Source organism: Sciurus carolinensis, chromosome X (genome assembly GCF_902686445.1).
Source record: "Sciurus carolinensis chromosome X, mSciCar1.2, whole genome shotgun sequence".
Lineage (NCBI taxonomy): Eukaryota > Metazoa > Chordata > Mammalia > Rodentia > Sciuridae > Sciurus > Sciurus carolinensis.
In genome coordinates, this window is record NC_062232.1 from 126,385,421 (window position 1) to 126,457,509 (window position 72,089).

General features: G+C 41.1%; 1 protein-coding gene across 2 annotated transcripts; it reads right to left on the reverse strand.

Annotated features, from left to right (window-relative positions):
* Positions 1–4,241: 4,241 nt before the first annotated feature.
* On the reverse strand, positions 4,242–45,092 carry Ids (iduronate 2-sulfatase). Of its 2 annotated transcripts, none has more exons than XM_047536516.1 (9): positions 44,845–45,092; positions 44,022–44,158; positions 43,222–43,399; positions 40,266–40,354; positions 37,746–37,946; positions 35,983–36,153; positions 29,628–29,754; positions 26,426–26,599; positions 4,242–5,170 (listed from the first exon to the last, which is right to left on the reverse strand). In XM_047536516.1, the coding sequence occupies exons 1-9, from the start codon at positions 44,948–44,950 to the stop codon at positions 5,133–5,135; spliced, it is 1,221 nt and encodes a 406-aa protein (XP_047392472.1). In that variant the 5' UTR covers positions 44,951–45,092; the 3' UTR covers positions 4,242–5,132. The 2 variants fall into 2 exon arrangements, with proteins under 2 accessions (XP_047392472.1, XP_047392471.1); XM_047536515.1 differs by lacking the exon at positions 4,242–5,170 and adding an exon at positions 19,404–22,765.
* Between the last annotated feature and the right edge of the window lie 26,997 nt (positions 45,093–72,089).

Here is a 72,089-nt window from a genome sequence, read left to right on the forward strand (position 1 = left end):
TAAACTGAAGGCTAGGTATACAACTCAATGGTAGAGTGTTTGCCTAGCACCTGTGAGACGTTGCATTTGCTAATAAACACCACTAAAAACAATAAGAACAAAAAATATAACTGTAAACTCCAACAAATATCTCTCCATAATAGGATCTGTACAAAGACACATCATCTAAGGCTGATATTCTTGTTTTATTTGGCTCCTAAGGAAAATGGACTGTGAGGATTTACCTATTTATAAACTCCTTCAGATCAAGCAAAATTTGTAACATCTGCTTGAGCAAAGTCTGGTTATGAAGGGGTCTTCAATGAAACATCAGGAATCACCAAACACCTCAAGACTAGGGCTGAAGAGGCTTTCCAAAATTAGCCATTACAGCCTCTCTTCTATTTTACATATGGTCAACGAGGACAACTGTGATGGAATTACTTATTTAGGGTCATCTCACAATTCAGCAATTCCTGAACCAGTGAACTTCTCCCCATTGCACTGAATAGAAACAATGAAATTATCACTGTAGTCACTTAAAACAGGGTCTAGATGGATAATTTTGTTTAAAATTAACAAAAATTGAGATGATAAAAAAGCACATTGAAGGGGAATGTACTATCCCTATAACCTCAAAAGAAGCCTAAGTTGCCATCTGTTCTAGAGAGTCACCCACCTGAATGCATCAAATATGTCCCATGGACACATCAAACTCAATTTGATGCATACCTTCTAGTTCTATGACTTTGATGAGGACTTGGAGTAGTCAATGTCAAGTGTCACAAGAAATAAACTAACTAATGTTTGAAAATGTACTAGTTCAAGAATTGGTTATCAGGTTCTGTACCTGTGGATTTTTCTGGAATCTGATATTCTTATTGAAGGAAAGTGAACAACTGATGACAAGGCAGAGACTCATCTTCCTCAAAATATACATGCCTATGCTGATATCATGTGCACATGATAGCCTTTGCCCTTCTTCTTTAAGATACTGGATGATCATCTTGAAAGCATTCAGAATACTGAACTGCTATCAGAAAGGAAAATGGCATCTTTTTGTATAGTGGAAACTGGTTGGGTACTAGGGTGACACTGGTGACCAAAGTATATGAATTAACAAGGAGTTCTTGATGTTCTCATGTGTTTGACTAACAACTTCACTCTTGTGCACCATTATACATTGGGGCTCCACGGTGCTTTGTGTCTGGAGAATTTACACTTTCTCTGGATTGTTGATGATTGAACATTTCAAGCTTTTGCTTGAGGGTGCTGCCAGCCACTCAATTTCAGCAGCACCACCTTCTTTGCCTCAAAGTTTGTGCAATTATTCAAATATGTCATTGCTTCATGCCATAGTATTCCATTAAATAAGTGTAAAACTTACAAATCAAAGTGCTGATTCAAGTTGTGTAGGTCTCATGACCAGTACAGTTGAGATATAGATGAACTCAGATGTTGAAAGCAACAAATATTTGAACTGTGTCCAATTATAAAGGAAAGATACGACATTTTAAAACATGTTAGAAACATCAAAAATTATAATCTAATACCACATGTAAAATAAGTAGAGGTAATTAACTATTTTAAGCCGAACTCCTTCATTATAATGTGTAAGCTCATTATATAATTTTCACAGCATCCTTTATTTTGTATGAAAGTGGTGGGTTTCATGTATCTTTTTTAGTACTCACAATTCAGGTGAGAAAAATAAGATTTGCCAAGCACTAAGGATTTAAGATGAATCATATATCCCCTGACCTCTAGGAGTTCCCAGGCTAGTTAGACACACAATGAGAGAAGTCCCATGTGTTGGGAAAGGAGGTCCTAGAGGTAAGAGCACAGAAGTGAAATATCTTACCAATCCTGCAGGTGTGTCTTCCTAGTAACTTGCCTGTTCACAGTCTTAAGTAACGAGCTAGAGAAGGTTGAGAAAGATGTTCCAAGGACAAAGAAGAGCACACACAAAATGTGTGATATGGGGAAGAAGAGACTCAAAGACACAAGGCCAGATTGGTGGGTAAGAACTAGATTTTAAAGTGCCTTATAGGCTCTATGCAGATGAAGGGGACCATATATGATCATTTTTTTATTTTATTTGTTCTTTTTATTTATACATGACAGTAGAATTCATTTTGATATAATTATACAAGCATGGAAAATATGTCATTCTAATTAGGACTGCATTCTTGTGGATATACATGATGGTGGGATTCACTGAATCTGAAATAATTTTCCCATGTAATTATTATAGAAAGAACTTTAATTTAAAAAGCACCAGGTAAGTGCTGGTAAGTTATTGATATAGTCTATATGAGAGTGAGATACTGAACAAAGAAATGGATGGGTACAAAAGATATTAGAAGATGAAATTGTCAGGATTCAGCAACTGATTGGCTACTGTGGTGAAGAAGGAGGGATCATCAAAAGAATCCAAGTTTCTGTCTGGGATGCCTGTTAGATACTGGTATAATTCACTGCAAAAAGGGCCAAGATGTGTCCATTGTATGTTGTGACAAAGCCATTGGGAGTGGAGTGGAGCACAGCGATGGTAGCAGACAACAATGTTGGGAAGCTGAGTACAAGCTGTGGAGCACAAGAGAGACTAATTCAATTCCCAAGGAATAATACCCACTCCAAAAGAAAACAGATAGGCAGCAGTGGCTGAAGTGGGCCCTACTCTACCCCAAATTCCGGAATGTTTGGCTACAACCATGCAGAATAAGAAATTAGAATAACTCTTGTGCTTTATTTCTTTGGACATAAGAATTCTGAACTTCGGACTTACATTTACAAGAAGAGATTTAACTTTGGGGCCAATTCTTTAGACCTTACCTTCTAAAACAAGAGGATTTAATTTCAGAATTTTATTTCTCTCCATAAATTAGATCATGGAGAAGTGGTTACATTCAAATTCAGGACATTTAGATGTTGTCAGCATGTTACTTTTGGAGAATCCTAAATTTGTTATTCAACGTCACTGCAGAGATCTACTAAAGATGGGTGAACACAAGATAGAATGAAAATTAAGGAGTTGATTTTCAGCCTTGGGTACAGAGCGGTTTTGAAATGAAGTGTACTGACCCATTCCAGAATCTTCTGGAAGGAAACATCTGTATTGTTTCCCAGGAGTCCCAAGAAGTTACCAAAAGAAACAATGGTTGGTATTGGAAGAGTGTAATCTCAGAACTGGGTAGAGACTAGTGATCTGTCCTTTCTACCCAAGGATGACAGCCATACCCCAGATAACTTCAGCACCCTGTAAAGGTAAGAGAAAAAAGAGACAGGAAACATTAGGGACACACAGGAAAAAAGATGAGTTGATGTGTGTGTTCAGAAGATGGAACTGAAGGTTAGGGAATTGTGGAGAGGTGAAAAGGGGCAAATTGTCAATTCAATTTAGCCCTCATGCCTAAACCATGGTCTCCAACAACTCTGTCTGGAATAACGGTGATATTTTTAACCATCTGCTTTCCACTTGAATTGGAACTTAGGCAGAGAAGAGTGTCAACTAACCTTGAAAACTCCAACACATTAGAAAATAACATAAATATTCCCAAGTCCTTCAAGCTTCTGAATGCACCTTTTACTTTGAAATCTAAGTAAAAAAAACTCAAGCCAAAAATGAAGGCAGAGGATTCAACTTCAGTATTTTCAAAGGTTCCCGGAGGGGTTTGCATCCTCCTGACACCTCTCCTTCCAAATGGCTTAATTCCACTGATTTCCATTAACCCACTTGCCTTCTTGTTCTTGCAGTTCTCATCCTATTTTTCCTGTTTGTCATGTCTGTAACAGTTGTCCCTTAACAGGTTACTTAAGGCTTGGGGCAGTGGAAAAGAATTACTGCACAGAAAAGGAAGCAATTCAGAATTGATATTGGGACTCTAATGGCATGGTTTCCCTGCTATGATATTTGTCTTCAAGTGTTTTTCTTTTTAGATCCCCAACCTCTTGTTGCTGGCGTCCATTTCCCCACAGAAGTCATTCTCATACCTCTCCTTGTCTACAAATACAAGAGTCCAAATCCCACCCACTCTCTAGGACAGGAGGTTTCAAAAGTCTTCTATAAAGGACAAAAAGTAAATGTGTCATGTTTTTCAAGTCATATAGTTTCTGTCATTGTTCAACTCTGCTTTTATGAAGCAAACATAGCCATAGATAACACATAATTGAGTTAACATGACTATGTACCAACAAAACTTTATTTAAAAAAAAACAGACAGAGGACCACATTTAGCCCTTAGGTCATAGTTTGCCAACACTTGCTCTAAAAGAAAGCTGAAAATTTTCTCCTCAAATTCTTCAACTCCTTTATTATATGCAGGGATTGGATTCCTCTTCACAATGATTCCTCTCATTACAGATTTTGTTCTGGGCTCTCCCCATGCATGCTACAGAGGATATTATGAAAGCTTTCCTAGACTAAAGATCTTTTCAGTTGAAACTTCATCATTACCTAGTGTGTTAGTTGTCTTTTCTGCAGTAACAACCATCAAAACTCAGTAGCTTACAGAAACAAACTTTTTTTTCATATACATTATAGGTCACTGGTGGTGGGCCAGATCTGCTCCATGTGTCTTCTCATTCTAAGACCCAGGATAAGAGTGCAGTCTCCCTTTGGAGAACAATGTTCTTATTTGTGGAAAGAGAAAGCTAGTAAAAACTCAAAATTCCTCTTAAAGCTTCTACTGGGACATACTGGGTTATGTCAATACACACTGCTTTATCCAAAGAAATGCACATACCCAGGTTGGATCCCCATGGAGCAAGGGTGTATGATTCTTCCATGTAAGGAAGGGTGCTCTGAAGGTCATTCAGCAATGAACAAGAATGTTTCATCCTTTATAGGTAATTGAGGAGCGAGCATAATATGTTCTACCATGAATACAATGCAGAAGTTCCTTCACTCAATTTATGAAATGCTATTTTTCCTTTCACTTTATATGTAAAGAAATAGTCACTAAAGAAAAATTCTTTTGCCTCTGTGATGACATCCAAGACTTTCTTAAGCCTGTTATCAACAGCACATTTGTGGGCCTTCTCAGAGAATGGAACCCTTTTGCAAATGACTCAGTTTCTTCTGTGTATGTTGATTCTCAGGAACTTCATAAATATTGACAAGGGAACCTCCATTAGCCTGCATTCCTGAATGACTATGAGGCATGAAACTCCGATCTGCATTGGGGAAGTCCTGTGAAAGAGAAGTAGAACTTTGTCATGTTTTATCACTAAGGTGTGTGGATTGTTTGTTACCACAGCATATCCTAACCCACATTGACTAATACAGACTATCTTTGATGAAACATTTTTCCAAGAAAATCAGTAGTGTAGACAATACTTCAGGGGTCACACAATCTACTTAAGGAAGTAATTCTTTTCAAGTACTTTTAGAGTACCCATTTACACATGGAAAATTGTTCTATAGATAATCTTTATTTTCTCTTTATTTAGGAAAGTTTCTAAAGATACTTTCAAATGCTAGTTTGAGTGATTTTGTGAATTTATTTTACAGCATTCACTAATTTGTAATGGATTCTAAGAAAGGTTTTCTACCACATTTTCTTCATTTTTAAAATCAAATATTTATTAAACATGTATTTCAGGGACTTTGGTTGGTGTTGTGGAATTAGTAGTAAACAAGAAATAAATGGTTCCTTCCTTCAGGGAGCTGGGGAATGTTCTGAAGGAAAATAACAAGGACCTTGACATGGTCAGAGGGGACCGAAAAAGCCTCCTGGAAAATATGACATCCTCATTGAGATTGGAAGGATGAATAGGAATTAGCCTGTCATGGCATCTATCAGCACATTCTTGATTAAATGGAATATTCAAGAAAGAGGATATTTACGTTAAATCAAAATTCTAGCCCTTAAATAATTAATACCTCATTTATAAAGAGTAAAATTCCAGTACTTTCATATCTGTTCCCTCATTTTACAGTTATTAATTCACAATAAGGAAAATTGAGGATACATTATATTCCATTTTATAGATGCTTTTCTGTGGTCCACCGATGCCCCTTAGCCCATATTATTTCTGAGCACACCGACTTAACTTCCTACTTCCAGTACCTGAGTATCCCACCTGCCCATAGAAGAGTTCTGAAGAATGAGGAATTAATTCCCACATGGAAGCAGTTTTGAACCAAGGACTGATGGAAGTTAGTGTATGAATGATCCAACTCTGTCCTCTCTTTGAAGCATATGTTCTACTCTAGTACCCTGATATTGCCAGTTCAGCTCCAGTTGTCCACAGTGGTAACTTGTGTGATAACACATCCTTTATTGATTATTTTTCCCTCCCTTCCTCTAAAGGTATTCCCATTTCTGTGATGGTCAATTGTTATCAACTCAGCTGGGCCTCAATACCATTTTTGGTCAAACAGCAGTCTAGATGCTGCATAAAAGTATTAATATTTAAATCAGTATATTTTGAGTAAAGCAGATTACCCTGCATGAGGTAAATGGGCTTCCTCCCATCAGTTGAAAGCCTTAAGATAATAAGATTGAGGTCACCCAAGAAGGAAGGAATTCTGCCTCCAAGCTGCCTTTGGACTCGAGCAGCTACATCAACTCTTCTGAGTTTCCATCCTGCCGGCCTGTCTACTGATTTCAATCTTACCAGTCCCCACCATTATATGAGCCAATTCCTTAAAATCAATTTCTCTCTCTTTCTCGTGTGTGTGTGTGTGTGTGTGTGTGTGTGTGTATACACAGCAAGATAGACAATAGACGATAGACAGATATTTTTTATCTAGGTTCTGTTTCTCTAGAGAACTCATACGCCAGTACAACCTCCCAAATAAACTACTTTCACTGAAATTCTAAATTATACAGAAGAGAACAGACGGGTGACTTGCTAAGGTCAAAAAACCTGTTTGGGTCTAAAGCTCAGACCAGAAGCCTGATCTTCCCACTAGTACTGCTTCTATTTATGAAGATTTGGTCATCGTTTATCTACTGCTCCCCTTCCTGTGTCCATAGCAGCTATTGCGAGTTGACCTTTTCCTCTGGGCCCAGTTTCTTCCTTAGGAACTTTCTCAGCATGCACTCTAAGAAGTCTATTGCAACTGCAGTCAATGGTGCTTAACGTGCAAGAAGGGACCCATTCACCATCCTTGTTCTGGGCTATATTCCAGTCTAGAATGAATGCAGTTGTGTCTTCCAAGCCTCCCCCACCCTCCTCCACCCCCACTTCCACACACTTAAATGTTGATTCATGTATTTCATGTATACTCCACTTCCCTCTCCAGCAGAGACATTCCTCCTCCACCAAAAAGAAAAAAAGATTTGAAGGAACTGGAACCTGAAATTAAGTGTCACACCCACAGACCAGATCCTGATGGCTAGTCCACAACTGAGCCATCTTGCCCCAGGCTCCCTTTAAGCCTCAGAGCCGAACATGGCCTGACCAAGCATCAATGCATGACTCTGCATTGATGCATTGAGAAAATGAGCAAATGAGAACATCCAGGCAAAGTAAATTGTTTCAAAATCTCTTACTCCAGTAGATTTTGGGAAACTGACTAAGAAACAATAAAGCAGTCACACAGCCAGTCCTGTTATTCCTGAGTCCCCACACATAAAACTAAAGCTCATTCAAATATTTGCCAAAGTGCTTACAGATGCTGCAACTTTTCTTCTCACAGAATCTAATGAAGACCATGGATTTGGGAAATAAGATTTTCAACATAAACCTGGCCAAAATAGTAAACTCTAGCAGGTTAATTTCAGCAAACAAGCTGGTACAGGGTCCCCTAGTGCAGCTAGGCCTCTTCAAACTTTCTCCTGGGACAAAGCTGTCTCCAATGGTCAGGGCAACTCCTAATAGATGGGACCCTGGACATGGTCTGTCTTCAGCCTTAGAAAGTTCACCCTGCATCCCCATGCTTGCTGCAGGCCTGTGGCACACACAGCTGCAGCCTATCAAGAGTAGGAAATCATCAAAAGCAGTCTAGATGGCAGGTTGAGTAGGAAACAATGACAGAGATCACAGAACCTTCAAGAGAGGAAGTGTTTGAGCAAACAAGGCCTGGCCTATGCTCCACTGCCCTCACTTTTGACCTGCCATCCCATCAGAAAAGCAGTGTAGGTCCAGCTGGGGAGGCAAAGATGCTGGGATCCAGGACATTGAAATTGAACTTTTTCCAGGATAAGTACATTAATTCACTTAAGTTGCTTTGAGAAAGCCATGAACAATGAACTGAAAATCATCTGGTTCAGAGATGAGAGGACCTGGCTTCTACTTTCAGCATCACCACCCTCCCCCTAAGTGGCACACCCAAGGTCAAGGACTGGTGACACAATAGCATAACCATTCTGATGCTTCACTTGGGACAGTCTGAACAATTCACATGATCTGTTTACACAGAGGCAAAGTAAGTTGTTTCAATCGGCAAGATAGGAGGGATTATCAAACCATTTTACACATGAAGAGGCTGATTATGGCTCAGAGCGATGAATGCACTTACCAAAGCCACATAGCTAGTCAGAGATTGAGTCAGAAGTCACATGCAAATTCAGAGCACATTCTCATCCTCCATAGTTTCTCTTACATGCTCTCAAAAGAGTGATTAAAATATGATGCAACAAATATTTTCCCAACACTTGTCAGGTCCTATTTTAGTGTTGATACAGTTGTAAATATAATGCCACAAGGTTGCTACTTTATGGACCTGACATTCTAGGGGGTGGTAAATGTACAATGACCCATTAACAAGAACAGAACTTGAGTTCATCAAATGGCAGGTGCTATGGAGTGAACAAAGCCAGGTTAAATGCAAGGAATGGGGCAGGTCTAAAGATTGGGGGAAGAAGGCAGATGCTTTCTGGAGCCCAGGTCCTGTTGAGTACATTCTTTTTCCCTAGACTGTTCAGGTGTGCATGAAAGGGCAAGGCCCACTGTCCAGATTGGAGTTTGGCCTCTGGAGGTGCAGGGAAGCCCCTAACCCACCTGCTCTGCCTTATTCCCACCACCCTGCAAGTGACTCTAAGGCTACACAGTTTGATTTGCTACCATGTGAGTCTAGGGTCCTGCTGCCCTCGAAAGTCAGTAAATGTGTATGTGTGTGAGGCTGAAAGTGGAAATCTCTTCAAAGCCTACTCTATAAGGAAAGAGGGAAAAAAAAAACTCTGGGGATGTGAATTACCACTCACAATGAACACAAATCCCGTGTAGAGAAGAACTGGTCTTTTTTAAGACTAGAGAATATGACAACTGGGAAGGACAATCTTAGAGGGGGAGATCCAATCCCAGAAAGGGGATTTATCTCAGGCTACCCTGTGGGTCTGGTCAGGGTTAAGAACAGTGTTTGAATCTCTGCACTGGGAAAGGACAGATGGGAACACAGACCCCAACCTCCACATGCTCAGAACCTATGCAAACAAGGAACAAATGGTCCAATTAATTGCCACAGATCTTGATACCTGAAATCATTGTTAACTGGTGACTTTTTTCAGAAATATCCCCTAACTGAAGAACTGCTTCCCTCTTCAGTGTTCCTACTCATCAGCTATAGCACCTTAGCAGGAGCAGATGAATTGCTTTCAAGGTGGGTTCAGGTGGGTTCTGCTCACCCTTCTCCCCAACTTGTGAGAGAAAAAAAGAAAGATCACACTATGAAATAGATGCCACACACTGTACTGGCTCACTGAGGGCTCATGAGCCCAATCAGGAGGAGTGGTTGCTCTCCCCATTCAGCTGAGCAGACAGACCCAGAGAGGGGAAGTGGCTTGTACGAGGTCCAGCTCTCAAGCAGCAAAACAGGATCAAGCTGGAATCTTCCCTTACTGTTGCTCTTGAGATTCTCCAGCTCTTCTCCTGGGCTGCCTGAATCACCACACAGACCTATAAGGGGGGGTTGCAGATATTGGGAGCTCTTGGTTGATCTGCCAAACCATAAACTAGAAATTCCATAGTTGTATGACCCACTGACACAGGGAGATCTCCAATCAGATGGAAAAAACTTGTGAAGAATCAGACGAAGTCAACAGTAACATTTTTAGAAACCTTGGGGACTTAAGGAGCCTCAGATTCAAATTGCTTGATATGCCACATACAACACAATGCCAATGCCACTTTGCTACTTTCCATCTCGTTTCCTGGCTACATCCTCCAAATGCTCCTTCTTCCTGTACACCGAGGCTCACATGGGATCTGGGGTGACCACACCAGGGCCATGTGTATACATGGCCTCCCAAAGCCAGGGCACAATGGCCACTGTTGAACTCTGCCTTTCACTGCCTCAGTCGGTGTGCCCTGGAAGATATTAGGGTGAGGGTATAACCAAAATTAAAAGGTGGAACATCACCTCCACTGGCTTCCTCTAAGTGAGCCAATCTTTTCCTCTGAAGCCTCTTCCCACTAGGCAGGTCTAAGAGCCTATTGTCCGTGTGAACGTGTGGCATTTAATTACTGCTTGTTTTACTCAGTTTTTCCCTGCTGTGACTAAAAGCCCTAACAAGAACAATTGTAGAGGAGGAAAAGCTTACTTAGGGGCTCACAGTTTCAGAGGTCTCAGGCCATAGACAGCAGGCTCCATTGCTCTGGGCTCAAGGTGAGGCAGAACATCACAGTGGAAGAGTGTAGCAGAGGTAAGTGGCTCACATGATGATCAGGAAGCAGAAGACTCCACTCGCCACATATCAAATATATACCCCCAAACCACGCCCCCAATGACCAACCTCCCCAAGTCACACCCCACTTGACTACAGTTACCACTCAGTAAATTCCTATCAGGGGATTAATTCACTAATTGGGTTAAGAATCTCACAACCCAATTGTTTCTCTTCTAAGCCTTCTTGCATTGTCCCACACATGAGCTTTTGAGGGACTCCTCACATCCAAACCATAACACTGCCCACCTTGAAACAGAACTCTGTGCCTGGTTTCAGCTCTGCCCACCCTGAGCCTCTTAGTTCCCTCAGCGGAACGCCCCACAACAGCACCTGAATCACCCTTCCTTGTAGGGAGGCCAGATTTTGCCAATAAAAATATAGGACACCCAGTTAAATTTCAACTTGAGATAAATAACAAAGAAGTGTTCAGTGTAAGTATGACCTGTGCAATATTTAGGATATGCTTATATTAAGCAATTATTGATTGTTCATCTGAAATTCACATTTAATGAGGCATCGTGCAGCCCACATGGTGGCTAGCACTTGCTGCCAATGCCAGCCGATGGAGAAAACAGCATAATATTCTGCTTTGCGAAAGTATTTGGAAATAAATACTACAGGCTGCAACCGCAACATTTGTGTCATTTTTGGAGGACGTTTTCACCATAGATAAAGCCTGTGCCTCTGGGCTGCAAATGAGACCCAGTCCCAGAGGGGAGAAAATGAGTTAAAAAGCAGTTAGAAAACAACCCCAGGGGATTTGAGACCCGAGCTTCATCTGCCGGGTGTTTTATTCTCGTTAATTCATAACAGTGTCTTTAAAATCCTGGACTAGATTTCGAGAACAGTCAGTGTGTGTGACAGTCATTTCTCCTTGGAGACGCCCCCTCCGCCAGCTGGGCGCCCTTCGTGCGTTCTTGGTGCTACAGCGGCCTCCAGTGGCCCACTGCGGAACCACACGCTGTTTCCGCCACTGGGCTGGAGCCGACTCAAAGCCAGGGCGGAAGGCGGAAGGCGGCGGCGGCGCCCTTGGCTGCGCAGGGGCCTCGACTGTGTGGCACCATCAGAGCCAAAAGGTACAAATCCAAGTGCACGCCTTGAAAATAAAGCTCTTCCCTGTTGCTCTGAGGCTTAGACAAGACAGAGTCCTATTTCATCTTCCCTGCCTACGGTAACATATCTGCTGACCCAGTTTTACAGATGTTCCCTTCAAAACGGACTAGGCTTTGTGATTATTTTTCTCTATCAAGCTGTGGTGAAAGAGATGTCACCAAAACCCCCTTAAATAAGATGAAGGACTGTTCAGCTTAGAACTGACTCTTATTTTTACCAGTTGATTGGACCTCAATGAACAGTTGGGGGAGGTGGGAAAAGCAAATCCAGTGGAAGTAGAACCCTCACCCAGCCACCCAGCCTCTTACTGTCAACCTAGCAACAGTCTCACTTCATTTCCTATAAAGGGCGGAACCACCAATCCGTTATTGAAAACATGCGCCTCCCATAACCTTCATCATTTTCATATATGTAGCTCAGGGCAAGAGATTCTCTGCCATGGCTTCCCTTTGATTTAAAAGCAGTACAAAGAAAAAAGGGAAATGAAAAATATAGCTATGGAAATGTGGACGCTTGATCCTAACACACATGTGCATGCCCTCTAGTTACATACAAAGGCAATTTTCCAAACGGGTGGTCTCCAGCTTTCCTCCTTTTACTAGTCGATTTTCTGGCGGCTCCACAGCTTTGAGTTGATTCCTTTGTGCATCATTTCAGCTGAAATCTGGCCTCCTCCCCCAACCCCATCCCACCCCATCCCACCCTACCCCACCCTACCCTGGCAAGAAACCCAAGGAAAGGAAGTCTGCCAATGCAGTAGCCTTTGCAGCTTTCCTGAGGTCTGGACTTGAAGGTGGGCTTCCAATAGACTTGGCCTACTTGGTTCTGAGGGCTACCTCAACCTGGCCAGCTGTAAATTCCTGCCTCTTGCTTCCTCTGGGCTTAGGCTCCCACCTCTTAGAATAAGGAGATAGGTGTGTATCCACCCAACTCCCAGTTTCTGATTTTGACTGTGTTCCCTTTCGTCTTTCTCAGGCTCTTGAAAGAAAATTCTTTTCATTCATTAGCAAATGTCTACCTCTCTACATGTGCCAGGCACAAGGTCAGGGGCTTAGTATACAGAAAGAAATAACAAGTATCTCCTCTCCTAGAAATAGATCATAACAAAGCAACATAAATAGTACTAGAGGAAAGACAGAAACCTGGATGTTGTGTGCCTGGATAAAGGATTGTGACTTTGTGCCATGTCTTTAGAGGGCAATTTGGCACTAGCTTCCAGATATTCAAATGCACATACTGCATGAATAGGGAGCCCAGTTGCTTGGTTGGACAAGTTAATTTTGTTTGGGGTACCAGGGATTGAACCCGGGGGCATTTAACCACTGAGCCACATCCCCAGTCCTAATTTTTATTTATTTTCAGTTTGAGACAGGGTCCCACTAAGTTGCTTCAGGCCTTGCTAAATTGCTGAGGCTGCCCTTGAACTTGTGATCCTCCTGTCTCAGTTTCTAGAGACTCTAGTTATTGTAAACAGAAAATGTGTTTTTACTGTTGAGTTTGTTATTTTGTATTTGGAAAGGTTTTGCAGTTGAGGTCCCATTGTAAGTAAACAGAATCATAAAGCTCAAGGTTGAGAAAAACAGCAGCTTTGACATTAACCTTTGTTTAAAAAAATCACATTTATTAGATGTCATGGGAGGGGAAGGAATCTCAGAGGTAGTTTTGTCCTCTAGGAAATGGCCCACATGGAAATTTTCCCAATTACCATGTCACAGAAAGAGTTGAGGAAACCCTTAGAAATCATGGAGCATGAAGCAGGATGTAAAATAGAATGGAGAAAATAAGTAGGAGATGGAATATGAGCCAATTTTAAAATATATTATACAGAGTAAGGGATATTCCAAGTGGGTGTTATTTTCTGTGCCTTTGTACAGTTTGGTAATTCTTCTATGACTATGTAATACTTTGTCAATGAGGAAGATAATACCATTTCAAAAGAAATAATCTAGTGTAACTCCTATATAGGCCAGGGAACTGGGATAGGAGAGTCTCTCTGGATAGTAAGAAACAGAAAACCAATCAAGTACTATTATGGAAAAAAAGGTTTTTTAATCTTCATATCTATTTGAAAGCTCCATGCCATCTTTAAAGATATTTTTCAAGGCTATACTCAAAGGGCCACTCATCTTATAGACTCAGCACATTATTTTAATAATTGAGTGTGCATTCCCCAGTCATAAAAGTCTCAGAGACAGAAGACTTTTTAGTAGTTAATTCACTCTATCAAATGATTGCCTGTGTTTGGGTTTCTTGATGTTGCTACTATAGCCTTTGAGGCCAGATAGTTCTCTGTTGTGGGCGGCTGGCCTGTGCATGTTTCCTATAAACTCTGACTCATTAGATGCCAATAGCACCCCTTCCCAGTTGTGACAATCAAAAATGACTCTGGAAATTGACAAACATCCAGGAGAGCAAAATTAAACCCAGATGAGAACCACCTGCCTAGGTGATGCTTATATACTGCAGATGACAGAGAGCTCCCCACATTTAGGAGCAGGCTCCTCCAACTATCAACTTTTATTTTAGAAAAAAAAAAAAAGAAAGTTCAAATGCTAGTTAGCCATCCATTCCCCTGCAGTCTTCCCTTGCAGCTAAACAAAACAAATTCAATCTGCTTTGCCTATGATGGGTCTTCAGAAATTTTATGAGAGTGTCATGTCATGCTGGGTCCCCTAGTCCTCCACCTCTACTCATTCCTAAGTCTCCTCTCTCCCAAGTCAAACCACTTCCTCCTTCAACTGTTCCTCAAATGGCATGTTGGGTCCTACCTATCTTAGGGCTATCCTCTGAACATGTTCCAGTTTGTCCACATCTCCATGACAGCTCTATGTGCCCAACTAAACACATTTTTCAGGAGCTGGATGACTACAGAGCCTAAGTAAAGTGGCTACCACCTCCTTCCTCCTGGAAACCTGTTTACATAACCCAAGCTCCCATTCACTTCCTGAACTATGTTATGCCACATTCCCATATAGCTGTTGACCAAAATTCAGATTTACTCTGGATACTGCTCCCTTGGGTCACCCCCCTAATTCCTTGGTTCTGGGGCCCATACTTATCCCTTAGGCCTACACTTAACCCTTTCAAACTTCCCTAGTTCATAAAAAACTGGTAAGCTTGTTTGTCTCTGAGGACAGCAGGGAGGCCAGGGCATGGAAGGCAATAGAAAAAGACTGTTTGTTGAATACGTGTGTTTAAACTTTGCACCATGCACATATATCACCTGGTCACAACATACAATCCAGCAAATAAATACACTGAAATTCCTTCACCTGCTGAGATTCACCCAATCCTCCCAGCCTAACCTGATCCATTTGGAAATTTATGTCTTCTAATGACCTCACTTACCCTACAAATATATTAAGCACTGACTTCAAAATCTTTGGTGAAACCATCAAGGATAGGTGGGAAAAGATGAGCCTAGGTTCTTCAGGCACTAAATCAAGACACAAAATGTGAATTTTGCTAGCTGGCACCCCTCGAACCCATCAACTCCTTTCCTTTACCTAGTGGCTATTGCTTAACTGGTTTTCCGAAACAAAAGTCTCATTGATGAGCCCACTTCCTCTTTCTTTCTGGAGAGTCTTTCTATTATTAACTGCAGTGACAGACAAGAGACATATCACTTCCCAGAAAGGTACTTCTAGATGCAACTGCAACTCACCACTTACCCTCAAAAATTAAACTCCTTGGCAGAACCCACACTGGCCTGGCCTCTCCTGGGAGGAACAGATTGGGTATTTGAAGAAGGCAAACCTGAACAGTACTATCAAGTTTTGTTAAATGGCTTCATTTATTTTAAGGAAGCATCTAGCAGTCCTGAAACAGCAGCAAGAATTGCACACATAATGATAAAGGCAAATTAATGATTTATTCATATAATAATTCATGCTGCAGTTAACACAAATATGAGTGTACATAAAAATGTTAGGTAAATAATGAGTTATGAATATAAATCACCTGCAAGATTCTCTCAGAAACACCCAGAACAACTATAAATTGGGCAACGGTTTTGTAAATGCCTGCTCCAAACACTCTAGCCCACATAAAGCACTGTCCCTAACTTTTCAGAGGGAAAAGCAAAAGTGGGTAACCCCTAGTCTTTGCTCCTCTCTTTGGCCACATCCTAAATCTTGCTTTTGGTCAGGTGATGAATATTCTACTCTTCCTTGTCAGCAGTGGGGCTCCTCCTGCCTGAGCCTTGGCCACGTAGCCCTGTCCTGTTCACCTTAAGGTTGTCTCCCCTGTGCCCTATATGGAGTCAACCTAAGCCATTTCTGTTTTCTCTAGCCTGGACTCTACCCCCATCAGAGGACTAGGACAGTCACCTAGAATCCAGATTCAATTAAGGGCATACTTTGATTACATCGTGTTTGACAGTGATCTGAAGGATACAGAGTGATAAATGGGAAACTCTGATCACAAAGAAAACTCTTAAGGGTGGACTCTTTACCACATCAGACTGCCTTTATTTTATCAGTCACCGAGCCGAAAGTGGTATCTGCTCCATCCAAGGAGTGGGGAGATGGACAGGGTTGCCAGCTGGAAAGCAGCATGTGGAAAGGCAAGACCCAAGAGCAGTGAGGATTGTTACCCCATGATGGTGACACTGTAGGTGATCTGAGGGCATCAATTAATATCATCCCTCTATGCTTTGAATTCTCATATGCAGAACAGAGAAACTTCCCAAAAGATCCAAGAGGACCCCAAGTACAGTGGGGAATGAGGGAGCTAGGCTAGTTCAACCACAATGGGCTATATTGAAGGCCAGAAAAGACGATGGACAGAGGCCAATGGAGAATCTAGGCTCTATTTTAATCCCAGATCCTAGACCAGAATTCAAAACTCAAGAACCAGACATACTGGTGCCCACCTGTAATACCAGCAACTGGGAAGGCTAAGCGAGGCAGGAGAATTGCAAGTTTGAGGCCAGCCTTAACAACTTAGGGAGACCCTGTTTCAGACTAAAAAATAAAAAGGGCTGTGGATGTAGCTTAGTGGTAGCATGACCCTGTGTTCAACCCCCAGCAACAAAAATAAATAAATGAGAGAATACTCTTGCAGGATGGACTTGGGGGCAGGAAACAGTTGAGCATACTTTTGAGAATTTATACCCAAAGTCCTTCACATAGCAAAGATATGAGTGGCTTGGACACCTGACCAGAAGCAGAAAGATTGGTTCAAGAGTGGGAAAGAGACTTCCCCTTGCCACTACCCAAAGAAACTTTCCCTCTGTTGCCAATGTGATGCTGCTCCAGTTAACTTGCTCAACTTCCATCATACATCCCAACATCTTAAGTGATTAATAATTAATGTATGTTAGGTGTATACTCAAAAGAATTAGGAGTAAGGAGCAAGAACTTAAACAGATATTTGTATACCCTTGCAGATAGAAGCATTATGTGTGACACCGAAAAGGTAGAAACAACCCAGGTATTCATCAATAGATGGATGGAGAAACAAAATAAGGCTTATGCATACAATGGAATATTATTCAGCTTTAAAAGGGAAGGAAACTGACACATGCTAAAACATGGATGAACTCTGAGGACATTATGCTGACTTTAATAAGTCAGTCACAATATGACAAATACTGTATGACTACATTCACATGATGTATTTAGAGTAGTCAAATCTATAGAGACAGTAAATAGAATGCTAGTTACCAGGAGTGGGAGAGGAGTGAAAATGGAGAGTTTTTATTTAATAGGACAGTTTCAGTTTTATAAGAAAAGAATTTTGTATATGGACAGTAGTGCTAGTGCGATTATGATGTGAATGCACTTAACGTCACTGAACTAAACCATTTAAAATGGTAAAGATGAGTTGTGTGTAGCAGTACATGCCTGTAATCCCAGAAATGTAGAGGATTTTGAGTTCAAGGCCAGCCTTAGCAACTTAGCAAAAACCCTCAGCACCATAGAAAAATCCTGTATCAAAAAATAAAATTAAAAATAAATGACTGGGGATGTAGCTCAGGAGTACAGTGTGCCCAGGTTCAATCCCTAGTACAAAAAAAGAACAAAAATATGGTTAAGATGGCATATTTTATGTTATATATATATTTTTTGCCACAATTTAAAATGCACATTAAAATGTTGATTTTTCAGTAAAAAGATTAATGTAAGGAAATGTTATTAACAATAACTGCTAATATGAAAAACCATTCTCATGTTTAGATCATAAAAGATAAGAGATTATATGTGGTAGATTTCAGCTACATAAAGATGAAATATCTCTACCTGTGCATATGCAGGTGGGCAGGAAAAGAAGTGAAAGGAAATACAAACGTCAACAGCAGTAGCCATATTCTGAAGAAGTGGGTTTTTTTCCATCTTTGCTATTTTAAACAGTTTTTAAGTTTCACACAATGAGCATACATTACTCTTTATAATGGAATGAAGAAACAGGGTAAATATAAAACCAAGCCACAAAAAAAATTCAAGGGAAAATTACTATTTATTCATGGGGAGGGTTCTCCATATTTAATAGGAAAAAATATCACACAGGAAAGTACTGATTTGTTCAATTAGTTTAAAAAGTAAAACTGATAAATAAAATTTAAAGGAATATTCACATAACAGCAAATGCAAGTGTCGAACAACCATACAGAGTGAACAATGATAAAGGCCATCAATAAAGAATTAGAAGTTACAATAGGATATCACTTTCACTTTCACCTATTATTATAATGGTGCTTTTTTGCTGTATTTTTTTAATTTGCATGCTTGTTGACTCTATTTTTAACTTTAGTACCCTAAGGTAGCAAAAGAATTAGGAAAGGACAATATGGATTTGTTTTTGACAATTTGGCACTGAGAGACTCTCCCAAGGGAATAATTTGAAATACATAAAAATACTGTATTCACTAATTGATCATCACAGCATTATTTATAATACTGAAATAACCTAAGTTTCCAACAATTGAAAGAAGGTTAAGTAAATTACAATAAAACTATAAAATAAAATATATTACTGGCAATATAAAGTATCTTTGCAAAAATCTGTAATAACCACACATACTACTTAGTGGAAAAGTAAGAACATAAATTGCATGATTACAAATGGCAATTATCAAGAATACAAGCAACAATAAATGTTGTTGAGGATGTGGGGAAAAAGGTACTCTCATACATTGCTGGTGGGAATGCAAATTGGTGCAACCAATATGGAAAGCAGTATGGAGATTTCTCAGAAAACTTGGAATGGAACCACTATTTGACCAAAGTTATCCCACTCCTAGGTTTATACCCAAAGGACTTACAATGAACATACTACAGTGACACAGACACATCAAATGCTTATAGCAGCTCAACTCATAATCGCTAAAGAACCAACCTAGATGCCCTTCAATGGATGAAAGAATAAAGAAAATGTGGTATATGTATATGATGCAATATTACTCAGCTTTTAAGAAGAATGAAATTATAGTGTTTGCTAGTAAGTGAATGGAGTTAGAGAATATCATGCTAAGCAAAATAGGCCAAACCCAAAAAACCAAAGGCCAAATGTTTTCTCTGATATGAGGATGCTTATTCACAATAAGGGGGGATAGGGAAGAATAGAGTTACCTTATATTAGGTAGAGGGGAATGAAGTGGGGAGAAGGGGCATGGGGTTAGGAAGGATAGCAGAGTGAAACAGACATTATTATCTCAGGTACATATATGACTGTATGACTGATGTTATCCTATAATATGTACAATAAGAAAAATGAAAAATCACACTCCATTTATGTATGTTCTATCAAAATCTATAAATGCATTCTACTGTCCTGTACAACTAATTAGAACAAATTTAAAAACGTTTTAAAAAGAGAATATGAATAAAAGAACATAGTGTAATCACAGCAATGTGAAAAATTCACACCCCCCCCAAAAGACAAGATATTAAGTGATTATTTAGGATAAAACACACTTTTTTTCACCTTTTACTACATTTGTTTTTTTATTTTTTTATAATTTAGAAACCAATCTATAATTAGAAAAAAACACCCTTGGTAAAATAAGGTAAACACAAGACCTTTCAGGGGTGTTCATTTCATCCCAAAACAGTCTAGAAAGTCACAAAAGCTTCAGCCTCTTGGTAGGGGCACAGGGACGAGGCTATGATAAATGGTTGTGAGTGGGTAGGTGAAGAGAGGATGGGACACAACTAGGAGGGGGAGGCAGGGACAGGCAAGGGAAAGTCAGCCAAGGGCAGGGGGATCGTGGAGCCAGGGAAGACTCTGACTGCTCAGCGGAGGTCTGTCTAGACCCATAGTAGGCACTGACGGTGTTCTCAAAGGGCAGGGGCAAGAGGGATTTTAGGAAGACACATGGATTCCTTTAGGAAGAGGGGAGGAAAGAGGAGGGGAGGTAAACTACTTGGGAAAGAGGGGAGAAGGACTGAGGCAATGGTGATGGAATTGGAGAGGAAGAGGTCAATTGCCACGGTGAACTTGCTACTCTATGCCTAAACCAAACATACTTTGCTCACCTCCTGACAAGTCTTTGTGGTCAAATTAAGGGTAGAGAAATAGCTCACACGAATAACTCACCAACAGACTGCAAACCAGCTCAAATTCAGAGATAATCCAGGGCATCTCAGTTCAATGGAACCTTCGGCTACGGTGGAGATGCTCTAGATCTGTGGTTACCAAGCACCTGAAATATGGTGTGACTGGAAATCTTCTTTTTAACTTTTTTTTTATTTTAATTAATTTACATTTAAATAGGAACATATGCCTAGTGGCTACCAAGTGGACAGCACAGTTCAGCTTATGACTCATCAAGAACAGAATTTGGAGATTTTTTTATACTAAAACTGTGCTTCAGGAAATAAGTGAGAAAAATTAAGTGTACATATTGTAGCCAACCAGGATCGACAAACACATGTGAAATTAAAACCTGTATTAAAGCTTATTATAACTGTGAAATAGGAGATAAACCTAAATACACTGCAAATATGTCATGAGGAATTTCTAGACTATCATAAAAGTTATAGTGCACATGAAAAGAGCAATAATGAGGATGAATAATGTGAAAGAAAAAGCTTAGGGAAACTATTTATAAAAGCTGAAGCTTCCAAAGGGGAGAGAAATTCTGGAATTGGGAGAGATGAATAGGACCCTTTATTCCTTAAATAAAACTTGTTGCCTAACTAACTCTGCTCAGAAGATCACTGTGTTATATACACCTCTATCACAAGCTAATTAGTTTTAAAAGTCTTTGAAATTTCAATGATTTTAATATAATATCTTGTCATCTTGGTTACAATTCAATGCACCACAGTAACTTAATCTAATTTGCTATTTACTATATTTTATTTTACCTTTACCTTGAAACACTGAGCCATTTATAAAGAGAAAATTACTAAAATTACTCATTTTTATACAAGACAGACTAAATTATTTATTTATTGAGAAATATGTTGATTCTTTTGATGATGTGATAGTTGATCAGCCTCATCATGTTATAAATATGACTTATAAATATTCTATTCAAGATGATATGGGCTAAGTTTATTACTATTACCTGCCTTTCTGGTTACTTTCATATTTAGGAAATACAGGACTATATATTCTGGGGGATTGAAAATGACATACTATTATACTAATGAAAAGTTTTTACGATCCTCAAAATAATTCAGAATTTAACAGAATTGCTATTTTTTCATAAGCGATTAAACATAGAATATGTCCTGTCCCCTAGATAAATGGATATCTACAATCAATCATCCCTAAATAAGAACATTTATATGAGTCTAAGTGAGTCAAACCATGGATATAGCTATAGCTTTAAATATTTTCACTGTGAATAACAGACTTCTAATAGATGGTCACTAACTTTTAAGATCATATTTTTTGCTAACCAAGTATTATTGGGGCCAGAAAGCATTTGAAAAGTTTTAACTTAATTTCCCATGAATTTCAAGTCTCTAGACTACTAAGCATTATTTATTATTTGATTTAGAAATAACATATTAATCACTTCACGCATATTTTATCTTTGGATTTTGAAATCTTGTGATCTTAAAAACAAAAACTGAAAATAGACTTTATGGTACTGGCTTCTAGAATTAGTATTTAACTTTATAATTGAGAAAGAAATGTGAATTATATGTTTATATGTTTGTAATATATTGGAAAACCTAAAATATGTTATTAAGTTATTAAAAATTGAGAACTTAGGGTAGAACCTAATTTGATATATGGTTACTTATTCAAATGTACTAAATTCCACAAATAAATTATTTCTTGAGTATATACATGTTATTATTTGGTTAATATGATCTTGGTATAAAAAGGTATGACATAATTTTGGTGTGTTCATTTTGTACTTACTATGACTAAGCTATGGACTATTTAAAACAAGGGAAGAAAAGGTTCAGCCCAGTCCCAATCTAACAATTACAAATTAATAAAGACTAAAAGAAAAGGATTGGTTGTCACACACTCTTAGGCCAAATGGTTTAAGCATGTTTTGATTACCTCATACTCCAGCTGCTTCCAATATTATGGGTAATGACAAAATAACCATCTCTAATGCCTCCTCTCATCAGCTCAACAGGAGAACATTACATTTGCCCTCCATAGCTGCAAAACTCAAGGTATCAATGATCGAGCAAGTTCTCCATGTTGGGAGTCATTATATATATTGTGATCCTGCAATGGGTCAGAATCAACAAAATACAGTTCCCCTGCATGGATATCAGAAAAATTAGCCATAAATTCATCAGGATTGAAACCAACCCATATAGTATACCTATAGTCTATGGTACGTATGGAGTAGCCCATGATCTTTATATCTTTTAAACTTGGCTTGTCAGAATTCCACTGAGGTGAGTCTGCAGGCCGAGGGTATTGGCTATAGGCGATCGACTCACGGGGATTACCATGGAGGTGTGAATCGTCTTCTTTGTCATGTAATTGAAAATGCTTCAGAAGGTTCTGGCCTTCTCTGCACAGCTCAACATGAAATGAAGGAACAGGGCAATGAGGTGGAACCGGTAGTCCTGCAAGTGCAGCCAGTGTGGGGAAGAGAGACAAAAGTTCCACAAGGTCCGTGGTTTGCCTGCCTGAAACAGAAGTTGACACAGCTGAATTTGTTACATTACAGAAGCCTGCCACACCAGACTGGATGAGTTAAGGAACCTATCTATACTCCACCTGTTTACTTTTTGCTTGAATGTTTGTTTACAACATTTATTTTTAGCAAAAGAAGTTTAGAAACACCACTACCTCAGCACCTCACCCTCCACTATCTACTCATCCAATCCAATGGCAAAATGCAAAATTAAGGCATCCCCAGCCTGTTGGCACTTTTGAAAACTATCTGCCTTTGGAACCCCTAGTGTAATAACTGGATTCTGGTCAGCTTCATCAATTTAAGCTCTAAATATTAGGTAAAAGTTAATGAAGGATCAGTATATTTGGAGTTTCACAATGGCACTCCACAGATCGCCCCTTTCTGGATGACTTTTTTAAAAAGGTTTTTAGGGCTGGGGATATAGTTCAGTTGGTAGAGTGCCTGCCTCGCAAGCACAAGGCCCTGGGTTCAATCCCCAGCACTGCAAAAAAAATTTTTTAAAAAATAAAAAGTTTTTTAGTTGTAGATGGACACAAAACCTTTTTTTAAATTTATTTTTATATTATGGTGAGGATCAAACTCAGCACCTCACATATGCCAGGCAAGCGCTCTACCACTGAGCCACAACCCCAGCTCCCTGGATAACTTTTTGACACATCTTTTCTTTTAATATGGTAAAATCCATAAGACATGAAGCTTATCATCCTACTTTTTAGTGGACAGTTCAATGGCATTAAGTATATTCATACTGTTGTGTTATAATCACCATCCATCATCTCCAAAATTCTTCTTATTTTATACATCAGAAACTGTCTCCACTGAACAGCAGCTCCCCATTTCTCCACCTCCAGAAACTGGCAACCCTCATTCTACTTTCCATCTCTATGAAATTCTCCACTCTAGATATTGCATATGACTGGGATCATATAGTATTTGGGCCCTTGTGTCTGACTTATTTCACTTAGAATAATGTCCTCAAGGTTCATCCATGCTTTAGCATATGTTGGAATTTCCTTCTTTCTCAAAGCTGAATAATATTTCACTGAATGCATATACCACATCGTGTATATCCACCCATGTGTCAAAGGACACTTAGGTTGCTTCTACTTTGTGGCTATTGTAAGCAATGCTGCTATGAACATTCTTGTCCAAATTTTTGTTTGAATACCTGTGTTTAGTTCTGTGGCATATATATTTAGGAGTGGAACTGCTCAGTCATATGGTAATTCTGTTTAACTTTCTGAGCAACTGCCAAACTGTTATCTACAGGAGCTATACCATTTTACATTCCTGCTGCTAATTCAGAAGTGTTCCAATTTCTCAACGTTATCCAAAAGCATGAGAAATGGTATCTCATTGTGTTGCATCCACCTTTAAAATCTAAATTCTGCACTTATCTTTATATCTTACACTGATTCCTGTTAAAACTGATCTTGTGCTGGACACAGTGGTGCATGCCTATAATCCCAGTGGCTCTGGAGGTTGAGGCAGGAGGATTGTGAGTTCAAAGCCAGCTTCAGGAAAAGCGAGGCACTAAGCAACTCAGTGAGACCCTGTCTCTCAATAAAATACAAAAAAAAATAGGACTGGGGATGGTGCTCAGTTGTTGAGTGTCCCTGAATTCAATCAGTACCACCCTGCAAAAAGAAAATGATCTTGGTTTTGCATTATCATTCAGGCCTTTTTGGATAGTTAAGAGATTGCTTAATAATGCCTAATTTCATTTTCTAGATACTTGATTTGTAAGTAAAATAAAAAGAAAAAGTAAAGATTTTTAAAAAGATACTTTACAATGGCAAAATTTGGCTGCTGCTACCACCACCTTAACCAAGTGACCAAACTCAGTATCACTAACAATGGCACAAACTTCCATAAGTTGCTCCACACTGTGACAACAGAATACAACATCAAATGTAATACCCTGATCAAAAATATTCACCATGAGGAAACAAAGAGACAAATATAGAGTGTGGGACACTGCATAGGACAAATTGGCCTGGATGCTTATCCAAAAGAGAGGAATCAGATCACTTAAGTCCTTGTCAGCCACCGTGAGAAAATGTACTAGTGAGATGAGAGCACAGGAGGCTCCTGAGCAGGGCTATAGAAAGACTTGCCTTGGCATTTTTGGGGAGAGGAGGGCTAGGAATAGAATCCAGGATCCAAGGCCTCACTGCATGCAAGGAAGGAGCTCTACCACTGAGTTACAACCCCGCCCCCTGCCTTGAGTTTGAAAGGGATCACTTGGGCTATTCTGAGAAGGAAACACTCTAGAGGATCAAGAGCACAAGCAAAGAGAGACCATTCAGCAAGGTGCTGCAGTTGATTGGGAAAGATGTTGGCAGAGGAGATGGTGAGATGGGGAAAGGAACAGATTCTAAACAAAAAGTGGTGTGCTTGCTGATGGACTGCCTATCACATATGACATATGAGAGAAAGAAAGATTGAAAAGATTCTGTAATTTTTGTGGCCATTTCCTGAGAAGAGTGTCAAAGGCAAGGCTTAAGGTGAAAGAGGTAGATGTTCACCTCCAGGCCTGTAAGACTAGCCAAGTAGAACAGGCTACTGGAAATGAAATTTGAAATTCAGAAAAAAGATACAGGTTAGAGATAAAATTTGGAGATAAAATGGATGGTGGCACAGGTACATGAATTTACAACTTGGTGAATATGTCCCAACAAAAGTTTCAAAAAAGAATCTTACCTGTAGGAAGATTTCTCCCAGCAGATGAAGGGCTAAAATCATGCCTGTAAATTGTTTACCCTTTCAATGATAGGAAAGAAGATAGAGGAAGCATTGCCCAAAAATTAAATGTGTAGGAAATAAAATAGGGCAGTATAATAGCCAACCCCAAGGTCCAGAAAGGCCAGAATGATGAAAACCAAGATAAATTTAAATAGGAATCAATATAAAGTACAGTACAAGTCTTAGATGCTAAAGATGGATTAAATGTGTAAGTCCCAAAATGGGAAATCTGGCTTATGGAAAAAAAAAATCCAAAAAGAACAAATGCTGGGTGAGGGGGTAGAGGGGGAAAAAGATTCTTTAAGGGCTGGAGAGAGAGCTCAGTCGGTAGAGTGCTTGCATTGCAAGCACAAGTCCCTGGGTTCGATCCCCAGCACCACAAAAAAAAAAAAAAAAAAAAGAACAAATGCTATCTGAAGTGAGTGATTTGCCTCTGATATGCAACAGTACATTTTGCAAATCCAGTGGTTCACTAGCTCAATGAGCTACCAAAAGGGAAAATAATCCCCTTAAAAAAGACTGAGTCCATGACAAAAGTATACAGGTTAAGGATACTGCTGATCCATTGAGGGTCAGCCCCTTCTTCTATACTCTGTAGCATGCTGTTGCTACCCTACAATAGCCCTCCCTACCTTGGGAATGGCAAGTGTTCCTTTGCCCTACCTCCCTCAAAACCCCTTCATGGACACAAGCCATACTTTCCAGTTCTGACTCTGCCAATCCTCCCTGACCCAGAGCATAAGAGATGCTCAGGAAACACATGCAGATCAAATATTGAGAAGCAATTCTAACACACACCAGAAGGGGGATTGTGTAAGTCTGCGGCCTATGATTCAATGAGGGGGTTCACATGTAAACTAAAGGCACTCTTAGCTAGGCAATATTACTTCAGTGTATATTATACCTGGCTCCATCAGTTCTGTGGTGGAATCAAAAGGGTCGAGGTAAGGGAAAAGTTTCTCTCCTGCTTTTGGAAGCAAAGCTGTCCTTCCAGGAACATAGAACATCAGGGGCACACGGGTAGTGATGTCAAAATTGCTGTATTTGGCCCATTCTCCATGTTCACCAAGGGCCCAACCTGGATCATAAAAAACACAGAATGACAGGAAATGAATAACCAGATCACAATTTATTTACTTTAGCTACCATTTGATTTCCTGTTGTAAAGGCCAGAAGTAAAATCTCATCACTTCAAGGAAATTCCTATAGAATTTCACCTGAATGTTGCTTTATTCAAAGTCAGACATATGTCCTCAATGATGAGACCATTAAAAAGGAAAAAAATATTAAATTCCCAAGTAAAATATCTTATTTATCAAGGAGCTAGCAATATATACCCACATTAGGCTTTGCGGAACCAATGGGCCCCAAGTGGACAAGTCTCCCCTGCCAAGACAGGTTCTTTTTTTTAATGCTGTGCATCAAACCCAGGAACTCCATGTGCTCTATCGCGCAGCTATATCACCAGCGGTTCATTCTTGACTATATGGGGACCCTGAAAGTTATAGTGTCACCATTTTCCTGTCCTGTGTCCATCTGTTTCTTGACTTATGACCCACAAGCTCAAGTTTACACATTTTGGGTTGTACTACCAAAATGTGAGGTTATGGTACTATGGCATAAAACAAGAATATCTTGCACATTTCTTAAGACATACCATATGTGGAGAAAGCAAACCTTTAGATTCAAACCCTTAACCCTGATTAAAAACAACCCTTAACACTGATTTAAAACACCCTTGCAAAAGATAGTTTACATACTCCAAGTTGGGAATTCCCTATCTTTGTGAGAACCCTTTTTGATACAAAAACTGTGCATGACACAGATTGTACATGCAGTATTTGCAAAACAACCAAAGACACTGAAAGCTGATGAGGGTGGATACAATAAGGCATTGGAATGAATCTGTATTTTATCCATCATAGTCATATCTGCTGAAATTTCATAGAGGATGGTGCAGAGTCCAGCACAAAAATTTGCTGGCTCAATATACAGATGACATTGGGGCTACAAATTCTGGAATGGGGCTGGAAAGTGTTCTGAGTCAAAAGAGTTCTCCTAAGAAAACCCAGAGTTGAAAGGAACCTTTCACCTATCAATAATCAAAGCAGTTCATGTCCATTATAAATGTTCAAGGGTTCTGAGCATCTGTTATAGCTGGAGGGTTGGCCAGCTCTCCCTCCGTCCCTCCCTCTGGCTGGAGTTAGGTAGGGATTTTCAGATACTCTAAAGGTAGTCAATGATGCTCAGAACTGTTGTTGTGGGTTAAATTGTGACTCCCATCAGATACACTGAAGTTAGAAACATAACTACAAAAAGGCCCAGCCAAGTTCTCTGTGGAATCCCCAAATAGGGGTACTTGGAGCCCACAGGCCTCTTTTGGTCATAATAGGCTCTCTGGCACCATGCAGGGGTACCCCTAGCCCACCCAATACAGGGCCTAGCACTTGGCAAACACTCAATGGATAGCTATTGACTGCCTGACTACAAGAACACATTCATCAGTCTTGTGCTAGGTTTCAATCTGGTCTGCTATAGCAGATATTTGAGAAAGAACACAAGCCTGCGAGAGTCCCAAGGGTTCACGTTGATACCAAGAATAAGAAACCAAGGACCTTGAAAGGCAGTTCAGAAGGCTTCTGGCTCTTTCCCCAGAGGCCTTGCATGAGGGCTAGGCAGTAGAGGGCAGCCCAAGAATTAAGAGCTAGATGGGAGGCTGCTGACCACTCTCATGCTCAGACATGCCAGCTCCTGATTAGATGTACAGAAACCATCATGTTTTAGTAGCTCTCTGGTGGTTTTGATGCAGGACATCCCAGGAGCGTGCTTTGAGGTGGTTTACTGTAATCAACTGCAACTGCCTCAGAGCAAAGAGTATGTCTGAATAAGAGAGGAAGCTGGGCACTGAGAAGTGCGGTAAAAAGTGGATAGCAGAGCATTAGGAATATGTGAAACATTATGACATCACCCTATCTAATGAAATACAACAGACCTTTACAAAGGAAAAGTTAGGCCTGTGAGAGAGGATATTGTTAAGTAGGAAAAATAAGTATAACAATGTTTGTATAACAGTACACATAGTATAACCAATAACGTCTTATCATATGCTATGTTACAAACATCTGTGTGTGTTTATCCCCATATATGTATGTGCACAAAAACACATCAGAGCCCCAATTTGATGGCACCTGTTAGTTTAGTCCTGGGAAGGGAGCATAACAGGATAGGGCATTCTGGCCCTGTATTATATACTTTGTATCCTTTTTTCTTTTTAGAATGAGAATATACTATGATTTTACTACTGTCCCATTTTCTATTTGATAACATGAAAGAACTACTTTTCTTTTTCTAGGTATAATAATGGTATTATGGTTACACTTAAAGAGGCAATGGGTTTTCGTTTGTTTGTTTGTTAGAAATACTGATTGGAAAACAGAACCATCTAGGATTTATTTCAAAAAATTCTGTGTTAGAAGGAGTGGGTAAGGATGAGATGAACAAGGCTGCCACAAGGGGGAAAAATGCAGGAGCTGTTGTTTTATTTTCCACTCTAGGGCATATTGAAAATTTTTCATATTAAAGAGCACATTTTTCAAATTAAAGAGCATTTCTATATGTGGAAAAATTAGGAAACAGCCTTAGGAGATATAAACAGTTGAGAAGCCCAGTCTCTTGACAGAAAGGGTGGTAGGGATAGGGGTAAGACATATCAAAACCAGCAGATCTGAGGGCCTTGTTGGGTTCTCCCAGGATTGTTCTGGATTCTCCTCCAACCCCACCAAAAATATCCTAAAGGTCTTCTAACCCTCAAGGTTAGCAATGGTGATTAGATGAGCTTCCACACAAATGAAAGGTACTTGCTGAGTGCATAAAGAAAAATAAAGTTGCTACAGTCACCCCCTGCTTGCCTCCACCCCCAAGTATCCAAGATAGAGGTCCCAGGACTAACAAGCTGATCAAAAAACACCCCAAGAACCTAGACTCAGGGTACTGCTGACTCACAAAAATTAGAAGATGCCCATGTACATGGCAAATTTAAAAAGCATGTTTCACAGGAAATTTGAGATGCTCTGAGTGACTCACGAGGGCGTTTCAAAAATGCTTACCATGATCAGAGGTAAATGCAATGATCGTGTTGTTGGCCAGCTGAAGATCATCTAAGGTACTCAAAAGGTGGCCAACCTGCGTATCCAAATAGGAAACAGAGGCAAAGTAGCTCTGGCGAATTTTCCGCTGCAAATAAAAAAAAAAAAAATCAATGAGAGTGAGAGCAATTTTAATTGCTGTGGCATACACAGAGATAATGTCCACCTGAGCATCTCTCCCAGTTCCAATTCCTCTGTTGATGCCCTCATTTAAAAAATAACACACCCTACCTCATGCATCCCCTCACCCACTGAGTCAACACAATCTGCATGTCCAAAGACTCATTTCTAAGTGAGCCAGTTTTCACTTTTCCATACATATCATGGAAGATGGATGCTATCTACTACTCCTTTGTCTCCCTCACATATTCTGGTGGGTTCCGGGAGAGGAATGTGTATGGAGCAACTGATTTCCCAGCCTATTCATGCATAGGCCCCACAACCTCTGATGAGATGAGCACCAAAGATACAACTCAGTGGTATTCATTTCCTTTGACTGCCACAACAAAGTACCATATATTGGGTGGCATAATACAGAAGAAATGGATTGGTTCCCAGCTCTGGAGGCTAGAAATCTGATGTCAAGGGGTAGGGAGGGAGATTTCTGCCTGATGGCTCTAGGGGAGGATTGGGCCTTTTTGTAGTTATGGTTCTAACTTCAGTGTATCTGCTGGGAGTCACAATTTAACCCACAACAACAATCCTGAGTCAGTGCTCTGACCACTTTCACACCCAGCAAAAGATGGCAATTGCTTATCTTTGTGCCACAACTTTCACGTGTAGCTTATTTCTCCAAAATTCTCCACAGGCCGGAGAAGAGTAATTGAAGAACAAGAGAGGAGCAGTCACAGTTCCTCCACCCAGGAGACTTTAGGGACCGCGAGGTCATACCCTGAAGTAAAGAAGCCATCAGCCCCTCCTAGGCTGACTCACCCCCAGGCTTGTTCACAAATGTTAATGAAAAAGATGAATCCCCCTTTGCCCCTCACCAAGGGGTAAGAAGTTAGGGAGCTGCTAACTTACCAGACAGCCCCAGCCTCTGCTACATGTATGGCCTCTACCTTATCAGCTGGACCTGCCAGCTTCTCATCACTGCTAGGGTAAGGGCAATCATGAGACTTGCTCCGATCTCTACTTGTGATAAGGGAACAGATGCACATCTAATCTTCTAGAAGGATTAGTCTGAATTCTGGCCTACTTATATATTCTGGGAGACAGTCTTCAGTCTGTAACTTGGAGCACTTCCATCCTCCTGGAGACCAAAGACATCAGTCAGAATGTCTGTGCCCTATACAAGGGTACTCCCTCCTTCCTCTGATGGTCCCTGGAGATGAGGCAATAAATAAGTGGGCATGGTTCTCAAATCTAGTGAGTCAAGTGACCAGTGAGAAACAACACATACAACATTGGTGAAGCCCAGGGTTGGCACAGGACAATAAGTCCTCAAGTCTAGCTGGGAAAGTAGGGAAGGTTTCACGTTGGAGAAGAGGTGTTTGCTATCAAACAAATGGGGGTAAAATGTTCTAAGCAGGGGCTGGGGGATGTGGAATCATGACAAAGCACAGCATCCCTAGGGCTGAAGAATAACAGGGGAGGGCAGGGAAGGGAAATTACACTGAAAAGGTAGGCCAGAGCCAGATGAAATAGACCTAGTAGGTCCCTCTAGGTAGCAGCGTTCCCAGGCTACAGGCCAAGGGAGTCTCTGGAGTCTTTCAAGGTGAGGAGGTGATGCAATTTGGGCTACAGGTTAATAAAAGTCCTTGGCAATAGCCCAGAATACAAATTCCAGTGGCTTTAGACAAGTATCACTAGATCACTGCTGGATTCCTAAGAAGTACTCAACAACTTGTTGAGTGAACAAAACATTGCAAGACCCACTGCACTGGACCAGAAAGATGTGCTGAAGAATCCAGAGAACTGGGTGGATTTGAGAGGAAATTGGGGAGAGCAAGCAGGTATGGAGAAGGGGATGAAGCAGGGCAAGGGAAGGGATAAGTAATCCAAGGGTGACTCTAGATTTCACATTCAGCTAGTGGCATGATTCACAGGCATGTGGTGAGCAGGGAGATACAAGAGGAGGAAGAGGAAGAAGAGACAGAACACAGTGGTAGCCTGACTATATGAAAATCTTTGGAGCTGAAGTCTCCATAGTCACCTTCCTGGGAATGGCCTTCAAAGGCAGGTTAACATGCATGTCTGAAAATCAGAAGCAAGGCCTGGGCTGGAGGGGTATTTCTGGGAGTCAACTGTCAGCAGGTCTCAGATGAGTCACACAGGCAAGAAGGAGAAAAAAAGAGGGGGACCTAGACTGACCCTGGAGGACAGCATGTAAGTGGGGGAAAACAGGGGCCTGCCATGGAGACTAGATCAGAGGGGGCCCAGGAGGGCTGGCAAGAATGCCCAGGAGGTGAAAGGTTCCAGAAGAGATGAGGCTGGTCAATGATGAGAAAGTAGTACAGAGCTCAAAGAAGGTCAAGACCAACAAGGATGGATTTTATTTACCAACAAGGTCAGCAATCACTCAGGTGAGAGATCTTAGCAGGTTGGGAAGGCAGAAACCCAAGCAGAGAATGAACAACAAATGTACAAGGAAGCCACGGCCACAGGCAGAATAGAACATTCCTTACTCTTGTTTAAAGTGCAGGTGAGTTGGGGGAAGGGCAAAAAGAAGGGAAGGGGAAAGCAGGTAAAGAGGAGAAATAGGCATGGGCAAAGGAGAAGGTACTTTTTAAAGATGTGAGCGAGGGGGAGATCCAAGAATGCAGACTAGAGGGAGGCTGCATTCCTTGTTGCTCCATAACTTGGGTTTCAAGCAAAGGATATCTGTTTCTTGGTGAGGCAGTTTTTGCTGCTTATCGATCCCCTACTGTTTACCCCATTTGTCTACTGTGATCACCTGCAGTATGCCAGCATATTCAGGCCTTTTTGAGTGCAGATTGCTTACTGTCAGGCACCTATCATTTGCCATTTGCCTGCCTCTTGCCTGTCCATCGCCTGCCTTTCACCTATCCATCACCCACTACCCGAGGTTCACATCCCGATCTTCTGACAGCAGTCAGCAAACTGACCACAGACCGCCAGTGGAGTGCCAGTGGAGTGCTGTTGCCTGGAAGTTCACTGTCATAGTACCAGCAGGTTTGGTTACATGTGGCTGCCGCCATTTTGAGACAACAGCCAGGCTCCGTAGGACCCATGACTGGACTGACTGAGCCTCGTCTCCGGGATCCCTCAGCCCGACCAATCACTCCCTGCTTCCGGGGCCCTCACAGAGACTGACTGCTCCCCGCCACCAGGACCCCCAGACTGACTGACTACACCCCGCCTCCAGGATCCCACAACCTGACCGACCACACCTCACCTCCAGGACCCCTGCCTGACCAACCATACCCCGCCTCCAGGACCTCCAGCCAACCACACCCACACCCCGAGCTGCAGCTCCCCATTTGCCAGCACATTTGGAAGCCAGACCAGCCATCCTGGATAATCCTGGAAGCTGTATCTTCCATCTTTAGGTGGGGCAAATCCCATCCTGAGACGCCTGCTGGAGACTGGAAGCTCATTGTCAGGTACCTCTCATGCATCAGGCAACTGAAGACTGGGAGGTTTGAATACTATATGACTGTTACAGTGTGGATTTTCTTTTTTCTCCTTATTGAAAAATTTTAAGTTTTTATTTATTTACTTTTCTTGCTCTCTTTTCCTTTTCTTGACCTGTTCCCTCAGTCTCTTTCTCCCTTTTTGCATGCTAATAACCAACTTCTTTTGATTATACTCACTCTTTCTACAGTCTAGAACTTCTATATATTCTTTTCTTATCCCATTAACAGCTACATCCTACACCCCTCCGCATCCTCTTTGTCCTCCATTAGAAATTGCAGACCTTATTGCAAATCTGTTTGTTATACTGAAGATAATAATTGAACTCATTCTGTTTATTATGACAATATTTTTAATGTCCTCATAGGGGCTATTTGGTGTAGGATTGCATACTGTCTGAACTGGGCACTGCTAATATTGATCTCCCCCTTAAAGAAAAGGTTTTGGAAACCTATAGGGCCACTATAAGCCCATAGGGGGGAAACTGCAATAAAGATGTAAGTGACATGAGCAGACATAGAGGCTGCAGGTAAAGTTGATGGGAAGGAAAAACTCACTGAACAAGGGAAAGAAGACAAGCAGATGGGCAGCTGAGTGCATTGCTGCCTCATGGCTGTGTGAATTGTCTCCAGGTGCCCTCATGCAAGTGTCTCATGATCAGAATACTGCATGTGGGACAAGGCTGAATGGACAAGTGTGCCAAGGGGATTGCAAGAACAGTAAGTGGCCAGCTATGGGACTTTAGTGATTCAGGGGAGAAGCAAAGTCAAGAGTCCACCTAGACAGAGCCTATCAAGGAAAAGTCCACACTCTGGAAATCCTCAGGAGGTATGTGGGGAGCTGCAAGTTGAAGGGGTCATGGTAAGGATGGTGACAAAGAAGGAGCAGGCCTGGAAGATGGCAAACACCTGAGGACACTGGGCTGGATCTGAAGAGAGCACAGAATTGAGAGGCTCAAGAGAGAAGTGAGATGGGGCTTGGACATGAACATCTAATGCAGCAGGGCCTGAGAAAACCAGGGTTCCCTCTGGGTCACGTTCTCTGCTATGTGTCGAACAGACACAGGTGCAAGGAAGGGACTTGGAAAACTTTAAGAAGAATTCATCATGTAGCTGGTACTGTCCTAGATGCTTCCACATATACCCTTTAGTCCTCCCTGAAAACTTCTTAAGTTAGTATTAGTGCAGAAAACTGTTTCCATTTCACAGATAACGAAATTGAGGCTCAGAGAAATAAAGTGACTCAGGAGAGTTCATACAACTGGTATGGGGTAGAAAGTGAATTTGAACCCACACTGTTTGGAACTGAAAAACCCAACCATGGGGTTAATTACATTTCTCTGGGGTGACCCAGTTCCACCTGATGCTAACATCATACAGTGAGGCCAGTGTCATTTTTCTGCCTTTAGTCTCCTCACCTAACAATAAAAGGGGCAGGCACCTCACTGGATTCCCATACGGACCAAAGCAGATGACCTAAATAAATGTTCAGTACCCATCCCAGTACCTGGTATCCATCCCAGCACCCAGTCCATTGCAAAGGTTCATTTTAAGTGACTGTCGCTAATAAGGCTTCCAGACACAGCCTCAGAACTACAATTTGAGTCATCTTATTATCAGATCCCAGAGATGCAATATTAGAAAATAAACAAACTGACAAATCTGTTGCTTTCCAAACTTTCACCACTTGCTATCAGGAAGCTCAGGAATCAAATAGATTTGAGGAGCATACACACCTCACCCCTGAAACTCTGGTGTGCAAACTCAGAAGTCACATGGGTTTGAATAGCAAGAATTACCTGTATGAGTTGGTTTTGTTTAGGTTTAAACTATAATCTCTGACAATAGTTCTCAAACTTCTGAGTGCATCTGAATCACTGATGTACCTTTTGGGGAAATGTATATTTTGGGGCTCCATCTCCAGCTTCTGACTGTGTTAACTCTGGGTGGGTTAGGACTCTTATTTCCAACAAGCCTGCAATTCTGATGCAGGTGTTCCAGGAAACACACTTAGAAAACATTACCATGTTCCATTCACTATAGCCTACCTATCTCAGCATTTATGTGGTAAAGTAAAGGCTCTACATGGAAGATTCTGGAAAGGATGTTGGTCAGCATATTTTTTACATTCACATGGGAGAGAGGGTAGATGATGAGTCAGCATGACAATTCTAATTTTGGGGCTGCTCTTCCCCCTATCATAGCAAAGGGATATCAGTCATCATAGCTGGGCAGCACTGGCCATGATGGCACCCAGTTACCTCTGTGCCACGACCCAGTCATCCAGCCAACTCGAGAGTGACAGGTGCCAGTTTAGGCTTTCCCGCAGAGGGGACCTCCAGTACCAGCAAACTGAGCCTTCTGGGCTGCTCAAGAGTTGCCAACATGCTATAATTGATGAATTGTAACTTACATTAAACAGCATCTCCCATAGTTAGGGACATTCACCCAGGTTGCTTCCTCACTCCCATCCCTCCTGTAGCAAGTCACCAAATCTCTGGATTCCCTGTTCTCTGGAAGTTGAAACACTGGCCAGGAGACTCTTGATCCACCCAGTACTGTCCATGTCCTACAGAACACCTCCCACCCAGCACCTGGCAAAACACTGTGCATAAAAATTCTTAATAAGATATTATGAAAGGAATAGATGTTGCACTGAAAAAAGTGAACTGACCAATGGTATCAGTGCCTGATACACCCTGGAAATATGTTCTTTGTACCTGAAAATCCATAGGAATGGGGCCATAGGGCACACTGATGTTTAAGGCTTGGACGTCTTCCCGTTGCCTGATATCCATCCAGGGGTTGTAGGCTACAGGAGGTAGGCCATCAGGGACCTGGGGATCAGGAGCCAGGGTGATGTTCTCCAAAGGGTACAACTTCTGAAATTCCTTAGGGAAAAAAACACATGGAGCCACAAGGTTGTCACTCTCTTAGCAATGGCACAAGGCTGTAGCTCTTTAGGTGTTTATATGGCCTTTTCTCTAAGCCTGAGATGCATTTACATCATGGCCCCAAATACTCATCCCCTACCTGAAGTCAGGCCTTAGGTCACCCTCATGAGATGACAAAAGCAATGAAATCATGCAACTTTTGTTTCCTACAAACCAAGCAGTGGTATATCTCTTCCCTCCTATGGACAGATGCCCTTCTGTTCTTGTCCTATTTCACTTCCAGTACACAGAAGTGTGATGAGGTGTTCTGGGTTCCCCAAACCACTCTCAGGCCCAGTAATTCTCTACAACTCACAGGACTCAACATATAGCCACACCCACAGCTATGGTGTATTACAGTGAAAAGATACCAGAAACAATTGGCAAAGGGAAAAGGCCCATGAGGCAAGATCTAGAGGAAAACAGTAACAAGTTTCTAGAGTTCTCTTCCCAAAAAGTCACACAAAATGCACTTTCTTCTCTCAACAATGAGGTGTGTGATAACATGTATAAAATGCTGCCAGACAGGGAAACTCATCAAAGCCTAAGCAACTCGATGTGGTTTGGGGCTGATCATGTAGGTACTCTTAAGCTGGAACAAACCAAAAGTCTAGTTTCCTAAAAGGAAAGCAGGGATTCAGCATATACCTTAATGTTCACCTAAACAGTTTAGGCATAGTGAGCTACACTTATGAGTTCTGGGGATGGTGGCAACACTCCCAAAATCAAAGTCCCCAGATGCCTACCAAGGACCAGCCTTATAAGCAGGACTTTCAGAGGCTCATAGCCAGGTCGGCTTTGTCAACTACTTTCTGCAAAGAAGAAGAGGCAAGTCTCATAATTCTATCAAGAGGGTTGACAGCTCCTGCTAGGAAGGCATGATATCCTATGTCAGTCAAAATAAGATACCTGCAACATCAAAGAGCATACCTTCTGGTCTCTGCTCTCATTACAAGTGAGGGGCAGCCTTTGTGAAGTCAAAAAGTTGAGCTACTCAGGCCCAAGGAAAACATAATAGGTAAAACCAAAAAGATTATAAAAAGGAAACTACTACATGCTCTAAGTGTTATACAGGCAATAGGATTTGAGCTTCCAACAAGCAATGCAGTATCCTGTGGTTATGGCGTCTAATCTGAAAGGCTCATGGGGTAGAGGGAAGGCAGTTGGTGAAGACAGCTTCACATTCCCTGGAAACATGTCCGGAGAACCATCCCTTCTTGTAGGCTTTTAGTGGTTCTGGCTCACTTCTCTATGATCTCATCATCCCACCCAACATTTGCACACTGAGTTCAATGAAAGGAAATAAAACCTCCAGTGGGGAGAATTAGAAAGCCAAGCATTTCTTATAAGATCCTTACATGTTCTAAGACTACTTGGCTTTGACCTCTGACTCCTATCTTCCACTCCACTGTGCATACTAGGTAGCTCCCATCGGGCATCCCTTGTAACTTGGGATGGCAAGATGTAGTCACCTTCACTACACAAATCCCTCCCTCAACAAATAACACAGTTGTAGTAGCTGTTGGATCAGCCCTCAGCCAGTTCTTCACCTTGGGGTATCTGAAGGGGATGTGTGGCTTATGGTACCCAACAGCCAGGAAGAAAGGACTGCCAGATGTTTTCATCTTTTCCAACAATCGTATTGCTTGCTCAGTGCTCTGTTTGTCAGGCAAGGTGCCCTCGGGCACATCCACTACATCCACAGGACAAAGCAGGTTGGCATGGAGTTCTCCGTCTTGCCCCCTACATGTCTTTCAAAACAAAATGATGTAACATCAGATTTTTAAATGCAAGAAATAGAAACCATGAAGGTTATACACAGAGATTTAATGTTCATATCACCAGCCCCTTAGCTGTTAGTCATACAGAGTGAATAGGCTCATCAGAAGTAGAACTAAACCAGAGAGGTAATTCTTTTCCAGGCAGGAGACAGAAATCTACAGCAGTTAAGCTTCTTACTGCTGATTCTCTGTCTCCAAGTCATAGCTCATTAAAGAAACCCAAGTAAACTAATTATTAGAAAAAAATCTTATCTCCAACTCAACAATGAAAAGTAAATAAGCCAATTAAAAATGGGCAAAGGACTTGAATAGACATATTTCCAAAACAATATGTAAATGGCTAATAGCACATGGAACTATGCTTAACATAATTAATCATTAGGGTAATGCAAATGAAAACCACAATGAGATACCACTTTACCTACAAGGATGGAGATAAGTTTTAAAAACAGAAAATAACAAGTTTTGGCAAGTATTCAGAGACACTGAAACCCTCATACATTGCTGGTAGAAATGTAAAATGGTGCAGCCACTTTTAAAGATTATTCATCAATAATTCCTAAAACAGTTAAACATATTTATTATATAACCTAGCAATTATATCCCTGGGTATATACCCAGGAAAATGGTTTTTGGGAGCATACCAGGGATTGAACTCAGGGGTGCTCAATCACTGAGCCACATCTTTAGCACTATTTTGTATTTTAAAAGACAGGGTCTCACTGAGTTGCTCAGCACCTTGGTAATTTGCTGAGGCTGGCTCTGAACTCATGGTCTCCTGCTTCAGGCTCCAAAGCCCCTGGGATTAGGCGTTTGCCACCTCGTCCGGCTAGAAAATGTTTTTAAATGTCCACAAAAACACAAATGTTGATAACAACATTATTCCTAATAGCCAAAAAGTGAAAAGAACTCAAATATCCACTAAGTGATAAATGGACAAGTAAACTGTGGTGTTATGGAATGCTACATACTCATAAAAAATAATGAAGTACTGATACGTATTACTACATGGTTGAACCTCAAAAACATTATGCTAAAATCAAATAATCTAGATATAATTGGTCACATTTTATATGATTCTATTTATATAAAATGCCCAGAATAGGTAAATCTACAGAGTAATAAAGTAAATCAGTTGATGTCACAGACTAGGGATTGGGATGAAATATGGAGTATCTGGTAATGGGTACAGAGTTTGTTTTAGGGTTGATGAAAATGGTCTAAATTTGGTTTGGGTAACAACTACACAACTGTGAATATACTTAAAAATATGATTTAAAAGGGACAGTTTTTTCTGTAATCCCAGAGACTCAGGAGGCTAAGGCAGGAGGATGGCAAATTCAAGGCCAACCTTAGTAATGTATGTAGTCCCTGTCTGAAAATAAAATCAAAATGGCTGGGGATATATCTATTTACTAAAGCACTCCTGGGTTCCATCCCCAGTTCTATAAAAACAAATAATAAATATAAAAATAAAAGGGACACTTTTATGGCATGTGAATTATGTCTCAATAGGAAAAAAATAAGGAAAAAACCATCTTCAATTTCAAAGACAGAGTTAGGCTTGTGAGCAACAGGGTTAGCATTAAGTGGATAAGGTGACAGCTCAAGGAATTTCCAGATCCTCGGCCACACCACACACAGAATGAAACCACTTCATTTTCCAAAGCAGTCATACTGGCCACAAGACCAAAGTCAGTTTTGACCATGATTTCCAAATCACAAAGACCCAGGAGCTATGTCAACTACTGCCCCATCTCAAAGACCCATGTCTTTTCACAGTCCTGCCCTTTATATTGAGGATTCCTCCAAACCAAGACAAAGTTTCTTTATAGATTCTTTTTCTTCTAATGCTCTAAAATGTTAAACCCTTTGTTGTAAGTTTCAGCAGCTGAACACATGCACTAGGGTCAAGACAGGCAGGCAGACAACATGCCTTTGTACCATTCTGGGTTTAGGTTCCTAGAGCTCCCATCCCCCTTCCCCCTCCCATGTCTCAGTACCTTCTATAATCCTTAGTACAGAGGCTCATCTGGAGTAAGCATCAAGGAACAATTAAGTGAGTATGACACACTACAGCCTAAGGTTCTAGAATGAAGCCACTATTCCTGTTGGGCCTAATGCTAAAATATGCCAATTTTAGTCTCTAGCAAGACATTAACATAAGTAAAACCCACAAAACTCATGACAAAACCAGCTTAGAAGTATACGGAGTATACATAATAGTTTGTTTTCTAGACAAAAAGAAAGTGCTTTCTCCCCAGACCACTGACCCTTTCATAACCTTACCTTAGTGTTCTCATACTTCTCTGAGGAAGGATGATAAGGAGGAAAAGACCAGCTATATGGAGAATCATCACTATGATTAGAAGATACACCTTGAAGGAAGGGAAGAAGAAAATTGTTAAATAAAACATGAAGGGTTTTTATGCCTCATCTCCCAAAATTAAACTTTTGTCAACAACTGGGGAAGTAGAACTTTCCCTCTTGGGCTGCATTCCCCCTCATCTATAAAATAAGGAACTGAGGTGAGATGAAGAAATATCCCTACCAACAACAACTCTACAGGTCTCCATTTGAATCAGGAACATCTGACTTCCTGGTCCCTAAGCCCTGGAGATTTGTAGTAGGCTCTGTGGAAGTGACCCACAAGGACAAGATGAGCCAGGCTGTTACAGCACAGCACAACTCCTTAGAACCCACACTGGAGCCTCTCACCCACCCTATGTAGGAAGCAGCAGAGCAATCTCACCACCATGAGGCAGCTGGGGAAAGGGAGGCTCAGAGGTCTGTACCTTGCCCAATGCCAATCAGACATCAAGTAAGTGAGCCAGAACCCAAACCCATGCCTTCAGACTCCAAAATCAAGTGCTTGGTTTTGAAGCACAAACCCACTCCTAAGCTTAGACGTTTACAGTTTACAAAAAAAAATCAAAGGATGGACTGACTGAAGTGCTCTATAAGGGAGCCCCAAGACACAGAAGTGAGGTGGGTCCACTGAAGGATGTCAAGGAGGGTCTTTAGAAGTTAGCAAGGTCTGCAAGCTATCTGAAGGGAAGTGCTGTCTGTGGTAGTTAGACAGGAGGAGCAGAGACATCACAGGCAAGACCAAGTCAGAAAGAGCATGGTCAGCACAGGAATACACTAGAGCTCCAACAGGGAGCACCAGAGGACATAGGACTGGAGGGGTGTTGAGTGAAGGGCCCAGTGACACAACAAGCATGGCAGAAAGAGCACACAGGAGGCTGACAGACCTGGGGTCAAATCCTGACACTGTACCTTAGCACCTATGCCTCCTTGGGTAAACTACTGTGCAAGCCTCAATTTCCTCCTAAGGAAATGGAGATGATGATAAAAACCTACCTTGTTTGCTATTGATAGGATTATGCTAGAGGCCAGCAAAGTAAGTGGTATGTTCTTGGCACTCAGTGGTTGGTACCACCATCCTTGAGCAAGCCCAATTCTGACAGAATAGGTGTTGTAAACAGGCCCAATTGAAAAATGTGTTTCCTAAAGGACCGACCACAGGCAAGCTTGTGGGATCAAACTTGGATACTACACTCAGAGCCCAAAAGCCAATCATAAGGAAGGAGGTCAAGCAATTTCACTCAGGCCTTTCTGGCCTCCCTTCCAGAAGCCCAATCTCCTGCCTCTGCTGTATTTCCTTCTCTATCTAAAACTGTAACTTCCCTCTTAGGCAAAGAGCATTGTGATGTGACTATGAAACCGCAGAAACTCTGACTAATGTAGGACTTTTGACTAGAAAATATGATACATGGCAAAGTTACTTTCAAAATGGGCCTGACTTAGCCCAGTTCAATGCTATCCTCAATCTGGACTAGTCAGCTAGCCTCTGGGAGAAGATTTCTAAGATTGCTAATATAACCAGTGTACAAAGAGAAAGCTACTGAAAATGTTCACATTGTCACCCAGCCTCATGATAAGTACTACAAACCCTATGAAGCTTTTCCTTCCATATTCACAATCTATCTACATTGGGATGCTCTTCTGGGTGGGTCAAGATAGTTATAACTTCAGCTTTTCAGATAAGGACTCCAAGGCTCAAAGACGATAAACAATTTTCCCAATGTAAGCCATACAGCTAAGAAGTGGCAGTGCTGAGACTAGAACCCAGGTGCCCAGAATCCTGGTACTAGTGCCCATCAGCAGTTCAATCTGCTTCTAGGATGATCATCCCAATGGAAACCTAAAAAAAACTTGGTACCCAAAAAAGTACAGTATGTTAGACTGCTATACTGTCATTAAAAATGATTTTTTATGAACATTAAGAGGAAATGTTTAAAATAACTCAGGATATAATCCTGTACACATGAGAAAAATCAGAAAAAAAATAATATGCCCAGAATAAGGATAGCATCAAAATGTAGCCTATCTTAGGATGCTGGAAATAAAAGTGATCTATATTCTTTAGGTTACAGTTTCCATTTGTGTAATCATAAATTGCTTCTACAAATAAAAAAAGGTTATTTTTTAGGCTTTGACATTTTACTTGTGGTATTAAAGCCTGTATAGCCAGGTGTGGAGACGCAACTTGTAATACCAGCAACTCACAAGGCTGTGGCAGGAGGATTCCAAGTCCAAGGCCAGCTTCAGTAACTGAGGGATGCCCTAAGCAATTGAGTGAAACCATGACTCAAAATACAAACATAAAAAAAGGCTGGTGATATAGCTCAGTGGTAAAGTGATCCTGGGATCAAACCCCAGTACCAAAGGAGAGTGAGAGTCCCTGGTACCCTACAGGTCTCAGGTAGCAGTTTATACTCCTACTCTGATATTGTTCACTGAGAGTGGGAAGTAAGACACACCAAATTGCAGTGCCTTCACCACATAAGCCCACACAGTAGCACTGGTTACAAGGAATTCCCCAGATGTGCATGCCCGACCCCTCCCTCACAGACAGGGACCCCACAGGGCAGAGGGGCAGGCCAAGAGCTAGACTCACACACAGCTCTACCACCTCCCCACCCAGCACCCTTCTACCACCAGAGGAGACAGAGGAGCCCCAGAGCACCACCTCCAGCCTCCGAAAGGAAGCCAGACTCTTTCTACCCTCTTTCACTTTGGCTGAGAACTGAAGCCAAGCTGAGAAGTGGTTTTTCTAGAAAGGCAGAAGTGCAAGCATTCAGCCAGAAAAGCTGTCTACAGAGACAGTCCCATACCCAGCAGGGGATTCCCACACTCAGCACAGAACAGGAGAACTCAGACTTTGGGCATAGAGCAGTACCAGGGTGAAAGACTTTTCCAACCGACATGGTCAGGTAGCCATTCTCCTTGAAGTACTGGGGGATGGTGGAGAAGTTTCCCGCGTGCACCCTCCAGTAGGAGTTGAAGTCATACAGGCGTGTGGTGTCAGGCCTCCTCCCGGTGAGGAAGGACACGCGGCTTGGGGCACACACTGCTTGCTGTTAGGGAGCAGAAGGAGAGGTCAACATCATCACAGCATAATGTGTCTGCCATCTCCAGGGTAACCAAGCAACCTCCCCAGGTCCTCAGCAACAGCCTGGTGGCTGAGTCATGCAGATCTCAAAGCCACCCAGTGGGATTTGGGCCTCACCCAGGTGCCAGAGATTGCTTCCTCCTGGCAAGACAAGGCAACAATCAGCCCCTCAAATAAGCAGATGCTTGTATCCTCCAATGAGACAGTGTCCCCAGTCACCCAGAGTGGGCGATATTCTTGGAAGCATTCCTGAAAAGGGGCTTGGGGAGGAGGGTCACCATAGCTGTCTGGCTGGCCCTTGCCCATGGGTGGCATTCTGTAGCACCAGGCAGTGCCCCCTACCAGGAGAAAGCTGGCCAGGGCCCTGAACATTTTAGAGCCAGGGCACACTCCACCCAATGAGGTGAGGCAGCACAAGATTCCTTACATGGACAATCACATTCCCTTGACCACCATTTTCCAGAATATGCTTCCCTCTTTCAAGCAGGGACCTGGCACACTCAGCACCACCCAACATTAGCTGAAAGGCCCCAACCCTAAGTGTACAAAGGAGGTACACACCCGTGCCTAGAGGTTCCCAGACTTACCTGGGCAAAGGCATTCTGGAAGAGGAGACTGTGGGATGCCAGCTGGTCGATATTTGGGGATCTCACTAGTTTATCCCCATAACAGCCCAGGGATGGGCGTAGGTCATCCACAATGATGAGAAGGACGTTCAGAGCACCTGCACAGGAGGGAGGAGCTTAGGTGAAGTCATGTGCACTGATGCTGAAAGTCCTCATCCTAGGGCACTGAGAGACTCAAGTCTGGCTCCTGCACCTGGATAATCCAGCTAGGGTGTGGGCAAACCAGGGTTGGGTCTCAGCCTGGGCTGGAGTTGGATGTAAAGAGGAATCCTGGGTTCTGGGTAGTAAGGTTAGGTTTTGCCATAATTTAAAGCCTGGGAGGGAGAGAGGGGGGTACAGACTTTAAGGAGAGAGAGGATGGATGAAGGGTTGAATGGACCACCGAAAGGAGCAAGGATTGCAAAAGGAAGAGAGAAAGGAAAAGATGAAGGAATGTGAAGAGGGAAAGATGGAGGAAGTGAAGGAAAAGGAGGAACGTATTGCCAGAGGGTTGGAAGGACAGAGGGAGGGAACAGGATGGATTGACAGAGGGATGGAACAATGGAGGAAAGGACAGAAAAATGCATAGAGGAAGGGAGGTAGAACAGATGGATGGAGACATCAAAAGATGAGGAAAGGAAAAGATGGAAGGTTGGAAGGAGTGAAAATCTGGGGGGAGGTAAGAAATGGGATATAGATGGATGGCTAGAAGGAACGGTTAGGAAGGAGAGGGAGGCAGGGATGGATGTGGGCAGGGAAGGAGCAAAGAAAGGACGGAAGGTGGGAGGGCGGACGCGGGAGGAACCTGTGGTGGAGTTTGCCTGCGCTGCTGCTTCCAGGGCGGCGCAGACCGAGCCCAGGACCAGGCCGAGCCAGAGCAGGTTCCAGCCAGGCGGAAACGGCGACAGCATTTCTGCTTCTGCGCCGCCGCTCAGGGCGGCAGTGATGGTCTGAGGATGGAAGCCTGGACAGCTGCTGCTGCAGCCACAGGTGCCTTGTCAGGAAGACAGCGCGACGCGGCCGCCGCGGGCCCACAGGCCCGGGCTCCTGCTGCAGTGCCAGTGCGCCTGCGTGCATCCTCCCTCCCCCGCCTCGCCCCGCCCCGCCCCGCCTCTGGGGATCTAGCGTGAGGTTCCTAGCGTGATCAGAGCCACAGTGGGCGGGGCCAAGGGCAGAACCTGAGCCATCAGGCAGCCTTAAGGTTTTTGCCCACCCGCAGACCCGCAGACCTGCCGGCACGGTCCTCGATAGACAGCTGCTATAGGAATCTTTGGAGGTGTTGGGAGGGTTTTGAGACTCACTATCCTCAGCTAGAAGTTTCCTGCCTTTGCCTTTGCTCTTGCTGTGTCCTTTCCTCATCTCTGAATAAATGTCACACTTTTCCTTGCAGCCCCGCCCAAACCCTGTTCTTCAATTAGGTCTTTTGAGAACCCCCTTCCTCCTTCCACAAGACCCCCTTTTTCCTATTCATTTGTTCAACATTTAGTAACACAAATATGTACACCAGGTACTGTTGACAGTGCTGGTGGTCTAAGTTCTGCCATGGTGGAGCTTAAAACAACAAATAAACAAACATGCAGAATGTCGGTGGGCATATGTGGTTTGGAGAAAATAACGTGGGGCTGGGAGTGCTTGTTATTTTCTACGTGGTGGCCAGGCAGGGCCTCACCAGGAAAGTGACATTTAAACAAAAACTTAAAGGAAAGGTGCAAGCCCCATTGATGTCACAGGAAAGATGCTCCCAGTAGAGGGAGTAGCAATTGGGGAGAACATGCTTGCCAGTGTTACATGGCATAGAAGCAGTGGTAGGTGGCCTGGGAAAAGCAGCTGGAGAGAGTGGAAAGGAGATACAAGGAATGAGTGTCAAGTCCTATAGCAAAAATCATTCACTGTTCACCTTGGCTGAAAGTCAGGACAGACATTGGGCCTCTCTCTTCCATGCTCAGAGCTTCTTGGAAACCTAGCCCTCCATCTCTAACTCACCCCCAACTCTCCAGTAAGACAGGTTAGCTCAATGCCAGGCAAACTGGAGACATCTCCTGCATGCATGAATGCAGAAGTATTAGTATTGTTATTGGAGGGCTCCTATAGCTCAGGCAACATAGTAAAATAAAAGCAATAGTTTTACTCCTTGTAGCAACCTCATGAGCTAGATGCTAGTAACATTCCAATTTTATGGATCTAGAAATTAAAACTCAGGCTAAATCACTTGATCAAGGATGCTTAGCCAGGAAATGGAGGACAGGTTGGCTCTCCATTGAGAGGCGTTCCTCCTAAGGAGGTAGCCAGGGCATGACCATCACATGCTTTGCTGCCATTGCTGATGCACTCACTTTGCTGTTTCAGGCACCAGAACTGGTGGTTATTCACACTGCAACCTGGCAGGTATCTTCTTGGGAAGGGCCTGTCTATGCCTATAGTCCACAAGCCAAAGCATAAGAAGTCCCTCAGGTTGGGTCAGCTCCAGCCACGGGCTGCCAGACTTTAGACACTTCATCTGTACCTTGTCATCCTAACACTTGTTCTAAACTGATGATAGCTCAAGGTCTTTGCTCTGTCCCTCCTAAAACAATGACCTTAATGATTCAGGAAATTGTTTCAACAGGGACTCCAATAGATGTTTAGACTGTTTGTTCTCTTACCTTTTTTTTTTTTCTTTCTTCATCATCTGTAATACCTTCTCAATAGCAATAGGTACTTCCTTTCAGCCTGTGAGCTAAGGTTCTTATTGGATCATACTTGCCCTTATTGAAAAGTCATTTATAAAACTAATAATTCAATAAACCCCAGGATGCTCAAAGAAGGGAATGAGACAAAAATGTACACATAGTTTCTGCTTCTATAAATGCCTTCAGTTCTTTTGTGGACTCATTTCTAGTTGGCAAATAAGTTTCCTGAATATCACCCATCCACATCTGGGAGGGTATACAACCAATAAGAACATTGAAGATATCCCCTTTCCCTCAGGATTTTCTCTGATTATGGTCATGCCTCAAATGAGGACAGATATACAACTTAAACTGAACTTGCAAGGCACCAGAGGGGTTTGAAGGCTAAAATGCAAAAATAGAGGGAGATGATCGTGCAGTAGAAATGAAAGTCAAAGCTGAATACAGACATATAGTGCAGTTTAATAAATACAAAATGTCCCTGCTAGGGTATCAACACCCTAGCCCTGAATGTTTCCCACTATTGAAATGGCAAAGTTGATATGTTTTCAAAGTACTTATTCATTCCAACAGACTGGGATATGAAACACCCCCGCCCAAATATCAGCAGTATTCACACAGTAGCTTCTTTTCATTGAACATTTTTAAGGGAATAGCCTAAAGTTGCTAAAAACTAAAATATTTAGCTGAAAGCACCATAAAATCAAGCCTCTATTTTCATATTTAATGCCTCAAGGTTAGCACTTCTTCATACCTCAGTTCCTACACAAGATTTACTAGGAGTATCCAAAGTAAACACTCTCAATCTTTCTATAAAAATGTATTCAAGCAATATCAAACAAATTTCTGGAATATTAAAAAAAATGGTGACAACAATAAAATATTTTATTAATAGAATAAAGACTTTTGGACATACAATAATTCAAAAACTTATCTCCACCTCTACTATGTCTTAGGACAGAAAGAAAGATGTACTCCAGAAAGCCCAAAGAAGTTTGGAAATATATACCAATATCATCACTACCACTAAGAACAAGTAAATGAAAGATAGATACATATCCAAAAATTTCTCCAACATGACAACTATATAATTTCTAGATAGTAACCAACCAGTCCAGATTGAAACAAAAGGTCAGAGATTCTGAGAGGAAAATCAATAGGAAATGAGAGGATTTCGTTTAAGTGACAGCACAGTGACTGGAGTTATAGCTAAGTCGCAGAGCACTTCTCAGCACATGTGAGGCACTGGTTTCAATCCTCAATGCCACATAAAAATAAAAAAATTAAAATAAAGATATTGTGATATTGTGTCCATCTACAACTAAAAAACTAAAAAAGACAGTATAAATGATATATTCAAAGTAATCAAGTATATGCTAAACATACAGAATATCTACAATGAAGACCCAAAAAAACAAAAGTCTCTAAAAGTCTCAATCCAGATATTCAACCAGTTCAAATGGGAACCTGAAGTGAATGAACTTGAATAAGAAAATTGGATTGGATTCTGATAAATAGAATAAGAATAAGAGATATTAGGACAATGGTGAAGAAGGTAGATGTTCCTTTTTCCATCTACCAAAATGTACAATCAGAAACTCCAACATGCCTGACCCAGCTGCCCAGCCCAGCCCACGGTAGCACCAATGCTATAGTTGACCATCTACCAACAGGTGGGGTCCCCTTTGCCCTCTATCATGGATTATTCCTGCAGTGGAGTCCATCATCCTTAGTTGGGCAGTTCCCTTCCTGGGACACCACATTATCAGGCATCAGGCAACTGAAGAGTAGGAGGTTTGAACAGTACAGTATAGTTTTCTTGTAGAACTTTTTTTATTAGTAATATTATTATGATTATTTCTATTATACCTACTATTATTCCTACTTTTCTTTTTTTTCTTTATTATTTTTCTCTATTTTCCTCTTACCTATCTGTTTCCGTGGAGACTGATTCTCCCTTTTCTCATGCTACAAACCAATTTCTTTTAATTCCACTTTCACTATTCCTATGATATAGTACCTCTATAGACTCACTTCTTATCTCATTAACATTACATCCTACACCCCTCCCCATCCTCTTTGTCTATCATTAGAAATTGTGGCCCCTATTGCAAACCTATTGGTTATGCTGTAGATAATAATCAAACTCATCATCTCTGTTTATAAAGAAAATACGGTTAATACCTTAATAGGGAATATTTGGGTTAAGGATGCATATTGTTTGTATTGTGTGCTGCTAATATTGATCTCCCACTTTAAGGTGAGGTATTGGAAATCTGCCGGGATATTATAAGTTTATAGGCAGGAAACTGCAATACCTTGGATTCGCATGGTTAGAGGGGAAGATACATGAACAACATGAAAAAACAAGGGAAGAAAGTGTCCAAAACAAACCTAGATGCTATGTCGATAGAATCCAATGACAGCATGGTAGAAGAAAGGTCAGAAAGGGAGTTCAGAGTGTACATAATTAAAGTGATCAGAGAGCAAAGGATGAGATAAGAGAGCAATTACAGGCAATGAATGATCACACTAATAAACAGTTAAAAGAGCAAATGCAGGATATAAGAGATCATTTCAATAAAGAGAGATTCTGTAAAAACAAACAGAAATCCTTGAAATGAAGGAAACAATAAACCAAATTAAAAACTCAATACAAAGCATTACCAACAGACTAGATCACTTGGAAGACAGAACCTCAGACAATGAAGACAAAATATTTAATCTTGAAAACAATGCTGACCAAACAGAAAAGATGATAAGATATCATGATCAGAACTTCCAAGAATTATGGGATGTCACAAAAACACCAAATTTAGGAATTATTGGGATTGAGAAAGGCGCAAAGATACAAACCAAAAGAATGAACAATCTATTCAATGAAATAATATCAGAAAATTTCCCAAATCTTAAGAATGGAATGGAAACTCAAGTAGAAGAGGAATGCAAGACATGAAATGTACAAAATTACAACAGATCCACACCAAGGCACATTATAATGAAATTACCTAACATACAAAATAAAGACAGAATTTTAAAGATTGCGAGAGAAAAGCATCAGATTACATATAGGGGGAAACCAATATGGATATCAGAAGATTTCTCAACCCATACCCTAAAAGCTGGAAGGGCCTGGAACAACATATTTCAAGCTCTGAAAAAAAATGGTTGCCAAAAAAAAAATCTTATATCCAGCAAAAATAACCTTCAGGATTGAAGAGGAAATAAAATCCTTCCATAATAAACAAAAGTTAAAAGAAAAAAAAAGCCTGCATTACAGAACATTCTCAGCAAAGTATTCCATGAGGATTAAATGAAAAACAACAATGTAAGTCAGCAAAAGGAGGAACTACCCTAAAGGAAAAGCCGATCAAAGGAGAAACCAAGTCAAGTTAAAAAAACAAAAATAAACCAAAATGACTGGGAATATAAACCATATCTCAATATTAACCCTGAATGTTAATGTCCTAAACTCATCAATCAAAAGACATAGACTAACAGATTGGATTAAAAAGGAAGACCCAACAATATGCTGCCTAAAAAAGGGTGGGGAAAAAAATACCATGCACATGTACAAAGTAAAAATGAGGGAATTTCCATCCTCGTATCAGATAAAGTGGACTTCAAGCCCAAGTTAGTCAGAAGGGATAAATAAGAACATTTCATACTGCTTCAGGAAGGCATAAATCAGTAAGACATGATGATTGTAAATATTTATGCCCCAAATAATAGCTCATCCATGTACATCAAACAAATCTTTCTAAATTCCAGGAATCAAATAGACCACAACACAATAATACTAGGTGACTTTAACACACCTCTCTCACCAATGGACAGAACTTCCAAACAAAAATTGAACAAAGACACCACAGAACTCAATAACACAATCAATAATTTAGACCTAAGAGACATATATAGCATATTCCATCCAACAGTGAGCGAATACACTTTCTTCTCAGCAGCACGTGGATCCTTCTCTAAAATAGACCATATTTTATGCCATAAAGCTAATGTTAGCAAGTACAAGAAGATAGAGATACTACCTTGTATTCTATAAGATCATAATGGAATGAAATTAGAAATCAATGATAAAATTAAAAAAAAAAAAACTGAAACTACTCCAGCACCTGGAGACAAAATAATATGTTATTGAATAAGGCATGTATAACAGAAGACATCAAAGGAGAGATAAAAAATTCCTAGAGGTTAACAAGAAAAATGATACAACATATCAAAATAACTGGGATGCTATGAAAGCAGTGCTAAGAGGAAAATTCATTGCATAGAGTGCATTCAGTAAAAGAAGAAAAGTCAACAAATAAATGACCTAACATTGTAGATCAAAACCTAGAAAAAGAAAAGATCAACAACAAAAGTAATAGAAGACAGGAAATAATTAAAATCAGAGCAGAAATCAACGAAATTGAAACAAAAGAAACAATTCAAAAAGTTGCCATAACAAAAAATTGGTTCTTTGAAAAAATAACAAAACTGATAAAACCTTAGCTAGTCACACTAATGAAGAGAAGGAGAGAAAAAACTCAAATTACTAAACTTTGTGATGAAAAAGGAAATGTCATGACAGATACCATTGAAATACAAAACATAATTAGAAGCTATTTTGAAAATCTATACTCCAGCAAAATAGAAATATCTCAAAGACATCAACAGGTTTCTAGAGACATAATACAATCAAACTGAATCTGGAGGACATACACAATTTAAATAGATCAATTTCAAGCAATGAAATAGAAGAAGTTATCAAAAGTCTACCAACAAAGAAAAGTCCGGGACCAGATGGATTCTCAGCCAATTTCTACAAGACCTTCAAAGAAGAACTCATTCCAATATTCCCCAAGTATTTCATGAAATAGAAAAGGAGGGAACCCTTCCAAACTCATTCTATGAAGCTAATATCACCCTGATACCAAAACCAGACAAAGACACATTGAGGAAAGAAAAGTTCCGAATAATATCCCTAATGAACATAGATGCAAAAAATCTTAACAAAAGTTTAGCAAATCACATACAAAAACATATTAAAAAGATAGTGCACCATGATCAAGTGGGTTTTACCCCAGAGATGCAAGGTTGGTTCAACTTCCATAAATCAATAAATGTAATTCACCACATCAACATACTTAAAGATAAGAATCATATGATTATTTCAATATATGCCGAGAAAGCTCAAAACACTAGAAAAAATAGGGATAGTAGGAACATACCTAAACATTGTAAAGGTTATCTATGCTAAGCCCACAGCCAACATCATTCTAAATGGAGAAACTGAAAGCATTCCCCCTAAAAATTGGAGCAATGCAGGGATGCCCTCTCTCCCCACTTCTATTCAATATCGTCCTTGAAACTCCAGCCAGAACAATTAGACAGACCAATGAAATTAAAGGGCTACAAATAGGAAAAGAAGAACTCAAACTATCCCTATTTGCTGATGAAATGATTCTATATTTAGAGGAGCCAAAAAATTCCACCAGAAAACTTCTAGAACTCATAAATGAATTCAGTAATGTAGCAGGATATAAAATCAACACTCATAAATATAATGCACTTTTATTCATAAATGGTGAATCCTCTGAAAGAGAAATTATGAAAAACTACCCCATTCACAATAGCCTCAAAAAAAATAAAGTGCTTGGGAATCAATCTAATGAAAGAGGTGAAAGACCTCTACAATGAGAACTATGGAACACTAAAGAAACAAATTAAAGAAAACTGTAGAAGCTGGAAAGATCTCCCATGTTCTTGGATAGGAAGAATTAATATTGTCAAAGTGGCCATACTACCAAAAGCAATATACAAATTCAATACAATTCCAATTAAAATTCCAATGACATAACTCATAGAAATAGAAGTAGCAATCATGAAATAAATTTGAAAGAATAAGAGATCCAGAATAGATAAAGTAATCCTTAGCAGGAAGAGCAAAGGAGGTGATATCACATTACCAGACCTTCAACTATACTGCAGAGCAATAGTGAAAAAAATGGTATGGTGTTGGCACCAAAAAAGAAAGGTAGACAAATGGTACAGAATAGAAGACACAGAGACAAACTCACATAAATACAGTTATTGTATATTAGACAAAGGTACCAAAAACATACAATGGAGAAAAGATAGCCTGTTCAACAAACAGTTCTGGGAAAACTGGAAAACCATATGCAGCAAAATGAAACTAAACCCCCCTATCTCTCACCATGCACAAAACTCAACTCAAAATGCATCAAGGACCTTGGAATTAGACCAGTCGCCCTGCAACTAATAGAAGAAAAATTAAGTCCAAATCTTCATCATATCGGCTTAGGATCAGACTTCCTTAACAGGACTCCCACAGCACAAGAAATAAAAGCAGGAATCAACAACTGGGATAGATTCAAACTAAAAAGCTTTTTTTCAGTAAAGGAAACAACAATGTGAAGAGAGAGCCTACAGAGTGAGAGAAAATCTTTGCCCCACACACTTCAGATAGAGCACTAATCTCCAGAATATATAAAGAACTCAAAAAACTTTACCCCAAGAATACAAATAACCCAATAAACAAATGGGCTAAGGAAATGAGCAGACACTTCACAGAAGATCTACAAGCAATCAACAGACATATGAAAAAATGTTCAACATCTCTAGTAATAAGAGAAATGCAAATCAAACCTACCCTAAAATTTCACCTCACCCCAATTAAAATGGCTCTTATCAAGAATACAAGCAATAGTTGTTGGCGAGGATGTAGGGGAAAGGGTACACTCATACATTATTGGTGGGGTTGGAAATTGGTGCAGCCACTCTAGAAAGCAGTATGGAGAGTTCTTACAAAATTTGGAATGGAACCACCATTTGACCCAGGTATCCTACTCCTTGGCCTATACCCAAAGACTTAAAATCAGTATACTACAGTGACACAGCTACATCAATGTTTATAGCAGCTGAATTCACAATAGGTAGATTGTGGAATGAACCTAGATGCCCTTCAACAGATGAGTAGATAAAGAAATTGTAGTATATATATACATAATGGAATATTATTCAGCCTTAAAGAAGAATGAAATTATGGCATTTGCTGGTAAATGGATGGAGCTGGAGAATATCATGCTAAGTGAAGTAAGCCAATCCCATGAAACCAAAGGCTGAATCATTTCTCTGATAAGTGGATGATGATACATAATGTGGGTAGGGGGGATGCAAGAATGGAGGAAGGATGAATTATATAGAGGAAAATGAGGGGTAGGGGGGGTTGGGGAAGAAAAGATAATAGAATGAGACAAACATCATTACCCTATGTACGTACATGATTACACAAATGGTATGACTCTACTTTGTGTACAACCAGAGAAATGAAAGTTATACTATATATATATATATATATATATATATATATATCACATATATATATATAAATACCATATATATCTGGTATTTATATATATATATAAAATTATACCATATATAGATATATATAAATGGAGTTTTATTCAGTCATAAAGAAAAATGAAATAATGGAATTTGCCAGGAAATGGATGGAACTATAGAACAACATGTTAACCAAAATAAGTCAAACTCGGAACAATAAGGTTTGGATGTGTTCTCTGATATGCAGAAGATAGGAAAAAGGGAAAGAAAGGTGGGTGTAGGGATTTCATGAAAATCAAAGGGAGATTAGTAGAGGAAAGGGAAAAAGGGGTGAGAGGTAGGAAGAGAGGGGGAAAGTGCTGGTAGTGATATTATCTAAATTATACTGTCATATTGTGTGCATGTACAAATATGTAACAAGTCTCATCATTATGTGCAATTATAATACACCAATCAAAATGTGGGAAATATTTTTAAAAAGCAAAAAAAAAAAACTGAGGGAAAAACAAAAACCACACAATGAAGTCATGGTTTCATATAAAACAAACTAAAATGTAGTAAAATTTGGAATAAAATGTAAAGGATAAAAAAGGGACACTCTACTTGAACATTCTATTTTGAGCAGCATGGGGTTCATGATACTATAACTATCAGAAATGGAAATGGACTCCCAGTCCTACATTGTATTATAATGAATATTATCACCATAGTCATAATACTGCAAACATCGCTTAACTTTCAATTTCAAGGACCAATCTGTAACAAAGCCCAGAAGTCTTAATTATGGTTAAAGAGCCATAATGGACAATGGGAAAGTAGAAATACAGCTATGACAAATACAGCTATGATGGTGCTGTGATGCACTACTCAGATCTCCCTCCAATATCAAAATCTTTATTTCCATAGCATCTTGAGAGTGTGAGCTGCTGTTAGTCCTCCTTGGGAAAATTACTTTAGATAAAGAGAGCCACCTTGACCTAGATCATGTCTGTTGTCTGGAATTCCACAGTCAATGATTCAACCTAATGTTAATATAAAGGTCCATCCCCTTACCCTAACTTAGGACATCTCTGAAAGGCCATCCAGCTTCAAAACTCCCTGAAGTGTTGGCTAATGCCTTTTTCGAGACTGTACCACAGTCTACTTCCTCCATTTGCCTATTCCTCATCCCTTTACACCCCATCTCTCTCCTCCCCTTTCTTCCCTTCCTTCCCTTCCCTTTTGTTCCCCTCCATCTCTTTCCACTGGTGTTGATCCTAGGAGCACTCCTTAGAAACTTCCTGCACATTAGTTTTCACCTTAGAGTTTGTTTCCCTGGGAGCCCAACCTGCCAGAACAGTGGACACAAAGTTGGGAGGGTAAGGAGGGAAGAGAAGTAGAGGGAAGTATAGGCACATTAACACCCTCAGTACAAAGTAAAATGTAAATAGATGTTGTTCCCAGTTTATGGAAAGAGAAACTGAGGTTTAGGAATATTATTTAAAGATACAAATGTAACTAAAAGAAAACTTCAAAATGGTGCTGGATGTATATATCAAAAGGAAGGGAAAATGGCAGGAAGAGATAAAACAAAATTTGCCACTCTTTGAAAACTGATAGATTTCAGTGGTGAGTACATGGGGTTTCTAATACTATTTTCTGTACTCTTCTATAAATTGGATCAATTTCTATAGTCCAAGGTTAAAATATACACATATAAAGAGGAAAAGATAAGGGAACTATAACCTCATCTATCATAGCATGAAGTCAGCAATTAAAGTTGAAAACATTATAATGTTGATATAGATGTAGATATAAGTACAGAATTTAGAAAGAGACAAACTGCCAGAAGTGAAACTAGAAACACCAAAAATGAAAATAGAGGTAAGGGATGTAGGGCAGGGAACCTTTGCTTTGTATTATATGCCTTTTGTTTTCTTTGGTTGAACAGTGTCCCTCAAATATATGTTGAAGCCCTACCCTTCATCACCTCAGAATATGTACTTACTTGGAAATAGTGTGTTCACAAAGGTCATCAAGGTAAAAGGAGATCATGAGGTCATGTCCAATGTGACAGGTGTCCTTATGAAAAGGGAAAATTTGGACACAGACAGACACAAAAAGGGAAGACATCTATGTGAAGATTGAGAATTGAGGTGATGCATCCATAAACCAAGGAATGCCACAGATTGCCAGAATAACATAAGAAGCTAGGAAGAGACAAAGGATTCTTCCTCCAGTAGGTTTCAGACAGTGTAGGCCCTGATGACATCTTGATTTCAGACTTTGAGCCTCCAGAACCTTAAGATACAGTTCTTCTAAGCCACATGGTTTGTGATACAGATACTCTGCTACAACAGTCATAGAAAATAAATACAACCTTACAAACAATTCAAGACATACGGAGATTGATGAGCTGCGTGGAAGCTGAACTGAGACAGAAGATTTTATGCACCAGTTGGCACAACTATTTTGTTTCATGGTCTGGTGTTAGCTTGAGGTTTTGCTGGGCCATGGCAGCTGGAAGACAAGAGTGAAATCAAGTTAAGAAGACCAGTAAGAGTGCAGTCTGGGAGACAGGCTATGGTTAATAAAACTGGTGGACAGGAGACAAAGAAAGACAGAAGAAGTGGAGGAGCAAGTATAGAGGAAGTAAGGTTTGTTTTAGTCAGACATTGGGATACTGAAGTTTAAGACCTTTAAGAGGGATCAGATCTTGATGGAAAGGTCTAAGATGCTACCTTGAAGGTGGCGAGAAGACAGTTTGTTAGAGGTGACAGTTAAAGAAGTCAGCAGCCTTCGTGTGGCATAGGCTGCTCATGTAGACACTGAAGTCACTTAGTATAGTGGCACAACTCAAGATGCCAAATAAGTCTTTGATCCAGTGCCTGAGTCCTCAATGCATGAGGGGAAGGGACCAAATAATGCTGCATTACAAATGATCACAATCTTAGTGGCTATAAACAACACTCATTTATCACTTCCTACTTGCTGCAAGTTAGAAGTCTCTGCACAGCTTAGCTGGGTCTTCTGCACAGGGTCTCACAAGACTACAACAAAGGGTTATGCTCTCACTCAAGGTTCAGAGTCATCTAAGCTTATTCAGGTTGTTGACAGAATACAATCTCTTGTGGTTGTAGAACTAACATTTGCTATACTCTACTATTTATAAGCAAGTAGAACATTCTACCCAAAATCATGGAAGGGGATTATGTAAGGACAAGTACATCAGGGAACAGGAAACTTGGAGCCTTCGAGAATTTCATCTAACACAAATGTGCTTGTCTTGAGTGTCAGTTTCACCAGTTAAAAGAAAACCTAGTCAATATCAATCTTCCCAGTTACTTTGGGGTTTTCTTACTGATTTCTAAATATTGTGATCAAGCAATTCAGGATTTTTTTCTCATTTTTCCCAGGCTACCACCTATACTTTGTGAGGTTCTTAAATGCTCAGGGTCTGTAGGGAGAGAGAACATCTGGTCATTTCACTGGCAACCTGTCCATAACATCATCCACTCTAAAGTACAAACCCATGTAGCCCTCAAAGATGACATCCCTATCCTAACCTGAACCTGGTTTGTAGCTGCACAGTCCATGCCATTTTCCACTGTAACAATCTATAGGAGGTTCCCTCCCTTGTATCTTTCTCTCCCTCTCTGTCCTTCTTGGAGGCACAGAAAAACTGGTTACGTCTCCATGCCATTTCAGCATCATAGGAAGTTCAGGCGGACCTCCTGGGGCACTTCTGCAGCTGAACTATGCTGACCTGGTGTGAGATGAATTATAAGACTCCACATTTTTGAGGTACCATGGCACCACAAGTCTCCTTGTCCTTGGACTTCAACTGCACCTCTACATTTGGGCTGGGAGAGAGAGGCAGAACACATCAGCAAATTAGCAAATATTTCTTGATACCCTGCCACAGTGGTACATGAGCATTCACAGGACAATTCAAGACTGTTTCTCATTTTTGTTCCAAAGACCCATGATGAGCACTCCTTGAGGGTAGTCTCTGCTCTTCTACTCACTTCTGATCTCCAGGGCTAGCACCAACTGTTGGGTTTTGTTTTTTGATTTTGGTACTTGGGAATGAAAAACCCAGGGCCTTGCACATTCTAGACAAGGGTTCTACCACTAAGTTATGACCCCAATGCTTTTGAAATTTTACTTTGTGACAGGGTCACATTAATTTGCTGAAACTGGCTTTGAATTTGTGATCCTCTTGCCTTAGCATCCTGAGTAGCCAGGATTACAGGTATGAGCTACCATGTCCAGCCCCATTTGTTGGATTTCAAGGACCCATTGGGATGAGAGGCATGATGAGAATTAACTGGATGAGGAATGAGAGTGTGTTCCAGGCTGTACTCAGCCCATGAGGACCTGCCAGTGAGTATCCTCTTGCCCTACAGCATGGTGGGCACAGCCCTGGATTTTGTGGATGTGTGAAAAGGTGTCCTCAGGAAGAGCTTAATGTGGACTGCAACTGCCACCAAATATGCCGAGCAACCAGGGCACTGTTCTCAGGAGTGGCTGTCTCTAGATGCAAGACACACCAATGGGATTCTGATCTCAAGCTTCCTGAAAAATGAGGATCATCGGAGGTAGGTCTGGGCCACTCTGAGTTTTGAAGCAGAAGTAGCATCCCCAGGTTCCATGGGGCTCAAGTGAAGGGAAAGTGAAATGCATCATAACCAGAATCTAATTCTGCCTTATTTCCCTAGAAGTAGAAATGAAGCCTCATGGGACATGAGAGGACAAGAGAGGGGCTGGGTATCATGGGAGCCTTGATATTTACTGAGCATTTACCCTGAGTCACATGTTGTATCAAGTACTTTGCAGGAGAGGTTATTCTGAATCCTGTTTGCCTCTAGAGTCTTGCACCATCATCTGACAAACTCTTCCCTCATCTTCCCTTTCCTTTTTCCTCTTTAGTTCTTCCCTCTTCTCTACCCTTTCCTCTCTTCTTTCCAAACCCAGCCTTTTCCATCATGCCATTCTCTGGTTCAACCAGCCCAGCTCCATTTGGGCAGAGAAGGGCAGGATTTGGAGCAGGCAGCAGGGCCAGAAGGAGAGGATTCCCAAAAGCTTCTACCAGGAGTCACCTAAATTCTGGTATTGGCTAACATGGTTTGAAAGGCAATTCATATCCTTAAAAATATATTGTAAAGTATAAATAAGATTAAAATTAAATAAAAACTCCCAATAAGTTCTTTGGGAGTAGGAATTGTCACTGAGTGAAGTATGACTGGCTCTTTCTCCATCTGTATTGCCTTTGAATGAAGGAGATACATTTGGTGACCTCCTTTTCTCCTGGTTTACTCTGTTCCTCTTTGAGATAGAAAGGATTTCTGCTTATTCTCCCAGACCATTACAAATACCTCTGGGAATGAAAAGGACTCTGACTTTGGGGGAAAAAAAGAGAGGGTTCTCACAGTTGAAGGTGTCCCCACGTGCACTTGAGTGAAGGCAAAAGCTTCTATTCCCTCAGGCCTGCCCATCATAAACCCAAGATCTGTTCCATATTTCATGCCTGTACTCTCAAACTCTGACATATTGCAAAGAGAAGCCTACAGCTGGGATATCAGGACAAAGTCCACACACTCTTACATGACAGGCAAAAGTGTCCCACTTGAAATAAAAAGCCAAAGGACAAGTGGACTAGGAAACACTTCAAAGACTGCCCCTAGGTCCTGGGTGGACAGTCCTCCAAAGCCTCTCCTCTAGATATGCTATGGGACATGCTTCAGATGTGGATAGATGCATCAATAGAAGAAACAGCTAGAAGCAACCAGGAATATGATAATTCCAGGGCAAAAAAAAAAAAGCAAGCATTGTAGAGGGATCTGCCAAGGCACACAGAATTACCACACATCTAGGCAGGCCAGTACCCGCAAGGAGCCAGTATTTAATGCCAAGAAAATGTAGCAAGAAGAGCAACTTTGCTAGCTGGATGAGGAAGATCAGCCCTATTTTCTGTAACATGAGCATGATACTAATTATTAAGAATTTCAGAGGTTTTTCAAGATGGCGGACTAGAGGGCGGCTGCATTTCATGTTGCTCCAGGACGCAGGATTCAAAAGAGGAGATAGTGAGAGACTTGGGACCAACTCAAAGCCGCCGGGTGAGTCTCTCCCATTGGGGAGGCATCCCACATGGGACGGTAGCCCCGGAACGCAGGGAGCTTTTACGGACAACTGGGATCATCATAGAGGAAGCAGCTCAGCACAGTGCTTGGACTCGGAGCAACCACTGGGGCTCTGGGCGGCTGCCTGAGGAAGAGGTGTGTGGCGAGCTGTTTGGACTCAGAGCAATCCCTTCTGAACACCGGGGGGTTGCCCAGAGGAAGAGGAGAAGTGCGGCTGGTCGCTTGGTCTAGGAGTGACTGCATCAGAGCTCCAGGCAGTTGCTCAGAGGAGGAGGCGAGTGGTGAGTTGTTTGGACTCAAAGCGACCGCTCCTGAACACCGGTGGCCTGCCTGGAGGAGGAGCGCGGTGGGTCACTTGCTCTCCTAGCGACCGCTCCTGAACAACCGGGGGAGGTACCCCGAGGAGGAGGAGGAATAGGGCAGGTCACTTGGACTTGGAGTGACTGCCTAGGGCTATGGGAGGTTGGTGGGAGGAGGAGACGCGAAATGAGTTGCTTGGAATCCTAGTGACTGCGTCGGAACACCGGGCGGCTATCCGGAGGAAGAGGTGTGTGGCGGGTCTCTGGGTCTCGGAGCTATTGTACGGGGCTCCAGGTGGCGGCTCAGAGGAGGGGCCGCATAGCCAGACGATTAGGTACAGAGCAGGGTCCCAGGACCGGCTTCTTGTTGGAAGAGCCGCACAGAGACATGCCTAGGGGCGGAGCGAAGTTTCCAGGACTGCAGGCAGATTCTCTGAGGAGAGGCAGCCTAAGGAGACTCGTCTGCGAAGGGTGAGGCTCCCAGGCCCAGGAGGTAGGGCCGGGCCCCTGGGAACGTTGCCTGGGAAGGCTGCCCTGCCCAGGCAGTAGTTGTGGACTGAGGGGAACCTCTAGGAGGGGAACTGACCAGCGAGACCTCCCCACTGGTGAGTCTTCCCTGCCGGGTAAGGTTTTCCCACAAGGACAGTAAAACCAGAGACACAGGCTCAAACAGGCCTTGCCTCAGCCCACAGCCTAGTTCCCTTTTGGATGACCATTGGTCAACAAGTGGAGGCACCTCTGCCCACTAGCAGGGAATAAACCCCACCTCAGGGTCACCAACCCTAGAGAGGGAGCTTCCTTGTGGAACACCGCATGATCAACTACCTGCAAGACTGCAGGCTACTGAAGGATAAGAGGGGATATACTACCAATCTTCAGGGAGATTATAAGTCAATAGAGGAAATCTGTAATATCTTAAGGACCCACTGATTCCTGAACAATATGAGAAGACAAGGGAAGAAAATGCCCCAAACAAATCTAGATGTTACATCAATAAAATCCAATGACAGCATGGCAGAAGAAATGAAAGAAAGGGAGTTCAGAATGTACATAATTAAAATGATCAGGGAAGCAACCGATGAGATGAAAGAGCAAATGCAGGCATTGAATTATGAGATGAAAGAGCAAATGCAGGCATTGAATGATAGCACCAATCGAAAGTTAAAAGAGCAAATACAGGAAGCAAAAGATCATTTCAATAAAGAGTTAGAGATATTGAAAAAAAAACAAACAGAAATCCTTGAAATGAAGGAAACAATAAACCAAATTAAGAATTCCAGGGGCTGGGGAGATAGCTCAGTAGGTAGAGTGCTTGCCTTGTAAACACAAGGCCCTGGGTTCGATCCCCAGCACCCCAAAAAAGAAAAAAAAGAATTCCATAGAAAGCATAACCAATAGGATAGAACCCTGGAAGGCAGAACTTCAGATATTGAAGACAAAATATTTAACCTTGAAAACAAAGTTGAACAAACAGAGAAGATGGTAAGAAATCATGAACAGAATCTCCAAGAACTATGAGATATCATGAAAACGCCAAATTTGAGAATTATTGGGATTGAGGAAGGCTTAGAGAAACAAACCAAAGGAATGAACAATCTATTCAATGAAATAATGTCACAAAATTTCCCAAATCTGAAGAATGAAATGGAAAATCAAGTTCACGAGGCTTACAGGACTCCAAATACACAAAATTACAATAGACCCACACCAAGGCACATTATAATGAAAATACCTAACATACAAAATAAAGACAGAATTTTAAAGGCTGTGAGAGAAAAGAACCAAATTACATTCAGGGGGAAACCAATACGGATATCAGCAGATTTTTCAATCCAGACCCTAAAAGCTAGAAGGGCCTGAAACAACATTTTTCAAGCTCTGAAAGAAAATGGATGCCAACCAAGAATCTTATACCCAGCAAAACTTACCTTCAAATTTGACGATGAAATAAAATCATTCCATGATAAACAAAAGCTAAAAAATTTACAAAAAGAAAGCTGGCATTACAGAACATTCTCAGCAAAATATTCCATGAGGAAGAGATAAAAACAAAGAAGCAAATCGGCAAAGGGAGGAATTATCCTAAAGGAACTGTCAAATAAAGTAAGAACCAAGTTGTGTCAAAAATAAATAAATAAATAAATAAAATTTAAAAAATGAACCAAATGACCGGGAATACAAATCATATCTCAATAATAACCCTGAATGTTAATGGCCTGAATTCATCAATCAAAAGACATAGAATGGCAGATCGGATTAAAAAGAAAGATCCAATAATATGTTGCCTGCAAGAGACTCACCTCATAGAAAGAGATACCCATAGACTAAAGGTGAAAGGATGGGGAAAAACATACCATGCACATGGACTCAGGAAAAGCTGGAGTATCCATCCTCATTTCAGATAATGTGGACTGCAAGCCAAAGTTAGTCAGACGGGATAAAGAAGGACATTTCATACTGCTTAAGGGAAGCATAAATCAGTAAGATATAATAATCATAAATATCTATGCCCCAAACAGTGGCTCATGCATGTATGTCAAACAAATTCTTCTCAATTTTAGAAACCAAATAGACCGTAACAAAATAATACTAGGTGATTTTAACACACCTCTCTCACCACTGGACAGATCTTCCAAACAAAAATTGAACAAAGAAACCATAGATCTCAATAACACAATCAATAATTTAGACTTAACAGACATTTATAGAATATACCATCCAACCAAGAGCGAATACACTTTCTTCTCAGCGGCACATGGATCCTTCTCTAAAATAGACCATATATTATGCCACAAAGCTAATGTCAGCAAATACAAGAAGATAGAGACACTACCTTGTATTCTATAAGATCATAATGGATTGAAGTTAGAAATAAATGAAAGAGTAAAATACAGAAACTACTCCAACACCTGGAGATTAAACAATATGCTATTATATGATGAATGGATAACAGAAGATATTAGGAAGGAAATTAAAAAATTCTTAGAGGTAAACGAGAACAAAGAAACATCATATCAAAATCTCTGGGACACTATGAAAGCAGTACTTAGAGGAAAATTTATTTCATGGAGCGCATTTAATAAAAGAAGTAAAACTCAACAAATAAATGACCTAACACTACAGCTCAAAGTCCTAGAAAAAGAAGAACAGACCAACACCAAAAGTAGTAGAAGACAGGAAATAGTTAAACTCAGAACTGAAATCAATGAAATTGAAACAAAAGAAACAATACAAAAAATTGACAAAATAAATAGTTGGTTCTTCGAAAAAATAAACAAAATTGATAAATCTTTAGCTACACTAACAAAGAGAAGACGAGAGAAAACCCAAATCACTAAAATTCGGAATGAACAAGGAAATATCACAACAGACACGACTGAAATACAAAACATAATTAGAAGCTATTTTGAAAATCTATACTCCAACAAAATAGAAAATCTCAAAGACATCAACGGGTTTCTAGAGACATATCAATTGCCGAAACTGAACGAGGAGGACATACACAATTTAAATAGACCAATTTCAAGTAATGAAATAGAAGAAGAAATCAAAATCCTACCAACAAAGAAAAGTCCAGGACCAGATGGCTTCTCAGCCGAGTTCTACAAAACCTTTAAAGAAGAGCTCATTCCAATACTTCTCAAAGTATTCCATAAAATAGAAGAGGAGGGAACCCTCCCAAACTCATTCTATGAAGCCAATATTACCCTGATACCTAAACTAGACAGAGACACATCGAAGAAAGAAAATAAGACCAATATCCTTAATGAACATCGATGCAAAAATTCTCAACAAAATTTTAGCAAATCGCATACAAAAACATATTAAAAAGATGGTGCACCATGATCAAGTGTGTTTCATCCCAGGGATGCAAGGTTGGTTCAACATCAGGAAATCAATAAATGTCATTCACCATATCAATAGACTTAAAGTCAAGAATCACATGATTATTTCGATAGATGCAGAAAAAGCATTTGATAAAATACAGCACCCCTTCATCCTCAAACCCTAGAAAAAATAGGGATAGTGGGAACATTCCTTAACATTGTAAAGGCCATCTATGCTAAGCCCATGGCTAATATCATTCTAAATGGTGAAAAACTGAAAGCATTCCCCCTAAAAACTGGAACAAGGCAGGGATGCCCTCTTTCACCACTTCTTTTCAATATCGTCCTTGAAACTCTAGCCAGAGCAATTAGACAGACCAAAGAAATTAAAGGGATACGAATAGGAAAAGAAGAACTCAAACTATCCCTATTTGCTGATGATATGATTATATACTTAGAGGAACCAGGAAATTCCACCAGAAAACTTTTAGATCTCATAAATGAATTCAGTAAAGTAGCGGGATATAAGATCAATGCACATAAATCTAAGGCATTTTTATACATAAGTGATGAATCTTCAGAAAGAGAATTTAGGAAAACTACCCCATTCACAATAGCCTCGAAAAAAATAAAATCCTTGGGAATCAATCTCACAAAAGAGGTGAAAGACCTCTACAATGAGAACTACAGAACACTAAAGAAAGAAATTAAAGAAAACCTTAGAAGATGGAAAGATCTCCCATGTTCTTGGATAGGAAGAATTAATATTGTCAAAATGGCCATACTACCTAAAGTGCTATACAGATTCAATGCAATTCCAATTAAAATCCCAATGATGTACCTTACAGAAATAGAGCAAGCAATTATGAAATTCATCTGGAAGAATAAAAAACCCAGAATAGCTAAAGCAATCCTTGGCAGAAAGAGTGAAGCAGGGGGTATCGCAATACCAGATCTTCAACTCTACTACAAAGCAATAGTAACAAAAACGGCATGGTATTGGTACCAAAATAGACAGGTAGATCAATGGTACAGAACAGAGGACACCGACACAAACCCAAATAAATACAATTTTCTCATACTAGACAAAGGTGCCAAAATATGCAATGGAGAAAAGATAGCCTCTTCAACAAATGGTGGTGGGAGAATTGGAAATCCATATGCAATAGAATGAAACTAAACCCATATCTCTCACCATGCACAAAACTAAACTCAAAATGGATTAAGGACCTCGGAATCAGACCAGAGACCTTGCATCTTATAAAAGAAGAAGTAGGTCCAGAGCTTCAACATGTCGGCTTAGGACCAGAGTTCCTTAACAGGACTCCAATTAGAATGGCGATTATCAAGAATACAAGCAACAACAGGTGTTGATGAGGATGTGGGGGAAAAAGGTACACTCATACATTGCTGGTGGGGCTGCAAATTAGTGCAGCCACTCTGGAAAGCAGTGTGGAGACTCCTTAGAAAACTTGGAATGGAACCACCATTTGACACAGCTATCCCACTCCTTGGCCTATACCCAAAGGACTTAAAATCAGCATACTACAGAGACACAGCCACATCAATGTTCATTGCTGCTCAGTTCACAATAGCCAGATTGTGGAACCAACCTAGATGTCCTTCAATTGATGAATGGATAAAGAAAATGTGGTATATATATACAATGGAATATTACTCAGCCATAAAGAATGATAAAATTATGGCATTTGCAGGCAAATGGATGAAATTGGTGAATATCATGATAAGTGAGATAAGCCAATCTCAAAAAACCAAAGGACGAATGATATCACTAATAAGTGGATGATGACACGTAATGGGGGGTGGGAGGGGTTAGTGTTAGGGTTAGAGTTAGGGTTAGGGAGGGGGGCAAGAATGGAGGAAGGAAGGACTGTATAGAGGGAAAAGAGGGGTGGGAGGGTTGGGGGGGAAGGGAAAAAATAACAGAATGAATCAAACAGCATTACCCTATGTAAATTTATGATTACACAAATGGTATGCCTTGACTCCATGTACAAACAGAGAAACAACATGTATCCCATTTGTTTACAATAAAAAAAAAGAATTTTAATTCTGTCTTCATCAAGATATGAGTTTCCTATGTCATGCACATTGTCATCATTTTTTTTTTTTTTAAGAACTGTGGCTTTTGGGAAGCAGCAGATGTCACCCCTTGTGGAATCAGTGTGACATATTTTTATAACATCATTAAAAAGTCTACCAATATGAGAAACTTCTCTAATATCTCTAAGGGACTAATAAAAACCCTCCAGGGAAGAAATCATGCCAGAGGGGATTCCTGCTAAAAGACATGCATGTTCACACATGAAATGCAGTTTTCAAAAGTCTTCAAAACCCACAGCTGGGATTACTCTCCACTGAATTTTGGAATCTAAGTTTTGCCTATGATCCTGAGCAGGAACAAGCCTTAAAGTCCTGACCTACCCCTGACCTTGTAGTCCAGGGTGGAAACCACCAGTTTGCCCTAGCTGGCAGTTTATTCTCTACCTTTTTGACTGATCAGAGTTGAGCAATCACATGATGGGGCAGTCTTTGGAGCATGAGATCTGGAATTAGACTGAATTGATTTCAATCCCAACTTCACTGCGTGACCCTGAAACACTACTAAACTTCTCTGGGCCTCATCAGGAAATGTGAATCCCATTAACAGTCAATCTGGGGGCCCATTCTCAGCCTCCAATAGACTCTCAATAAATAAAGGCTTTGGATAGTAGGTTCTGCCTGTCTGTAGGGACTCTAGGCAGTGCAATTCTCAACCCAGCTCTCTCAGTCTGCTCCAGTTTCAGCCCAGCTAAGGCACAACTACAGCAATTGCTAGCTCTCCCTAGGCTCATACATTGCTTGTGAATTTCAGAGACACCATCTGGACCAGCATAATATTTTCAGTTATGCAATGAAAGCAGCAACTGGGTGAGCTGATACTGCCAATCTTTTTTTGTCATCCCTATATCTCAAAATCAGAGACTCTTAAATCATGCAATACCACAGCATTGTGTGGGTGACCTCAAGCTTTGTGTAACTGCTTTGGGAGACTGCATAGGGTGCAGGAGGCAGGACGCAGCCAGACTTACAGATTTGTGGTGCTAAAAGAGGCCCCAACTTTCAAACCTGTTAGTTTTACCTTAGTGAGGTCTCACTGCTACCCCAATACTCCCAGAAGTCACTATACATCTTTGGTCAAAATGCATGAATAGAACATGACTCCCCAGCTGGGATATACCTTATAAGACCTTTGTGACTGAGGTCACAATGGGCCCACAGTTCCTCTTTCTTCTTTCCAGGGTGGAGGATTTTCACTGCCCATTTCATTCTGTAGTCTTCAAGGCTCAGGCCAGCATCTCCACACCACTCCTTACCTCTTAAGGCCTTCCCTGGAAAAGAGAGATATATCTTCACCCCACTATTATTGTAGAGTGCTTTGCAGTTTACAAATCACTCTCACATGAATCATACATAACATGTCATCCTTACCCCAGTAAGATAGACTGAAAACTACTATATATTGGGAGGAGATTTTAATATTTGCCCATCTTCTAGATGAGAATATTGAGGCTCAGAGAGGTAAAGTGACTTTCTCAGAGTCACATATCCAGTAAAAGCTGGAGTCAAGGCTCAATCCCAGGTTTATAACCACAGAAAAACTGTGTGCTTCCTGTCCTGCTCCCCCTATAGAGGATCAGAACCTGAACATCCTTATCTGGGTAGCTCACTTGGTCACGTGTCTATCTGTCTCTCCCCCCCCCCCCCACTCCACACACACACCTTTCCTTTATAGGCAATGGATGAAACCTCACAGCTTATCAGAATCTAAAGTTCCTATGCCAAAAATCCCACAGTGGACCTGAATGGTTTGGAGGATGGGGCAGCAGGAAATCAGTCACCTCTGCCACCTGTTTTCCTTCCATCATGAGGGTAATATTCTGTCTCACCTGTTAGAATAACCACTGCCTTTCAGGAAGAAAGCAGGAGACAAGTGGCTAAAGAAACTGATAAAACTCACTCCGAGAAGTCTAGAAGATCTGCCCCAGAGATCATCCCACCTCTACTTCCACACAGACTCATCACACTCCCCATGATCAAATATCTCCCAGGCTGTTAATGGCAGAGCTTGACTGAGAGCCCATGTCTACCAATTCCCAAGAAGGATCAGTAACAGGAGACGATTTTTGCAGCCAAACGAATGATGGGATAATAAGAGAAAGGTGTTTGGCAAGACACAGCACAAACCAAATATATTCCCCAACCAGGTGCCTTTTAGAGAAAGATGTGGGAACATACAACCACTAGACTCTGAGAATCAGGCTTGTGGTTTCTGAGGTGAGAAGAGGTGGTAGAAAGTAGAGAACAGGGAATCATGACAATGACACTAAGACCACTCTGCCCCATTCATAGGTGATGTCTTCTATGATGTCTGTTCAGACCATGCTCCCATCCTCATGTAAGGGGTGATATCTGAGACCTCCACCATTTTCTCTAGGGCTCACAAGAATCCCAACAGCAGGTATCACAGGGCATGATACAGCTGGGGCAAACAGATGAGTCAGTTCATCCTCAGACTCTCTTACACTCAGTTTCCCTGCACCTGCCATGTCAAGTTCACATTCTCCTTCCCACCCCTAAGGTCACCTTGTCCCCTTGATCATTTTTTCTATTCTGGCCAAGTTGCTGCTCTCCCGTCTTTGCCCTTCCCCCAAGACCCATTCTTATGTCATCTATGGAAGACGCCCAACTTCATAAGTAGCATCTAAGAATTTTGTTTGCTCAACAGTTTCCTTGAATTTTTGTTTCTGTCCCAATAAGAGCTGGAGGGAACAGATCCTTCAGGATAAAATTAAAATCAGTGCATGGGGTAAGATAACACACAGTGAACAACCAGATTAAGCCTTCACATAGTCCTCCTGCAAGTCAAACTTTACATCTACCAGAAGTTAACATTTCCCATTTTGTGTTTGGTGGTAATGGTAGCACAGCTATATGAAGATATTTAATGCCACTGGATATTTCACTTAGAAGTGGTTAAGATGGTGACTTTAAAGTATGTGTGTGTGCATTTGTTATGGTTTGGATATGAGGTATCCCCCAAAAGCTCCTGTGTTAATACAGGAATATTCAGAGGTGAAATGATGAGATTGTGAGAGTTGTAACCTAATCAGTTCATCCTAGTTTGAATGGACTGAATGTAACTGTAGACAGGTGAGGCATGGCTGGAGGAGGTGGGTCACTGATGGTGTGTCCTGGAAGGGTGCATCTTCCCTGCAGCTCCTTCCCCTTTCCCTCTCTGCTTCCTGGCCACCATGAATAGAGAGCAGAACTTCACTATCACACCCTTTTGCCTCATCTTGGGCCCAGAGCAATGGAGTCAGTCAAAATCAACTTTTCCTCCCCTAAGTTGATCTTGTTGAGTGTTTTGGTCACAGGGATGAAAAGCTGATTAACAAAAAATATATAAAGATATAGATGTATGTATATATCTTCATCTATACCTATCCACAATAAGAAAATGAGGATCTATGACACTGTTTGAGTTGTGGTAATCCCTAACGCCTCACAGGCACAAGGGCTACAAGTGTTGTGGGGAGGTCTCAGCTATATGCCTTTTCCCAGGCCTGTCCTGAAGACAAGTACCCTGTTACTGATATGGGGTTCTTAGCTTTTCTGACCCTTCCTGTACCCCCTGGTATTTTTGGATGCTCTCTTGAGTCAGAGATTAAAGTTTAGGCTATAGACTGCTTCTCAGCCCTGTAGGTCATCCATCTGTCCCCTGGTCACCACTTGTCTCCCCACTCTGACTCTCAGCTAGACTCCTGTTCCTGAACCTCCTCAGAATTAGAATTAGGCTGTTCTCATCTTTTGCTTGGGAAGATATTCCTCCTTGCTCCTCTCGCCTCTTTAGCATCTAAGTACATAGGAAAAGATTTCCCTTTAAGCTCTCTTAGGAGACATAGGTTATTTCTGTGGGAGACCTTAATTGGTCTTTCCCTACCCATTCTGGTCCCTTATTTTTTTCACAAATACACATTTTTTTTTTGCAGGATTTTTTGGGGATTAAACCCAGGGCCTTGTGCTTGCGAGGCAAGCACTCTACCAACTGAGCTATCTCCCCAGCCCCTCACAAATACTCTTAACATAGGCAGTGGCTGGACCTCCACCTGTCAACTCATATGTCCTCACCCTCATTGCCTACTCTGTAGCTTTGTCCATCTTGCTTCAGCAAACATAACCCAGTTTGATTTAGTATTTCCTTGACTCTAGCAGGATACAAGACAGGTTCCAACAAATATGTCACTTCAATTTTCCCCAAACTAAAATCAATGGCAGTCAAACATCCAGAGTAGAAGGTAAAAAACAAATTTTTTTGTTTACAGGGAGACTGAAGCCAGAATTGGGGACAGGCAGTTAGTGTAGAAATAGGGAATCCTGTCAAAGGAGGAAATGAAGGCCATGAAAGCCATTTGCCTCTGGAAGCTGGAGACTGCCCCTGGGAGAATGGAATGTCAAGGATCTCTGGAGCCTATTGATTACCAAATTTACCTGCCCTTATAAAGGACTGCAAGCAAGGAGCTGCTAATTAATGCCCCCTGGGCCCTTGCCTGGCTGAATCGCTTTAGCCCTCCCCTTATCCCATCCACTTCTCACTTTTTGCATCTCACCCACAAAACCAGGCCTAGTCACATAGGCAGGAAGGAGAGATAAGGGGGGAGAAAACTGGAGAGCAAAAGAGACCTTAACCTATAAAAGATGTAGGGTGTGCTCACTTCTTGGGATTCTAGAACATCAGCCATGGCCCCCTTCTCCCTCCCAGGGTAAGTCTGTATTATTACTACTTTTAAATAAAACCTGCTTAATATGCTTGCCTTGGCGTGCTTCTCTAGTGTTCAAACTTCAACATTAGAGGGAGCAGAACTCGTCCCCGGTAAACAGTGGTATCAACACTATGATTAAATACCAAGAAAGTCATATATGACACCCTTCACTATCACACCCTTCTGCCTCATCTTGGGCCCAGAGCAATGGAGACAGCCCACCATGGACTAAGCCAAAATCAACTTTTCCTCCCCTTTTCCTCAGGGACAGCCTCCCAGCATTTTCATCAAGACCCAGTTAAATCCCTCAGTGTGTGGATCAACCTAGAGAAGGGAGTGAGTCCTTGTAGATTTCTGTACTTAAGGTAGAACACTTCCAACAACCACCAGCTCTGAGAATACTTCCCCAATGTTGGGAAATCTAGCAAAAGTATGTACATTAAAATTAACTTTCCTAGAACACATAAGCAATGGCAGATGCTTCCAGATTCAGCTCAAACACCACATGTGATTAGTCACTATAAGCATCTTCCTACACAGCTTCCAAATTTCACTGTATCATTGATGTCATATTAACAACTGGATGAGCAAGATGTGGCAGGGACAATAGCAGCTTTAGAAAGACATAGGCACTTCAGAGGTTGGAAATAAACCTTGAAATACCTCAGGACCCTGCCATATTAAATTAGTGTTCAGGAATCTGGTGGCCAAAAGCATGCCAGATTTCTCTGGATATAAAGGAGAAATGATAACATGTCACACCTCCCAAAACGAACAAGGAAGCACAAGGCCATGGAGGCCTCTTTGGGTTTGGCACCAGGGAATAAGGTGGTGTGATAACTGTAATGTATAAAGCTGCTCTCCCCGCCCTTTCTGGTGCAGTCATTTTCCCTGCCTCCCAACCACTTGTCAATCTGTGAACATCCTAGCTAGCTATTGGTTCATCA

Bases quoted from the DNA above. Each gene is read 5' to 3' on its own strand.
- Ids (XM_047536515.1), bottom strand. From the start codon at position 44,950: ATGCTGTCGCCGTTTCCGCCTGGCTGGAACCTGCTCTGGCTCGGCCTG. The intron at 44,159-44,844 runs GTTCCTCCCGCG...CCTCCTGTGCAG, and splicing joins GCAGGCAAACTCCACCACAG to GTGCTCTGAACGTCCTTCTC. The intron at 22,766-26,425 runs GTATAATATACA...CTTCTGTTTCAG, and splicing joins CACAGAACTGATGGAGCCAG to GCAGGCAAACCACGGACCTT.